The sequence below is a fragment of the Salmo trutta genome, chromosome 21, assembly GCF_901001165.1.
Source record: "Salmo trutta chromosome 21, fSalTru1.1, whole genome shotgun sequence".
NCBI lineage: Eukaryota > Metazoa > Chordata > Actinopteri > Salmoniformes > Salmonidae > Salmo > Salmo trutta.
The window spans coordinates 13,416,298-13,488,386 of record NC_042977.1 but is presented as its reverse complement, the minus strand read 5'-3'; the positions used below and the strand labels follow the sequence as shown (position 1 = coordinate 13,488,386).

The window sequence follows — 72,089 nt, the reverse complement described above, 5'->3', positions numbered from 1 at the left end:
AATCTCAAAATTGATAAGTACATGCAAAAATACAATTTCAGTCTGTGGTGCCTGGCCTTAATTCCTTTTAGGTCTCAACCTATCACCTGGATAGTTAAATAGATATAAAAGGTGGATCAAGTCCCATTTGGGGGATAACTTCAAGGTGAAATCAGCTCTCAAGATAGTGGTTTGAAGAATAAACATGGCCTTGTGTTGTGATCATTGAGTGGCTGTAGTTTATGGAGAGTCACATGACTTCTTTTCATTGTCTCTCGGTTGTTTGTCTATGGCACAGTTGGTTTCACTCGGATTGATCATTAACCAGCCAACGGATAACAGGCTTTTTGTTGACCAATATAAGGACCTGGGGTCCTATTGAGACGTGAGACATATCAATGATAAAGTCCATTAATAATTTAATGGCTGTGTAGTCACTAAATGGTTTCGGCCAATCCTGGCACTGAGTTGTTTAAACAGTTAAATGGCACACATTGACCACATGGACATGTTTTTGTGCATTAAATTAAAAGAGCCATTGACAGTTTGTAAAACACGAATCCAAACAGAAAGATGAAAATAGAGGAATGAAAAAAAAATCCCCTTATTCAGACATTCTATTTCTAAGCACTAACAATTCAGAGATACTATAAGCTCATAGTTCAGCATATGGTAGCAATATCTCCTTGTGAGGAGGAGCTGGTTTCATAAGTGACATGGGTAACACTTAATTTAATAAATATTGAAGTTGATTGTAATAACTCAAAGTTACCAAGTAACGAATGCTTGTTACCATACTTGTTATAAATCTGCAAGTTTCCACTAATTTAGTGTTCTGTTTCTTCTCAGCTGCATCCGATTCAGTAACCAACTGTCACAAGGTTGTCATCTCTCGTGGACAGATGTGCGGGGTTCAAGATTACAAAGGTTGGAGTCTCAATAGACTCTAATTACCTCCCTGCACTCTTCAAAATCTCCGCTCAATGTTGTAACTAGCACTTGCCCCCAAAAAGTGTACCATCTGGGTTAACTTGGTTGAGTGTACAGAAACTGTTTAGATATAGGTCAACCTCATACGGGTGTCATCCCAGATTATTATTACAAAATGAACTCATAATTAATGTGTACGTTACCCATTATGACAACCTGAACCTCCTTGCCATCCAAGTGGCACAATTAATTGTAATTAATGTGTACTTATATATAGTACATTACCCATGCTGACAACCAGGTCCTCATTTGAAGGTTTCCAAAAGTACCATCCAAGTGGGAGGATGAACACACTAGTACAACACAGAGAACATGTAATATCTGCCTAAGTACAATGCAATTACAAGGTACACAGGATTTAACTAGCTAAAATGAAGTGTATCTTCAGGGGTGCTTATTTGTAATTAATCTGTACTTGTGTACATTACCCATCCTAATTTCCTGTCCCTCATTTTAAAGTTTCTGGAAGCACTATCCAAGTGGGAGGATAAACACACTAGTACAACACAGAGTGTATACATGTGAGAGACGCAGACTCAGTCTCAACCTTTAAGTCTTTACTGAAGACTTATCTCTTCAGTAGGTCCTATGATTAAGTATAGTCTGGCCCAGGAGTGTGAAGGTGAACGGAAAGGCTGGAGCAACGAACCGCCCTTGCTGTCTCTGCCTTGTCGGTTCCCCTCTTCCCACTGGGATTCTCTGCCTCTAACCCTTTTACAGGGGCTGAGTCACTGACTTACTGGTGTTCTTCCATGCCGTCCATGGGAGGGGTGCGTCACTTGAGTAGGTTGAGCCACTGACGTGGTCTTCCTGTCTGGGTTGGCGCCCCCCCCTTGGGTTGTGCCGTGGCGGACATCTTTGTGGGCTATACTCGGCCTTGTCTTCGGACGGTAAGTTGGTGGTTGTAGATATCCCTCTAGTGGTGTGGGGGCTGTGCTTTGGCAAAGTGGGTGGGGTTATATCCTGCCTGTTTGGCCCTGTCCGGGGGTATCATCGGATGGGGCCACAGTGTCTTCTGATCCCTCCTGTCTCAGCCTCCAGTATTTATGCTGCAGTAGTTTATGTGTCGGGGGGCTAGGGTCAGTCTGTTACATCTGGAGTATTCCCTTGTCTTATCCGGTGTCCTGTGTGAATGTAAATATGCTCTCTCTAATTCTCTCTTTCTTTCTTTCTTTCTTTCTCTCGGAGGACCTGAGCCCTAGGACTACCTGGCATGATGACTCCTTGCTGTCCCCAGTCCACCTGGCCATGCTGCTGCTCCAGTTTCAACTGTTCTGCCTGCGGCTACGGAACCCTGACCTGTTCACCGGACGTGCTTGTTGCACCCTCGACAATTACTATGATTATTATTATTTGACCATGCTGGTCATTTACGAACATTTTAACATCTTGACCATGTTCTGTTATAATATCCACCCGGCACAGCCAGAAGAGGACTGGCCACCCCTCATAGCCTGGTTCCTCTCTAGGTTTCTTCCTAGGTTTTTGGCCTTTCTCAGGAGTTTTTCCTAGGGAGTTTTTCCCAGCCACCGTGCTTCTTTCACATGCATTGCTTGCTGTTTGGGGTTTTAGGCTGGGTTTCTGTACAGCACTTTGAGATTTCAGCTGATGTACGAAGGGCTATATAAATAAATTTGATTTGATTTGATTTGATATATAATATCTGCCATAGTAAAATGCAAATACTAGGTGTTACACAGGATTTAGCTAGTTATAATGAAGTGTATCTTGAGGGCTTTTTGTAATTATTGTGTACCTACAGTACATAGTACGTTACCTAAATACTGTAAATAGTACCTATGAGCAATTACCTTAAACTTACTACTCATTCAGCGAAAGCTCCTCAGAGGAGGAAGAGGAGGACCATCCTCATCAGTGAATTACATACAAATAAAAGTAGTGAAACATTACAAAAGTTATATTTTTTAGATAAAACTATACTAAATACATTCAGGTTACCAAATTATTAATTAAACCACACTGTTTTGGAATGAAGGTCTACAGTAGCCTCAACAGCGCTCTGTAGGGTAGCACCATCGTGTAGCCGGAGGACAGCTGGTTTCCGTCCTCCTCTGGGTACACTGACTTCAATAGAAAGCCTAGAAGGTTAATGGTTCTCACCACCCTTTCATAGACTTGCACAGTAATTATGACAACTTCTGGAGGATGTCCTCCAACCTATCAGAGCTCTTGCAGCATGAACTGACATGTTGTCCACCGAATCAAAGGATCAGAGAATGAATCTAGTACTGAAAGCATAAGCTACAGCTAGCTAGCACTGCAGTGCATAACATGTGGAGAGTAGTTGACTCAAAGAGAGAGAAAGACAACAGTTTTTAATAAATACATTTCTTTAAAAATGAAGGAGAAGCAAGAGAGAGAGAGAGAGAGATATTTAGCATTTTTTTCACTTTCACTTTAACTTAGCTAGCGAATGCAGCTAGCTAGTTTATCCTACTCAAACACCTGGCTCAAACAGAGAGGGATGCCATGTTAGCTAGCTGGCTATGGCTATCAAGAACTGGAACTATTCCAAGTCAAGGTAAGCTTTTGGTTTTATTAGTTTATTGCCACCGGGGCCTGCTGCTAAACTGCTTGCTGACTGTACACTGTACTGCATGATTGTAGCAGGTTTACTAACCTCTTAGTTCCAGTATCTATGTTGACTATGACGTTAGCTACTATGGTGACAACGATGTAGGTTGTGTGTAGCGGTTAGGGGTCATGATATGAAGGTTTGGCTTAGAAAGGTTTTTTCGCCTGCTCACATAAAACTGATGTGTATTGTGCTCTGAAGTCCACAAGCTAAGGGAAAAGGTGAGAGTAGGAGAGAACATAGATGCAAGAAGGAATTATACAATGAGCAAAATGATCATGCTGCTTGTATGTGGCTGCTATGAAGGTGAATTGTGTTTGCGTGTGATCAGGGGTGTATTCATTCCGACGATTCTATTGAAAAACGTTCCTTAAATTTACATTTACATTTAAGTCATTTAGCAGACGCTCTTATCCAGAGCGACTTACAAATTGGTGCATTCACCTTAAGATATCCAGTGGAAAAACCACTTTACAATAGTGCAAATGGAAGCAAACTGACCAAAACGGGGATAAACATACCTGAATTTGCCCAAGAGAAACTCGTTTGCAACTGTTGGACTAATAATTACACCCTAGATCAGCTAGATGCAGGCAAGAGCGTTCAAGGCAGTATTGAATGTGTCACTGTCTGTCACCTTGATTACTCACATTTTTCTCTTGACCTGTGCACCGACATTGTAAGCATATATTCATAGGCTAGTTTGTAATAACCTCATGATGGGGTAAAGGGAAAATCTGAGTATCATGTAGCTACCTAAACCAATTGACGCTACATTGAGCTGGGTGAATGGAATATGAATGACAGTCATCCAATATGCAGTAATAGAAATTAGGCCATGCTCATAAAATAAATTCTTAAATGGCACCGACCACCACTGTACTCATCATTACCACGTGAAAATACCTACAAACAAAAGACGAGCTTCTACTTTCATCAACTTTATTACAGCATGTAAAAAGACTTTACATTTCTTACAAAATAATATTGATTTGTATTGTTGGAATAATAATTAAATTAAACAAAGATATAGGCCTACTCAATAAGTGCTTACATATTTTGTATGTGTCACGTCCTGATCAGCACAGGGAGTAATTGTATTAGTATTTGGTCAGGACGTGGCAGAAGGGTATTTGTTTTGTATGGTTCGGGGGGGTGGTTTGTTTAGTAGGGTATTTGATTTATGTATTCCGGGGGGTTTTGGGTTATGTTCTATGTTTGTATTTCTATGTTCTTTCTAGTTCTTTGTATTTCTATGTCGAGGTTTGGGTGTTGGACTCTCAATTGGAGGCAGGTGTTTTTAGTTGCCTCTGATTGAGAGTCCTATATATAGGCATGTGTTTTGTTTTGTAGTTTGTGGGAGATTGTTCCATGTATAGCTTATGGCCTTACAGGACTGTTTATTTGTCGTTGTGTTTCTTTTGGTGTATGTGTTTCTTTTGTTTTTTCCTTCTTTCCTTAATAAAAGAAGATGAGTGCACATATTCCTGCTGCGTTTTGGTCCACTTTATCCAACGACAACCGTTACAGTATGTTAACTATGTATTGTTAGTGTGCTTTGTAACTTTCCCCAGGTCATTGCTATAAATGAGAATGCATTCTCTGTTAACTCACCTGGTAAAATGAAGAATAAATACAAAAATAACTATTTTAATGGTCACTCAAATCTGCAGCCTACAGTATGGTGAGTAGCCTAGCTAGCTAGCTAATTAAGATAAAACAGTATTGTCTTTTTCTCAGCTTTTAACATTACAAGTAACAATGGAAATCGACAACGTCTGTGTCTTGATCTGTTTCTTTCTTGTAAGCATTTTCCCGGAGTCTGAGACCTTGTGGGAATCTGTGGTAAAGAAGAAGAATATATGACAATTTAGCAAAGACACTCTATTATTAGCCTACTAGCTTGCTATCATCAGAGACAGAATAGAAACATTAATCCTATATCTCTGCTATCATTTTGATTTCTATAATTTAAGGTTTTAGGCCTATAGCTAGGCATAGCTACCTAGCTAGTAGTTGTGTTATCCAGCTAGCATTATAATAATGGTGCTTTCTAACACTAATAAGCTAGCTAGTGTTTACATTGAATTAGAAACTAACGTTACTCACAAGTAGCTAGCCAGCTAATGTTAATATGTTGCATGTGTCTTATGTAATACCCTTGGGTATGGATACCCTGAGAACAAGGTTCAGGGAAGATAAGACCAAAGACAGTACAGTATGAAGACATGCAGAAACTGCTTCTCGAATAGAAATCCCTGATCACAGTTGTAGCAGATGTCATGGCGTTAGCTAGCATAGCTCATGTGCAGAAGCACTTCATGGGTCTAATGGTCGGGTAGCACCAGACTATGCATGTGCAGGCCATCAAATGAAATAAAGTTTTGACAAAAATAAAAATGTGTTAGTTTGTCAATTTCACAAGGTTGTAGAAATTACAGGTTTAGCTACTTAAAGGAAAATACGACTCAAACTATCTTTTGGTATTTGTTTAATTAATCCACTGTTGATACAGTTCCAAAATGTTTTGCATGTCATTAATCAAGTTCACACCCCTTGACATTTTCCACATTTTGTTGTGACTGAATATACAATTTATTAAATGGAGATGTTTTGTCACTGGCCTACACACAATGCCCTCGAGTTCCGCACCATGGCTGCAGGGAGTGGATGGAATGAGGCTGCTTTCCTTACCGTCTACCAAAGAGGGCTCAACGGGGAACTTCAGGCGGAGCTGGCCTGTAGAGGTGACCTTCAGGATTTAAATCAATACATTCGTATGTCCATCTCCATCGACCACCTCATCACCGACCGCTGAAGAACTCTGCCACCAAAGAACCCGAAACCTTCTCTTTCCATGATTCCGTCATCCCGTCCGAGTCTTTCAGAGCCCATGCAGTTGGGCCATGCTCCTCTCCCGTGTATCGAACGTCAAAAGTGGATCCAGGAAGGGCTCTGCCTATGCTGTGGAGGGAAAGATCATCCCCTCAGCCATTGCCCTGTTCGCCCCCCACGGAGAGATGAGAAGGGTCCCTCCGCTGCCATGCAGGTAGGCGTGTCCTTATTTCTAAATATCTCCCAGAAGCAATTCTCCGTCCCAGTATTGATAACCGTGAAGGGGGTTACCAAGTACGTAGGAGGCTTGATAGATTCAGGAGCAGCAGGTAATTTTATCGATCACCAGCTAGAATTAAAGCTTGACATTGATCTAACACCTGTCACCGCTCCCAACTGGAGAAGCAGGTGTTCTACCTGCTTCTCCAGTTGTCTAAGCCTACCCTGCAGAGCCACCACCATTGAGCACTCTGCCTCGGCAGTGCCACCCACCATACCATCTGAATACGCCTAGTACAGCAATGTCTTCAGCAAAACCAAGGCCTCCACTCTGCCACCACATCGCCCAGGAGACTGTGCTATTGACTTACTCCCTGGAGTGTCCCCACCAAAGGGCCATGTTTACCCCTTATCTATCCCTGAAAATAAGGCAATGGAGAACTACATTGATGAATCATTGATGAATCTTCCCCGGCTGCATCCAGCTTCTTCTTTGTTGGAAAAAAGGATGGTGGTCTCCATCCATCTATTGATTATCGTTCCCTGAATGACATCACGGTCAAGAACTGTTTCCCTCTTCCTCTATTCCCATCTATCTTTGAACAAGTGGGCCGCGCCAACATCTATACTAAACTCGAACTGCGAAGTGCATATAGCCTTGTCTGTATACGCGAAGGCGATGAATGGAAGACGGCCTTTATCACCGCTCGATGGTACTACGAATACCTGGTCATGCCCTACGGTCTTATGAACGCCCCCGCCGTCTTCCAATCCTTTATGGTTTTCCAGGATATGATCAACCGCTTTCTCATCTACATTGATGATATCCTGATTTACTTCTACTCCCTGAAGGAACCCATACAGCATGTGCAAAAGGTTCTTCAACGGCTCCTTGACCATAACCTTTATGTGAAGACTGAAAAGAGCGCCTTCCATGTAACCTCTGTAAATTTCCTTGGCTTTGTATTGACACCTGGAGGGGTCAGCATGGATGAGAACAAAGTCACCGCCGTCAGTAACTGGCCCAAACCCACCACTGTTAAGGAACTCCGTTTCATTGGGTTCTCCAACGTCCCACATAGCCCCAAGAAGTTAAGGGCTCTCAGACCAAGAGAAACAAGATTCTCTGGTCTGATGAAACCAAGATCGAACTCTTAGACCTGAATGCCAAGCGTCATGTCTGGAAGAAACCTGGCACCATCCCTACGGTGAAGCAAAGTGGTGGCATCATCATACTGTGGGGATATTATTTTAGATATTATTTTAGCGGCAGGTGACTAGTCAGGATTGAGGTAAAGATGAACAGCGCAAAGTACAGAGAGATCCTTGATGAAAACCTGCTCCAGAGTGCTCAGGACCCCAGACTGGTACGAATGTTTACCTTCCAACAGGACGATGACCCTAAGCACACAGCCAAGACAACGCAGGAGTGGCTTCGGGACAAGTCTCTGAATGTCCTTGAGTGGCCCAGCCAGAGCCTGGACTTAACCTCTAGGGGCTATGTGGGACGCAAGCGTACACCCTGGTACACCCTATCAACAACAGGTGAAATATCAAGAGCGCCAAATTTGAAAACAATTAAATGTCATAATTCAAATTTCTCAAACATACAACTATCTTACACCCTTTGAAAGATAAACATCTCCTTAATCTAACCACGTTGTCCGATTTCAAAAAAGCTTTACGGCGAAAGCATAAAGTCAGATTATGTTAGGAGAGTACATTGACAATAGCTGTGTGTAATGTTTTGTCAATTCAAAGACAGGCGTCACCAAAAGCAGAAAACCAGCTAAAATTATGCACTAACCTTTGACAATCTCCATCAGATGACACTCCTAGGACATTATGTTAGACAATACATGCATTTTTTGTTCTATCAAGTTCATATTTATATCCAAAAACAGCGTTTTACTATGGCGTTGATGTTCAGGAAATCGTTTCCCTCCAATAACCGCCAGTCAATCAGCACAACAAATTAAATAATTACTATTTGAAAACATTGGTAAAATATTATATTGTCATTCAAAGAATTATAGATTTACATCTCTTGAACGCAACCGGATTGCCAGATTTAAAAATAACATTACTGGGAAATCACACTTTGCAATAATCTGAGCACTGCACCCAGAAAAATACGCTTTGCGATACAGACTAACCGCCATGTTGGAGAGATCGAAAATACTATGTAAATAATCCATTACCTTTGATTCTCTTCATCAGATGTCACTTCCAGGAATCCCAGGTCCATAACGAATGTAGTTTTGTTCGAAAAAGCTCATAATTTATGTCCAAAAAGCTCTGTGTTGTTAGCACATGATCTATGCCCGCCGGACTTCACTTCATGAACGAGGGGAAAAAAAATATTTACGTTCGTTCAAACATGTCAAACGTTGTGTAGCATAAATCATTAGTGCCTTTTTTAACTTCTTGAGGCTACCTGGGACGTTAGCGTGCCCCCCGTGGCGCACCCTATCAACAGCAGGTGCATTTCAAGAGCGGCAAATTTGAAACCAAATAAATGTACAAATTCAAATTTCTCAAACATACAACTAACTTACAGCCTTTGAAAGATAAACATCTTCTTAATCTAACCACGTTTACCGATTTCAAAAAGGTTTTACGGGGAAAGCATAAAGTTAGGTTATGTTAGGAGAGTACATTGACAATAGCGGTGTGCAATGCATTGTCAATTCAAAGACAGGCTTCACCAAAACCATACAATCAGCTAAAATTATGCACTAACCTTTTACAATCTCCATCAGATGACACTCCTAGGACATTATGTTAGACAATGCATGCATTTTTAGTTCTATCAAGTTCATATTTATATCTAAAAACAGTGTTTTACTATGGCGTTGATGTTCAGGAAATCGTTTCCCTCCAATACCGGCAGTCAAGTCATGACAACAAAATAATTAATTAATATTAGAAAACATTGCTAAAATATTATATTGTCATTCAAAGAATTATAGATTTACATCTCTTGAACGCAATGGACTTGTCAGATTTAAAATTAACATTACTGGGAAATCACACTTTGCAATAATCTGAGCACTGCGCCAGAAAAATACGCATCGCGATACAGACTAACCGCCATGTTGGAGGAATCTAAAATCGAAAATACTATATAAATAATCCATTACCTTTGATTCTCTTCATCAGATGTCACTTCCAAAGAGTCCCAGGTCCATAACGAATGTAGTTTTGTTCAAAAAAGCTCATCATTTATGTCGAAAAACCTCCGTGTTGTAGTGCATGATCTAAGCCAGCCGGACTTCACTTCACTTCAAGAACGGAAAAAATATATTTCCGTTCGTTCAAACATGTCAAACGTTGTATCGCATAAATCATTAGGGCCTTTTTTAACCAGAACATGAATAAAATTCAAGGCGGACCATTGGGTTTTCTTTTAAAACGTTTCGGAATGAGAGTACCCACCATCAAATCGCGCGCCAGGGGTCTAATGGACCATCACGTTCCATGGCTCTTATTCGGTCAGATCTCACTGTAGAACACTCAAAACACTTTGTAAAGGCTGGGGACATCTTGTGGAAGCAATAGGAAGTGCCAGAATATTCCTCAGCCCCTTTGTTTTTCAATGGCATAGGCTCAAAGTCAATTCAACACATCAGGTATCCACTTCCTGTCAGAATCTGTCTCAGGGTTTTGCCTGCCAAATGAGTTCTGTTATACTCACAGACACCATTCAAACAGTTTTTGAAACTTTAGGGTGTTTTCTATCCATATATAATAAGTATATGCATATTGTAGTTACTGGGTAGGTGTAGGAGGCAGTTAAAAATGGGCACATATTTTTTCAAAAAATTCTCAATACTGCCCCCTATACCCTAACAGGTTAACCAGAACATGAATAATATTCAAGGCGGACGATTGCATTCTCTTGTAAAACGTATTGGAACGAGAGTACCCAACATGAACTCGCGCGCCAGAGTCTAATCGGCCACCACCGTTCCATGGCTCTTGTTCGGTCAGATCTCACAGTATAAGACTCAAAACACTTTGTAAAGACTGGTGACATCTAGTGGAAGCCATAGGAAGTGCTCCATGATTAATAAGCCCCTGTGTGTTTCAATGGCATAGGCTTAAAGGTAATTCAACACATCAGGTATCCACTTCCTGTCAGAATTTGTCTCAGGGTTTTGACTGCCATATGAGTTCTGTTATACTTACAGACACCATTCAGTTTTAGAAAATTCAGAGTGTTTTCTATCCAAACCTGAACAATAATATGCATATTCTAGCTTCTGAGTTGGTGTAGGAGGCAGTTAAAAATGGGCACATATTTTTTTCAAAATTCTCAATACTGCCCCCTAGCTCTAAGAAGTTTTAAACCCGATCTAACATCTCTGAAGAGACCTGCAAATAGCTGTGCAGCGACGCTCCCCATCCAACCTGACAGAGCTTGAGAGGATCTGCAGAGAAGAATGGGAGAAACTCCCCAAATACAAGTGTGCTGAGCTTGTAGCGTCATACCCAAGAAGACTCGAGGATGTAATTGCTGCCAAAGGTGTTTCAACAAAGTACTGAGTAAAGGGTCTGAATACTTATGTAAATATGATATTTCCATTTTTTTTTTACATATATTTGAACTAATTTCTAAATAACTGTTTATGCTTTGACATCATGGGGTATCGTGTGTAGATTGATGAGGGAAAAAAACAATTTAATACATTTTAGAATAAGGCTGTAATGTAACAAAATGTGGAAAGATTAAAGGGATCAGAATACTTTCTGAATGCATTGTACACTAAGTGTATAAAACATTAGGAACACCTGCTCTTTCCATTACATACATGGACTGACCAGGGGAATCCAAGTGAAAGCTATGATCCCTTATTGATGTCACCTGTAAAATCCACTTCAATCAGTGTAGATGAAGGGGAGGAGATAGGTTAATGAAGGATTTTTATGCCTTGAGACAATTGAGACGTGGATTGTGTGTGTGTGCCATTCAGTTTGTGAATGGGCAAGACAACAGATTTCAGTGCTTTTGAACAGTATATGATAGTAAGTGCTTGGTCCATCGGTTTGAGTGTGTCAAGATCTGCAACGCTGCTGGGTTTTTCACGTTCAACAGTTTCCCATGTGTGTCAAGAATTGTCCACCACCCAAAGGACATTCAGCCAACTTGACACAGCCGTGGGAAGCATTGGAGTCAACATGCGCCAGCATCCCTGCGAAACCCTGAAACCAAGGCCCGACAAATTGAGGCTGTTCTGAGGGCAAAGGGGGGTGCAACTCAATATTAGCAAGGTGTATAATGTATGTGTCATGTATAATGTATTAAAGCACTGAGTTACCTTGGTGTTGAGGCAAACCTTTACAGTATACGCTTTAAAATCATTTAGTCTGCAAGGCTCAACAGTACAGCTTCATTTCACGGAAATGGTGTCTGTAAAAATAAGCTGAGGGCCTGAGCTTAATGATGAGTTTGGAGGGGTACTATGGTGTTGAAGGCTGAGCTGTAGTCAAGGAACATCATTCTTATATAAGTATTTCTCTTTTCCAGATGGGATAGGGCAGTGTTCAGTACGATGGTGATTGTGTCATCCGTGGATCTTTTGGGGCAGTATGCAAATTTCAGTGGGTCTAGGGTGTCGGGTACGGTGGAGGTGATATAAGTTGGGACCGAGAGACTGAAAAACATCTTCTATCTCAAGGCAATAAGACTGTTAAATAGTCACCACTAGCCAGCCCCGTCCAGTACCCAGCCCTTAACTTTAGTCACTGTCACTAGATGTCTACCACCAGGTTACTGTACCATGCACCTTAGAGGCTGCTGCCCTATATACAAAGTCATAGAACACTGGTCACTTAAATAATGGAACACTGGTCACTTTAAATAATGTTTACATACTGTTTAACCAATTTCATATGCACAGTACAAGACAAAAGTTTGGACACACCTACTTATTCAAGGGTTTTTCTTAATTTTTTACTATTTTCCACATCGTAATAAACTTTGCTAGGTCAGAAAATAACACACTGGAATACTGGAATTGGAATATACATTTGAAGTCAGAAGTTTACATACACTTAGGTTGGAGTCATTAAAACTCGTTATTCAACCACTCCACAAATTTCTTGTTAACACACTATGGTTTTGGCAAGTCGGTTACAGACAGATTATTTTACTTATAATTCACTGTATCACAATTCCAGTGGGTCAGAAGTTTACATACACTAAGTTGACTGTGCCTTTAAACAGCTTGGAAAATTCCAGAAAATGTGGTCATGGCTTTAGAAGCTTCTGATAGGCTAATTGACATCAAACATGATAAACAAAATACCTTTTAAAATAAATCTAAACAAGAGAAACAAGGCAGGTAATGCATATACTGAACTGATTTGCAGTTAAAGAAAAATGTCATTTTATTCTGTTCCAACCAACATGTTAAGCTTGGACAGGAAGACTGACAGTGGTATACCTGTGGATGTATTTCAAGACATACCTTCAAACTCAGTGACTCTTTGCTTGACATCATCGGAAAATCAAAAGAAATCAGCCAAGACCTCAGAAAAAATATTGTAGACCTCCACAAGTCTGGTTCATCCTTGGGAGCAATTTCCAAAAGCCTGAAGGTACCACGTTCATCTGTACAAACAATAGTATGCAAGTGTAAACACCATGGGACCACGCAGCAATCATACCGCTCAGGAATGAGACACGTTCTGTATCCTAGAGATGAACGTACTTTGGTGCGAAAAGTGCAAATCAATCTCAGAACAACAGCAAAGGACCTTGAGAAGATGCTGGAGGAAACAGGTACAAAAGTATCTATATCCACAACAAAACAAGTCCTATATCGACGTAACCTGAAAGGCCGCTCAGCAAGGAAGAAGCCACTGCTCCATAACAGCCATAAAAAAGCCAGAATACGGTTTTCAACCGAACATGGGAACAGAAATCATACTTTTTGGAGAAATGTCCTCTGGTCTGATAAAACTAAAATATAACTGTTTGGCCATAATGACCATCGTTATGTTTGGAGGAAAAAGGGGGAGGCTTGCAAGCCAAATAACACCATCCCAACTGTGAAGCACGGGGGTGGCAGCATCATGTTGTGGAGGTGCTTTGCTGCAGGAGGGACTGGTGCACTTCACAAAATAGATGGCATCATGAGGAAAGAAAATTAAGTGGATATATTGAAGCAACATCTCAGACATCAGTCAGGAAGTTAAAGCTTGGTTGCAAATGGGTCTTCCAAATAGACAGTGACCCCAAGCATACTTCCAAAGTTGTGGCAAAACGGCTTAAGGACAACAAAGTCAAGGTTTTGGAGTGGCCATCACAAAGCCCTGACCTCAATAATATAGAAGATTTGTGGGCAGAACTGAAAAAGCGTGTGTGAGCAAGGAGGCCTACAAACCTGACTCAGCTACACCAGCTCTGTCAGGAGGAATGGGCCAAAATTCACCCAACTTATTGTGGGAAGCTTGTGGAAGGCTACATGAAACGTTTGACCCAAGTTAAACAATTTAAAGGCAATGCTACCAAATACTAATTGAGAGTATGTAAACTTCTGACCCACTGGGAATGTGATGAAAGAAATAAAAGCTGAAATAGATCATTCTCTCTACAATTATTCTGACATTTCACATTCTTAAAATAAAGGGTGATCCTAACTAACCTAAGACATGGAATTTTTACTAAGAATAAATGTCAGGAATTGTGAAAAACTGAGTTTAAATGTATTTGGCTAAGGTGTATGTAAACTTCCGACTTCAACTGTCCGCATAAAGCAGTTTTATCTGCTGAAATTCTGAATTTGTATGGCACGCATTACACATGTGGACATTCAATTACAATACCAGTCAAAAGTTTGGACACCCACTCATTCTAAGGTTTTTCTTTATTTTGAATATTTTCTACATTGTAGAATAATAGTGAAGACAGGGAAAACTATGAAATAACACATGGAATCATGTAGTAAAATATCTATTTTATGTTTGACATTCTTCAAAACAGCCACCCTTTGCCTTGATGACAGCTTTGCACACTCTTGGCATTCTCTCAGCCAGCTTCATGAGGAAGACACCTGGAAGGCATTTCAATTAACAGGTGTGCCATGTTAAAAATGTATTTGTGGGATATCTTTCCTTCTTAATGTGTTTGAGCCAATTAGTTGTGTCGTGACAAGGTAGGGGTGGTATACAGAAGATAGCCCTATTTGGTAAAGACAAAGTCCATATTATGGCAAGAACAGCTCAAATAAGCAAAGAGAAATGACAGTCAATCATTACTTTAAAATATGAAGGTCAGTCAATGTGGAACATTTCAGGGACTTTGAAAGTTTCTTCAAGTGCAGTCGCAAAAACAGTCAAGTGCTATGATGAAACTGGCCCTCATGAGGACCGCCACAGGAAAGGAAAACCCAGAGTTACCTCTGCTGCAGAGGATACATTTATTAGATTTAACTGCAACTCAGATTGCAGCCCAAATAAATGCTTCACAGAGGAGACTGCGTGAATCAGGCCTTCATGGTCGAATTGCTGTAAGAAACCACTACCAAAGGAGACCAATGAGGAGAGACTTGCTTGGGCCAAGAAACACGAGCAATGGACATTAGACCAGTGGAAAACTGTCTTTTAGTCTGATTAGTCTAAATATGAGATTTTTGGTTCCAACTGCCGTGTCTTTGTGAGAAACAGAGTAGGTGAACAGATGATTTCCGCATGTGTGGTTCCCACTGTGAAGCATCCAGAGGAGTTGTGATGGTGTGGGGGTGCTTTGCTGGTGACACTGTCAGTGATTTATTTAGAATTCAAGGCACACTTAACCAGCATGGCTACCACAGCATTCTGCAGTGATACGCCATCCCATCTGGTTTGCGCTTAGTGGGACTATCATTTGTTTTTCAACAGGACAATGACCCAAAACACACTTCCAGGCTGTATAACCTGTCTGGGCAAGGTGGGACGTTTCCGTTGCGCGAAAAACAAAACCTCATAAATGCTATAACAATTTCTCAAACATATGACTATTTTACACCATTTTATAGATACACCTCTCCTGAATAGAACCACGTTGTTCGATTTCAAAAAGGCTTTACAGCAAAAGCAAAACATTAGATTATGTTAGGAGAGTACCCTGCCAAAAAAATCACACTGCCATTTTCAAAGCAACTAAATGCATCACAAATACCCAAAACACAGCTAAATGCAGCACTAACCTTTGACAATCTTCATCAGATGACACTCCTAGGACATCATGTTACACAATACATGCATTTTTTATTCGATAAAGTTCATATTTATATATAAAAACAGCATTTTACATCGGCGCGTGATGTTCAGAAAATATTTTCCCTCAAATGCTTCCGGTGAATCAGCGCTACAATTTACAAAATTACTATTCGAAAACATTGTTAAAATGTAATATTGTCATTCAAAGAATTATAGATTAACATCTTGTGAATGCAACCGCATTGCCAGATTTAAAAATAACTTTACTGTGAAATCACACTTCGCAATAAACGACGTGGTATGCTCAGAAAAATAGGCTAGGCAATACATGTTAGCGCCATCTTGGAACCATCTAAAATCAAAAATACTATTGTAAATATTCCCTTACCTTTGATTATCTTCATCGGAAGGCACTTCCAGGGATCCCAGGTCCACAACAAATGTAGTTTTGTTCGAAAAAGTTAATAATTTATGTCCCAATAGTTCCTTCTTGTTAGCGCGTTCCGAAGGCTACTCATAATGTACTGAAGCGCGGGGGACTTGTCGTCACGAATGTGCAAAAAATATATATTTACGTTCGTTCAAACATGTCAAACGTTGTATAACATAAATCTTTAGGGCCTTTTTCAACCAGAGCTTCAATAATATTCAAGGCGGACGATTGCATTGTCTTACTAAACGTTTCGGAACAAAAGGTTTCCCATGGGCGCCCGCGTCATAGTAGTAATAGCCCTCCCCCTGTGACCAACTTCCCAAGCCTCTCTTTGGGTCAGTTTCTACCATAGAAGACTCAAACCACTTTGTAAAGACGGTCGACATCTAGTGGAAGCCTTAGGAAGTGCTAAATGATTAATAAGTCCCTGTGTGTTTCAATGGCAAAGGTTTGAAGTGATTCCACACATCAGATTTCCATTTCCTGTTAGGATTTGTCTCAGGGTTTTGACTGCCATATGAGTTCTGTTATACTCACAGACACCATTCAAACAGTTTTAGAAACTTTAGAGTGTTCTCTATCAAATCTACTACTTATATGCATATTTTAGTTACTGGGCAGGAGTAGTAACCAGATTAAATCGGGTACATTTTTTATCCGGCCGTGCAAATACTGCCCACTATCCCCAACAGGATAAGGGCTATTTGACCAAGGAGAGTGAAGGATTGCTGCATCAGATGACCTGGCCTATACAATCACCTGACCTCAACCCAATAGAGAGTGAAGGAAAAGCAGCCAACAAGTGCTCAGCATATGTGGGAACTCCTTCAAGACTGTTGGAAAATAATTCCTCATTGTGCTGGTTGAGAGAATGCCAAGAGTGTGCAAAGCTGTCATCAAGGCAAGGGTGGCTACTTTGAAGAATCTAAATCTAAAATATATTTTGATTTGTTTAACAATATTTTGGTTACTACATGATTCCATGTGTTATTTCAGAGTTTTTATAACTTCACTATTATTCTACAATGTAGAAAATATAAAAAAATAAAGAAAAACCCTTGAATGAGTAGGTGTGTCCAAACTTTTGACTGGTACTGTATATACTCTATTCTTGTCAAGGCCTATCCTATTTAAGTATTGCTGTACATTTACTATTCTTCAAATATTGTTTTGCTAACACAGACTAGAACATGTTCCAGGATTCTTCTGATGGCATTGAGGAGTACACCACATCAGTCACTGGCTTTATCAATAAGTGCATCAAGGACGTCGTCCCCACAGTGACTGTACGTACATACCCCAACCAGAAGCCATGGATTACAGGCAACATTCGCACTGAGCTAAAGGGTAGAGCTGCCGCTTTCAAGGTGCGGGACTCTAACCCGGAAGCTTATAAGAAACCCTGCTATGCCCTCCGACGAACCATCAAACAGGCAAAGCGTCAATGCAGGACTAAGATTGAATCGTACTCCCCGGCTCTGACGCTCGTCTTATGTGGCAGGTCTTGCAAACTATTACAGACTGCCACGAGCTGCCCAGTGACACGAGCTTACCAGACGAGCTAAATCACTTCTATGTTCGCTTCAAGGCAAGCAACACTGAGGCATGCATGAGAGCATCAGCTGTTCCGGACGACTGTGTGATCACGCTCTCCGTAGCCGACGTGAGTAAGACTTTTAAACAGGTCAACATTCACAAGGCTGCGGGGCCAGACGGATTACCAGGACTTGCGCTCCGGGCATGTGCTGACCAACTGGCAGGTGTCTTCACTGACATTTTCAACATGTCCCTGATTGAGTCTGTAATATCGGTTCAAGCAGACCACCATAGTCCCTGTGCCCAAGAACACGAAGGCAACCTGCCTAAATGACTACAGACCCATAGCACTCACGTCCGTAGCCATGAAGTGTTTTGAAAGGCTGGTAAGGGCTCACATCAACACCATTATCCCAGAAACCCTAGACCCACTCCAATTTGCATACCGCCCAAACAGATCCACAGATGATGCAATCTCTATTGCACTCCACACTGCCCTTTCCCACCTGGACAAAAGGAACACATATGTGAGAATGCTATTCATTGACTACAGCTCTGCGTCCAACACCATAGTACCCTCAAACTAAGCTAAGGATCCTGGGACTAAACACCTCCTAAACACCTCCCTCTGCAACTGGATCCTGGACATCCTGACGGGCAGCTCCCAGGTGGTGAGGGTAGGTAGCAACACATCTGCCACGCTGATCCTCAACACTGGAGCACCACTGGGGGGCACGACTCCAACACCATCATTAAGTTTGCAAACGACACAAGTTTGCAGATGACCCCCCCCAACTCCTCTTTTACGCTGCTGCTACTCTCTGTTTATCATATATGCATAGTCACTTTAACCATATCTGCATGTACATACTACCTCAATCAGCCTGACTAACCGGTGCCTGTATGTAGCCTCGCTACTGTTATAGCCTCGCTAATGTATATAGCCTTGCTACTGTTATTTTTCACTGTTGTTTTATTTCTTTACTTACCTATTGTTCACCTAATATATTTTTGCGCTGTTGGTTAGTAAGCATTTCACTGTAAAGTCTACACCTGTTGTATTCGGCGCATGTGACAAATAAACTTTGATTTGATTTACTACATATTCTATCCATATATTGTCCATATTGTCTATACATTCCATCACATTATATTTATACTCCGGACTCCGACATTGCTCGTCCTAGTATTTCCATATTTCCTAGTTCCATTCTTTAACTTTTAAGATTTGCGTGTATTGCTGTGTATTGTTAGATATTACTGCACTTTTGGAGCTAGGAACACAAGCATTTCGCTACACCCGTAATAACATCTGCTAATATGTTTATGCGACCAATACAATTTGATTTCTTTCACTAGACAGTGCCTTTGAGGTTTTACACATATCCCTGTTGGGAACAATAATGGCGCACAGCCCATCTGATCCATGTCACAGACTCCTAGTCTCAACAGACTGTTCAGTCTATCTGCTCCAAGTGATTATGTTTAGGAGAAGTATGTTGTTGCTGGAAATGTGTGATGTTGGGTTTTGGCATCCAAGGACAACTATGGTGGACATTATGAATCTATTTACAGCCTTTCTGAATTTATTAAAGGTTCCTAAAAGAAGGCTTGACCTTCAACTCTTATGACTGCTTATAGCAAGTCTTAGAAGGTACTGTCTATAAAGCATGATACACAGGTGTTTAAAAAAAGTGTTATCAGAAGGTCCTGTTGTATTTGTTCATTTTATCAGATAAATTGGATTGATGCTCTTCCGTGCTTACTCAGTGGTTCTGTGCAACTCCAAAAATAGTTTCAACTTCACTTCTCTCTGCCCCTGGTGATGCAGGAAAACACTCTCCCTTTATCGCTCACACGACCCTTCCATCCATGCAGAAAGCAGTTCAGGGAATTTCCAATCCAGGTTTCTGTGCATCGCCTTCCCCCTGAGTGCCTGTGACTGTGACTTCCCTTCTAAGAATAGGAGGAAAGAGAGGCTGCCAGGCAAGACACTGATCATCCCAGACAACTGGAGGAAGATACTTTTGTCCCCTGAGTTTGATGGATGTTGGAGTTCATTTTCAGTCAGAATGTCTCACTTTGACTTGGGCTGTTTTGGGAAGTTGTGTGTGCATGTCTGTGTGCGTGTTTTCATTGAAAAGGGCTTGTGTTGTGTGTTCACTGTACTGTTGAACATCCATTAAAAAAACAAGTTACCTTGCATGCCCTACTCTCCAGTTCTACTCTCTACTGCTCATGTCGTGTATAAGTGGTGCACAGGCTTAGACCTGAGACATCAGACCTCATGAGAACACCCTTGACATTATGATCAAGACGCATTTGAATGTCTACTGAGACGTTCTGTCTCATAGCGTTCGTGTTGAACAACATGGCATTTTATTTTTAGGCAAAACACCCTCACAAGCACAAAAACGAATATGTATTATGAGTGTTATGTTGTTTCAGGTGGACTGTGTTGCAGAGTACTACTGTTGTCCTATCAGAGAAGGCCGTCCCTGACCTTAGGACAGAGAACAGTGTTGTCTCCGACGGAGCCGAAACAGTCAGCATCTACAGTGAGGAGACCTACAATGGCAATGCGTGAGTCAAAAGGCTTGATACTGTACATACTGAACAAAAATATCAACATGTAAAGTGTTGTAAAGTGTTGGTCCCATGTTTCACGAGCTGAAATAAAAGATCCCAGAAGTGTTCCATACGCACGAAAGCTTATTTCTCTCAAATCTTGTGCACAAATTTGTTTACAGTCCTGTTAGTGAGCATTTCTCCTTTGCCAAGATAATCTATCCACCTGAAAGATGTGGCATATCAAGAAGCTTATTAAACAGCATGATCAAGACACAGGCGCAGTTTTGTCACACAACACAAAGACACAGATGTCTCAAGTTTTGAGGGAGCAGGGAACTGGTATGCTGACTGAAGGAATGTCCACCAGAACTGTTTCCAGAGAATGTAATGTAAATTTCTCTACCATAAGCCACCTCCAACATCATTTTAGAGAATTTGGCAGTATGTCCAGTATGTCCAACCGGCCTCACAACCGCAGACCACATGTAACCACGCCAGCCCAGGACCTCCACATCCGGCTTATTCACCTGCGGGATCGTCTGAGACCAGCCACCTGGAAAGTTGATGAAACTAAGGAGTATTTCTGTCTGTATTAAAGCCCTTTTGTGTGGAAAAACTCATTCTGATTGGCTGGGCCTGGCTCCCAAGTGGGTAGGCCTGGCTCCCTATGTCCTCCAAGGCCCACCCATGGCTGCGCCCCTGCCCAGTCATGTGAAATCCACAAAATAGGACCTACTGAATTTATTTAAATTGATTGATTTCCTTATATGAACTGTAACTCAGTAAAATTGTTGAAATTGTTGCATGTTGCGTTTATATTTGTATATTTTTGTGTAATTTAATTACAGTGACCAATAGACCTAAAATGAATAGTCCAGTCCAGGTAAATAGGCTAGTCTGGGGAGAATAGTCTAGACCCAAAGTGAGTTCCCATAGTCTTGATGTAGAGTGGACAGGTCCCGTGTGGCTCAGTTGGTAGAGCATGGTGTTTGCAACGCCAGGGTTGTGGGTAAGATTCCCATGGGGGACCAGTACGGAGAAATAAATGTTTGAAATGTATGCATTCACTACTGTAAGTCGCTCTGGATAAGAGCGTCTGCTAAATGACTAAAATGTAAATGATAGTTTCTAATAGGTGTGAGTTACCATAGTGTCTACCTACAGTGGATAGCTTCAACCTGGGGTAAATAGTCTTGGCCTAGTCAAATAGACCAAAGTTGTATTGGTAACAATAATATTACCCCAACCCTAGTGCTCATCCACAGCTGTAAAGTCTGATTAGAAACAGGAAAACTAGTGGAGCCCCGACCTCAGTTTTTATATGCATAAATAATCAAACGTAAAGAGGGACGTTAAAAAAGTTAACGACTTTAGTGACAGTTTGATATTATCTCCAGTTACTATGATAACACCAATGGCCTATGGAGGCAGAGAGCCTGAGGAAGACCCCATTCACAGGGAGAGGGAACAGAACCCTAACCCCCTTTCACAGGAGGAGACCCAATGTGAGACCGGTTACATCATTGGTGGGGATACTGGTAATGAACTGGACCAAGACCAAAATGACCACTTGCATAGGTGGGCCATATTTAATGGGTGGGTGGATGGATGGAACAAGGGATTGAGCAATAGATTAAACATTAAAACAAACAGACAGCATTCCATATCTGCTGTGTGTGCTGTTTCAGCAATGTCACATGCTAGTGAGAAAGCATGACAGAAAGCCATTTTGTTCTACGTTCAAGATAGCATTCAAGAAAATTGCAGTATTGATCAAAATGGCATTTCCTGTGTCTCCTTTTCTCCTGTGTAATGTGTCTCTTCAGTACCCCGAGATAGCATCAGACAGGCAGACAGTATATGAAAGAGTTCTACCTGGCGAACTACAAGAGCCTGTGTGCCGAGATCGATGACATCAGCGACCAGATGCAAAAACTGAGCCAAGAGCTGGACACCCTGGAGGATGGGACGATGAAGTACCAGGTGCAGGTGAGCACGACAAAGCATCTGCTATTAGATTTTTTTGCCAAAAAGAACATGGTTATTTTTTGTCTTACAGTCCACTATTCTGATACTTGTGTAGAAATGTGAAAAGTAACTTTTTAGTGATTCATTGAAACAAGCACCATTATAGCACACACACACTTAAAAAATATATTTCTAACTACTTTTTGAGAACTAAATTACATGATAAAAATAAACAGTAAAAGGAGTCAATATTTTCACCTAGAATTTGTTCTACTAAGGAGCAGGTGGTATTTTAACCTTTCTCTTTAGCTTTATAAATCAGCTAAATGATACGCAAATAATAAAAAGCCCCGGTAACCAGCCTTATGAGTTGGAACATTTATTTGTGTGACGTTTCCTCTACAATTGTGGGAAAACTGTCTAACTTTTATGAATAACCCCTTTTGAGTACACACTTAGACAAAAAGGTGCTGCTATCTAAAATCTAAAAATGTTCTTCAGCTGTCCCCATAGGAGAACCCTTTGAAAACTAGTTTTTTGGTTCCTGGTAGAACCCTATTAGGTTCCATGTAGAACCCTTACACCAGAGGCTTCTACATGCAACCCAAAAGAGTTCTACCTGGAACCAAAAAGGGTTCTCCTATGGGGGCAGCCAAAGAAGCCTTTTGGAACCCTTTTTTCTAAGATTGTAGTAGTATGTTTTAGCGTTCTCCTCTATATCTCAGGGAGTGGCTGATGAATACAACCAGACTAAAGGACCTAAAGCGGGTGAGTGAAAACTGCGTTAGGGGGGCATACCTCATGTTACTGTACATCAAGGATTAAGCACTACCCTATATTTTCCAGCAGTTCGACAAAAGACACCAACTCATGCTCTCATGGAATATCGTATGATGGTGGCCACAGGTAAAGAGCATGAACAATAATTGTAACTTTGTCTGATGTTGCCTCACGCTGGTGCAAGATGCAACAGTGTAATAGTTCTTTCTTGGAAAATGATTTACAGTAGGTAGATTGAAATGATGAGGCTGTTTTCATCTATTCTACAAAATGTATGCATTACCTTTTGCACATTATTGTGCTGTCTAATATTCTCTCTTTAATGTTTTTAATGAAGAATAACAATTAACATATTTTTTGTAATTAAATATTCTAAATCATTCTAGAATATAATGTTTTGCAATGTGATCAAGCAACACATTCTTTCCCGACATTTATAAAAAACAACAACATTTACAGTAGTTTTTCTTTGATGAAAGCCTATACATACTGGTACTCCCCAGTAGGAGCAGTCCTCCATAGGAATGAATGGAATTCTACAGTATTTAAATGAAATGTTCCAATGACAAAATTACATATAGCTAAGTATTGTTTGTTGTAGTAGGGACGGTAACATTAGTCATCTCAAAAAATGATACTCAAACAAATGTTGATATATTTTTTTCGTTTTTTATTTTTGCTTACCTCACATAATATAATTTAAAAGCATGAATTAAGGTGTCTGTAATGGAATCAATATGGCAAAAACGAACGTAGACATGAATAAATGCATTTCTATAGCTTCCAAAATATGTTTTACAAGGTGGGGGAGTGCCAAGATGGAGGCACTGTGGCTTCAACACATCACCCCAAAACTCATCTAGTGTATATACAAATCATTAATTTCATCGCTTATTAGCTTGTGAGTACAAAACATATTGCCCACATCTAACTGACATTCTTATGGAGGTAACTGACACAACTAAGGAAAGAAACGATCCACACACTCACCTTGTCATTTTGGCTGCAGCAGTCACATCGCCAAACAGCCATGACAATAAACTCCCATATCGCCTAAGTGTTCTGCATTGAGCTAGTGGAATGCATTGCTTTATGGTGGCAACACAATTGGCTCAGGAGTAGCCTCTTGTTCTGCACCAGTGTAGTGTCATTTTCACCACTATGGAGAATCACATCTTTTTGACACATCGAGGAATGGTAGAGGTATTTTCACATGAAAATGTTCATGTTTAAAAAAGAAACTGTGAACTCAACATAAAAAAATAACTTTACTTTCTAATCCCATTTCGTCGAGATGAAACACAGATCAATAACTAAATTGTGACATGCAGCAGGACAACCTTTGGTTCCCTAAATCTACAGTATATACACTTCTTAACACTTACAATTAGTTCTGATGCGATTTCTCTGCATTTTGAAAGTACCAACTGTATATGCTCATTGTTTTCAGTATGGTCGCAGGTCATAGGTGAACCATTTGGCCACAACCTTTTTGATGAAATACTTTTTTGTCACTTGAGAACAGTCTTGTTTCAACAATCAGCCTGTCACTCACATCAGCTGCATTCAGGTGTAGTTTAAATATCATTCCGTATAAAAAAAATAAACTGTTCATCTTAAAGAATATGTCCAGATGAATGATCTACTCATACTGCAGTGTCCGAATTCATATTGAAAAGGCAGTCGTTGAAAAGAAGGCGGTTTGTGGTGAACAACTGTACAATGACAGAGAGGTTGCCTTTAGAAGAAATCCGTCTATAGCATTCTGCTGTCTTGTGAGGTATCAATCCATATTTGTGTGACTGTGGAGTTGGAAAAGTTGCCCAGTACAACACGTAAGAGCCCTATGAGTGATACATGGAAACAGTCATTGAGTCCCTCTGTAAGTCTCTCCACTTAATCTGCCTGGCTGATTTAGTAGTTCAAATGTCATATCTATAACCTCTTTAAAGCTATAATCCTTAATTGAAACAATAACAAAGCGGGCACCCCGCCTCTGTTTTGGTAAAAAGCTGAGGAATGGGCCTGGAGATACTGTATGTACATTTAACAATGTAGTTAAAACGATGTTCTGAGACTATAAGTTATTTATGTTATATTCTTCAAGAATAAATAGGTATATATAATTCATTTATAAGTCCAAAACTGGATGTAGCAAGTAAGGATTCTAGCTTTAAGGACAATTACGTTTTGAGTGAAATTTCTGTGGACGATGAAGATTTGGGTGAAATGTCTTGTCCCAGTTCCATTTCCTCTACCACTTCTGTGTTTGCATATATAAAGCTTTTCTACCAGAATACTCCAGAATTTCACCAAGTGTGATCTCTGTCTTGGTTTGAAACTCCACCAAAGGTCTGATGTTGATGTCGAAAGTCTTTGAACCAAAGGCAATGAGATGTGGAAAATGAGGCATGGTTCCAGTGACCTCTATTGACAGGACATTAATGTGTGTATGTAAGTCACTATGGCATGCGGATGGCATAGCTGACTCGGGTTGCCATAATGGCGGACAGTAGGTGTGTTGGCACCAGTGTGCTGGCAATAGACCCAGCTGGCACTAGGCTGGTATGGAGAGCTCAGTTCATGGAGGCAGTGCAACATGTATGATGTCCAGCTGGTGCTAGCATAGGATCACACAGATGGATGAGTCAGAGGAACCTGTGGTCCTTGTCGTCACTGCCCAGACGGAGACTTCCTTTCAGGGTTACTGTCCAGGGACGTAGGGCCAGCTGATGGAGCTTCCGGAGAGCTGCATGTCGCGGATGAGAGTCTCGATGGGCGTCTTGCCCACCAGACGCATGAAGAAGAGCTGGGAGATGAGGTTGGCGGGCACCGCACGGAGGGCGGGCAGGCGGAGGAGCAGGCGGCCGAAGCGCTGGGGCTGACCTGGGTACTGCATCCGCTCGTACTCTGTCAGAGCCACCTGGGCCTTCTCCTGCAGAGACTCCACATGGGCTGGATCTGTCAGGCCACACGCATCTGAGATGGAAGAAGGGAGGAAGAGATTGTTGAGGTGATTACAAAGTGGGAGGGAGCAGTACTTAAATGAGACGGGACCCTAAACGAAGATGAAGGGTTGCTTTCGGTTTGCAACAACAAGAAAAAGATTCTAACTGACAACTAAAAAGGTTAGGTGAACAACCTAGGTGTACAACCCAACCTTTTTAGTTGTCGGTTAGAATTTTTTTCTCTTCTGTTTTCCCGTTTTGTACACATTGTATCATTTCTATCTTTTGTTTTTGCATTTTTAGATTTTGGTCATTCAAGCATGATAATGCAAAATTGTTTAATTTACATGTCAAAATGTTCAAATCAAATCAAAGTTTATTTGTCACGTGCGCCGAATACAACAGGTGTAGACCTTACTGTGAAATGATTACTTACATGCTCTAACCAATAGTGCAAATAAGGTATTAGGTGAACAATAGGTAAGTAAAGAAATAAAAACAACAGTAAAAAGACAGTGAAAAACAGTAGCGAGGCTATACACAGTAGCCAGGCTACAAAAGTGGCAAGGCTACATACAGACACCGGTTAGTCGGGCTGATTGAGGTAGAATGTACATGTAGATATGGTTAAAGTTACTATGCATATATAATAAACAGAGAGTAGCAGTAGCGTAAAGAGGGGTTGGCGGGACACAATGCAGATAGCCAGGTTAGCCAATGTGCGGGAGCACTGGTTGGTCGGGCCTATTGAGGTAGTATGTACATAAATGTATAGTTAAAGTGACTGTGCATATCTGATAAACAGAGAGTAGCAGCAGTGTAAAAGAGATGTTGGGGGGCACACAATGCAAATATTCCGGGTAGCCATTTGATTACCTGTTCAGGAGTCTTATGGCTTGGGGGTAAAAAGTGTTGAGAAGCCTTTTTGTCCTAGACTTGGCACTCCGGTACCGCTTGCCATGCGGTAGCACAGAGAACAGTCTATGACTGGGGTGGCTGGGGTCTTTGACAATTTTTTGGGCCTTCCTCTGACACCGCCTGGTGTAGAGGTCCTGGATGGCAGGCAGCTTAACCCCAGTGATGTACTGGGCCATACACACTACCCTTTGTAGTGCCTTGTGGTCGGAGGCCGAGCAATTGCCGTACCAGGCAGTGATGCAACCAGTTAGGATGCTCTCGATGGTGCAGCTGTAGAACCTTTTGAGGATCTCAGGACCCATGCCAAATCTTTTTAGTTTCCTGGGGGGGGGGGGAATAGGCTTTGTCGTGCCCTCTTCACGACTATCTTGGTGTGTTTGGACCACTCTAGTTTGTTGGTGATGTGGACACCAAGGAACTTGAAGCTGTCAACCTGCTCCACTACAGCCCCGTCGATGAGAATGGGGACATACTCAGTCCTCCTTTTCCTGTAGTCCACAATCATCTCCTTAGTCTTGGTTACGTTGAGGGATCGTTTGTTATTCTGGCACCACCCGGCCAGGTCTCTGACCTCCTCCCTATAGGCTGTCTTGTCGTTGTCTGTGATCAAGCCTACCACTGTTGTGTCATTTGCAAACTTAATGATGGTGTTGGAGTCGTGCCTGGCAATGCAGTCGTGGGTGAACAGGGAGTACAGGAGGGGACTGAGCACGCACCCCTTGGGGGCTCCAGTGTTGAGGATCAGCGTGGCAGATGTGTTGCTACCTACCCTCACCACCTGGGGGCGGCCCGTCAGGAAGTCCAGGATCCAGTTGCAGAGGGAGGTGTTTAGTCCCAGGATCCTTAGCTTAGTGATGAGCTTTGAGGGCACTATGGTGTTGAACGCTGAGCTGTAGTCAATGAATAGCATTCTCACATTAGTGTTCCTTTTGTCCAGGTGGGAAAGGGCAGTGTGGAGTGCAATAGAGATTGCATCATCTGTGGATCTGTTTGGGCGGTATGCAAATTGGAGTGGGTCTAGGGTTTCTGGGATAATGGTGTTGATGTGAGCCATTACCAGCCTTTCAAAGCACTTCATGGCTACGGACGTGAGTGCTACGGGTCTGTAGTCATTTAGGCAGGTTGCCTTTGTGTTCTTGGGCACAGGGACTATGGTGGTCTGCTTGAAACATGTTGGTATTACAGGCTCAATCAGGGACATGTTGAAAATGTCAGTGAAGACACCTAACAGTTGGTCAGCACATGCCCAGAGCACACGTCCTGGTAATCCGTCTGGCCCCGCAGCCTTGTGTATGTTGACCTGTTTAAAGGTCTTACTCACGTCGGCTACGGAGAGTGTGATCACATTCTCAGGGTAAGTGTGCAGTGCAGACCTTTCAATTACAATATCGACGACAACAGTTTTTCTCATCTCGTCCTTGAGCACCCCCAAAATTACACATTTTTATTTTAAAAACGGGGCACCCGATTCAACTTGACAACTAATCATCAAATCCTCGATCAGGTGTTTTTGTTCGGGGCTACAATAAATGTGTGCTGTTGGGTAGGCTCCTCGAGGACCGGAGTTGAAAAACACCACACTACCATACATTTACATACGGCCTGTGATTGTACTCTGCACTTGCATTGTTGTGCCAGGAGAGGGTACCACACTCCTCAAGTCTACCAGTATAACCGTGTTCAGGTTTTGTCATAGTAATTTCAGTCAACAGGTGCTTGGTTGTCCTTACATAACATAGAGCAGTGCTCTCCAACACTGTTCCTGGAGAGAAACCCTCCCGTAGGTTTTTGCTCCAACACCAGTTGTACCTAATCTGATTCAGTTTATCAACCAGCTAATTATTAGAATCGGGTCCGTTATATAAGGGTAAGAGCAAAAATGTATTGGACTGTACTGTAGCTCTCCATGAAGAGGGTTTGGAAAGCCCTGATATAGAGTGATATGCTTTCCAATTAGAAATACACTACATATACAAAAGTATGTGGACACCCCTTCAAATTACTGGATTCAGCAATTTCAGCCACACCTATTTCTGACAGGTGTATAAAATTGAGCACACAGCCATGTAATCTCCATAGACAAACAATGGCAGTAGAATGGCCTTCCTAAAGAGCTCAGTGTCTTTCAACGTGGCACCGACATAGGATGCCACCTTTCTAACAAGTCAGTTTGTCAAATTTCGGACCTGCTAGAATGGCCCCAATAAACTGTAAGTGCTGTTATTGTGAAGTGGAAATGTCTAGGAGCAACAACGGCTCAGCCGCAAAGTGGTAGGCCACACAAGCCCACAGAACGGGACCGTCGCGTGCTGAAGTGCGTAGTGCGTAAAAATCATCTGTCCTCGGTTGCAACACTCACACCGAGTTCCAAACTGCCTCTGGAAGCAACATCAGCACAAGAACTGTTCGTCAGGAGCTTCATGAAATGGGTTTCCATGGCCGAGCAGCCGCACACAAGCCTAAGATCACCATGTGCTATGCTAAGCATCGGCTGGATTGGTGTAAAGCTCGCCGCCATTGGACTCTGGAGCAGTGGAAACATGTTCTCTGGAGTGATGAATCACGCTTCACCATCTGGCAATCTGACGGACAAATCTGGGTTTGGCGGATGCCAGGGGAACGCTACCTGCCCCAATGCATAGTGTCAACTGTAAAGTTTGTTGGAGGAAAAATGGTCTGGGGCTATTATTCATGGTTCGGGCTAGGCCCCTTAGTTCTAGTGAAGGGAAATCGTAGCGCTACAGCATTCAACAACATTCTAGACGATTCTGTATTTCCAACTTTGTGGCAACAGTTTGGGGCTGGCCCTTTCCTGTTTCAGCATGACAATGTCCTCGGGCACAAAAAGAGATCCATACAGAAATTGTTTGTCAAGATCGGTGTGGAAGAACTTCACTGGCCTGCACAAAGTCCTGACCTCAACCCCATTGAACACCCTTGGGATGAATTGGAACGCCAACTGTGAGACAGGCATAATCGCCCAACATCAGTGCCCGACCTCACTAATGCTCTTGTGGCTGAATGGAAGCAAGTCCCCGTAGCAATGTTCCAACATTTAGTGGAAAGCCTCCCCAGAAGAGTGGAGGCTGTTATAGCACCAACTCCATATTAATGCCCATGATTTTGGAATGAGATGTTCAACAAGCAGGTGTCCACATACTTTTGGTCATGTAGTGCATATGTTAAAGTCTCAGCATGTTAGTAAAAAGTCACAGCATGCAAGTCAATAGTTTGAATATGCAAGTATGTACAGTAGTCAAAAGTCTCAAAATGTAGCAGGTCGACATATAGGTCATAAAGTCTGACATGCATGCCAAAAAGTCTCCGAATGTAGGTCGAAAAGTCTGACATGCATGTCAAAAAGTATCAGCATGTCAAAACAAATCTCAACAGACTCAATTCGTATACAGTACAATGTGGGAATAAAATAAAACAGACATCTCACCTGGCGAGAAGAGGACGATGGCCTTAAGGCAGCTGTACTCGGCAGAGTCCACTTGGAGCCGGCTCAGCTTTTCCACCTGGTTCTGGAACACCCTCACCTGGTCCATGAAGGACACCACCCGCTCGGCCGACATGGGTGAGGAGTGGAAACCCGCAGCGGCCAGCAGTGGGGCCATGTGGAGGGGCAGGGCGGACTGGGCTGCGTTCAGGATGAACAACTCGCTCCAGCTCAACCTGAGGAGAGCCACCTGCTCTGACACAGGCAGCTCTGGGAAGTAAGGGATGTTCCTGGCCCACTCAATGGTGCTGAAGAGCAGCCTAGCTGCCAGCTCGCAGATGTTGTCGATGCCCATGACGGCCCCGCCCGCGCCGGTGGCCTGGCCCTGTTGGTTGTACTGGTGGCCGTAGCGGCTGCTAGGGTAGGGCTCGGCACGCAGCAGCTGGGAGATTAGCTCTGACACAGGCTGCCCACCATTGTTGTTGTAGAAATCGGCCCCTCCTACGCCACTACCGCCACCTACTGGGGTGCCCGTGGGGCTGAGGCTGGAGTGTGAGGGGGGGATACGTCCGCGCTGAACTGCTGGGGTGGGGATGGGGGCACAAAGGGAGGTTGGGGGGAGGTAAGAAGGGGCAGGGAAATGGGGAGGACGAAAGGGATTAGGATTTGGGTTGAAAAGTAGGGAGGGCAGGGGGGAGAAGTTGAAAATGAGTCGGGCATGCTCTCTCACAGTAGGAGGTTTGGCAGATTAACAACAGACGGTCTTGACCAGATAAGGACCATCTAATTCCTGAGTAAAGCTGGCACAAAGGGGCGCAGACAGATTCCTCAATAAAAGAGGGCAAAATGGAGGACTTGCATTCTTCGAGAATCCTCCAATTGAAGGTTATCTCGAAGAATAAAACAAAAGACAGCAGAATTATTCATTAAAATTTAATTTCCTCCAATTAATTCTCCCCTGGAGTTCATTTTTTACTATGTAAAGATTTGTATTACCAAAAGTGGGATAAAATATGACATTATGGCCTTTGTTTTCAGATTGATTGCTCTCAGAAAGAAAATGAAATTATTTTGCTTCTTTGTAAGGATGAAATAGAGCGTGGCTATATCAAATACTGCTATAAAGCTCCCAACCATAGTTAACTTATTAAGCCATTGGGTGAGTCATTTAACCTTGAAAATTCCACTCTAATATGCTCCTATGTGACTCGTTTCAGGAAACTAAGCGCACTACTTCACAGTAGCACCATTTGAACGTAACCTTTTTTTTAAAATCAAAATGTGGGGGGCAGAAATGCCTTCTGGAACATGTGAACTTTCATGTGCCTTAATAACAAACTCGTACGCAATCTGTAATACGAATAACATTTTTAAATTAAGAGCCTAGTTGGTTTAGCCATGGAAAAAGTCAGAAACCTTCCCGCTAGCCATGATTGGCTGAGATAATGAGTGGGCTGGACATGCCGAGAGATGAGATCGGATTGGTCTGCCATGTAGCACGCTTCTGTCTATAACATGAGCTGGTCAGTATGAGCTGGTCAGTATGAGCTGGCCAGTATGAGCTGGTCAGTATGTGTAGGTAATCCTTTCTAACGCTGCTTTTTTAAAAAGATATCACATAGTAGAACTGCATCAGGGTTGCTCTCCACTTTCTGGAGGACCGAGTTTTGAAATCAGTGGAATTAGTGTATGATAGCTAAAGAGATGAAGTTCTGGGGTTTGGTTACAAATATGCAGACAGAGTCGAAAAGAGAACACACAGAAGACTGTTGTATAAAACACCTGTCTCCGGATTACATCTTCAAACTAAGGGCAACCATGACATCTGTGACAGAGAGGGAGAAGCGTCCATCCATGTATACAGGTAAGATGGTCTAGCTAGCTACATTTTCAGATATTACACGTTTCTAATTTTGTCAGAAAGTTGTTTTCATTTCAAGTTAAAGTGTACTGTTAGCTAGCTAGGTAGCTAGCTAACGTTAACTGTCTAGCTAGCTAACATTGCGTGTATGATCTCTGTAGTAATATTATTTGTATCTCAGAGCCATTTGCATTGCTAGTTATAACCTAATGTTAGCTAGCTAACATTGAACCTGGTTGGTTAGGTACCTGCAGATTCATGCAGGGTAGTAACGTTATGAGTTGGGATTATGGTTCATTGTTTAGCTAGTTAGCTAGCTACATGTCTAAACAAAATATTTCATTATGCAAGTAACTATTTCAATAGAATGTTTATGTCACTGCAACAACTGTCGAGAGACGTAGCTGGTAAATTCGCTCTGGCTATATACTCCGATTTCAGAGCACTCTTGTCTGAGTGTGCGAGAGCACAGAATAACAGATGAATTTATGAACGCTCAACACCTGTTGAATATGGCCGGTGTCAGTAAACGTTGGCAAAAAAAGCGTTATAAAATTGTTGCCAGCAGCAGTATAGTTGCAGTCACCAATGCTCTGGATATCATAAAAACAGCCTAACCAGCTCTGTTAGGGCGAGTAAAATGGTCAGTGAGCTGTTCTCTCATTTGTGTCTGGAAGTAGCTAGCAAGCTAGCCAACGTTAGCCAGTTAGCTTGGGTGCTTGACTGCTGTTGTTAGGTCAGAATGCTCAGATCAACCCTACTCCTTGGCCAGAGTGTCCAGTGTGCTCTCTGAACGCTCCGAGAGCGAAGCGCTCTGAATTTACGAACGGACAATCTGACAACGCTCTGAGTTTACGAATGCCCAGAGCACACTGGTACTCCAGATTAAATTTACGAACACACCCGTAGCATAAACCAGCCTTTAGTCTTGAAATCTTTGGTTGTTTAGTACATAGCCTCACATATGAATCCTTAGAGATGGGTGGAGTTAGGAGGGTGTGAACGATGCTGAATGCGTGTAGACAAAGAAGAGCTCTCCAGTAGGTATCAAAACATTCAAGGGCCATTTTCTCAAAAGTGAGGTTACAAGTTTATCAACTTTCATAGCATAATTACTTTCCCATTGTTCCTCAACTGTAGTGTATGTTATACCATTTTCTAGCTCGGAGTCTCTACTTTTATCCAATGTAAAAAAAAAAAGATGCACAATTTCAATTGTTGCTACATAGGACCAAATCGAGCCGGTCGGTCACAGATAACGGAAGGCAGAGTCATCTATATTAGACTGAAGAGGAAGCATTTAGAGTTAAATTCCTCTACATTTTCTGCAACAGCTCAAGTAAATCATTGTGGGCGATATCACTCTGAGCTTCATGCTACAGACCCTTTACCTTAGGCTACAATAATGCCTTATATCAACGGCATAGGGATACTGTATTTTACTTAGGGCTTCATTAGGCTATAGTATAAGATGGCATATAACCATGGTAACGGTGGAACAATCACTACTACCAGACAGATAGAATGTTATACATACACAGTACCAGTCAAAACTTTGGACACACCTACTCATTCAAGGGTTTTTCTTTATTTGTACTATTTTCTACATTGCAGAATAATAGTGAATATATCAAAACTATGAATAACCACATAAGGAATCATGTAGTAACCAAAAGAAGTGTTAAACAAATCAAAATATATTTTATATTTGAGATAATTCAAAGTAGCCACCCTTTGCCTTGATGACAGCTTTGCACACTCTTGGCATTCTCTCAACCGGCATCATGAGGAAGGCTTTTCCAACAGTTTTGAAGGAGTTCCCACATATGCTGAGCACTTGTTGGCTGCTTTCCTTCACTCTGAGGTCCAACTCATCCCAAACAATCTCAATTGGGTTGAGGATGAGTGATTGTGGAGGCCAGGTCATCTGATGCAGCACTCCATCACTCTCCTTGGTCAAATAGCCCTTACACAGCCTGGAGGTATGTTTTGGGTCATTGTACTGTTGAAAAACAAATGATAGTCCCACTAAGCGCAAACCAGATGGGATGGTGTATCACTGCAGAATCCTGTGGTAGCCATGCTGGTTAAGTGTGCCTTGAATTCTAAATAAATCACTGACAGTGTCACCAGAAAAGCACCCCCACACCATCACACCTCCTCCTTCATGCTTCACGGTGAGAACCACACATGCGAAGATCATCCATTCACCTACTCTGGGTGTTACGCCTGCTCCGGTTCTCTGCCCTGCATTACGCACTCCTGCCACCATCATTTACGCACACCTGCCTTCCCTCGTCACGCGCATCAGCGATATTGGACTCACTCAATCTCCTGTTTATTACCTCCCCTGTATTTGTTGTTGTCGTCTGTCTTTTTGTTTCCCAGTTCTGACGCTGTTCCTGTCCTGTTGCATGTCCATTCCTAATTAAATGTCAACTCCCCGTACCTGCTTCTATTCTCCGGCGTCATTCCTTACACTGGTTCTCACAAAGACAAGGCGGTTGGAACCAAAAATCTCAAATTTGGACTTATCAGACCAAAAGGACAGATTTCTACTGGTTTAATGTCCATTGCTTGTGTTTCTTGGCCCAAGCAAGTCTCTTATTATTATTGGTGTCCTTTAGTAGTGGTTTCTTTGCAGCAATTTGACCATGAAGGCCTGATTCACTCAGTCTCCTCTGAACAGTTGATGTTGAGATGTGTCTGTTACTTGAACTCTGTGAAGCATTTATTTGAGCTGCAATATGAGGTGAAGTTAACGCTAATGAACTTGTCCTCTGCATCAGAGGTAACTCTGGGTCTTTCTTTCCTGTGGCGGTCCTCATGAGAGCCAGTTTCATCATTGCTCTTCATGGTTATTGTGAATCCACTTTAAGAAACTTTTCAAGTTCTTGAAATGTTCCGCATTGACTGACCTTCATGTCTTAAAGTAATGATGGACTGTCATTTCTCTTTGCTTATTTGAGCTGTTCTTGCCATAATATGGACTTGGTCTTTTACCAAATAGGGCTATCTTCTGTATACCACCCCTACCTTGTCACAACACAACTGATTGTCTCAAACGCATTAAGAAGGAAAGAAATTCCACAAATTAACTTTTAACAAGGCACACCTGTTAATCTAAATGCATTCCAGGTGACAACCTCATGAAGCTCGTTGAGAGAATGCCAAGAGTGTGCAAAGCTGTCGTCAAGGCAAAGGGTGGCTACTTTGACGAATTTTACATTTTACCTTTACGTCATTTAGCAGACGCTCTTATCCAGAGCGACTTACAATTTGGTGCATTCACCTTATCTCAAATATAAAATATATTTTCATTTGTTTAACAGTTTTTGGTTACTTCATGATTCCATATGGGTTATTTCATACAGTAGTTTTGATGTTTTCACTATTATTCTACAATGTAGAAAATAGTACAAAAATAAAGAAAAACCCTTGAAAAAATAGGTGTGTCCAAACTTTTGACTGGTACTGTATATTCAAATGACTATGGGGCTATAGCTACAGTTGAGATACAGACAGCGATGTGCGTGAATGACTGGTGCTCAGGGGCGCAGGTGGCTTGCTCCTGTATCCCTCTCATTCACTCAGGTGAGGCACTAGATTTGATGACAAAGTGCATGGCATCGAGACTGTACCCATGGCAAGCTTAGCTATGATAGGGCCAGGGTAGTTATTTGTGACATGGACTATGGCCCACATGAAAAAATACTATAGTATACTATGGTATAAATACTATAGTAGTCACTGTATTGTTTTTGCGGACTAAAGTCTGATACTGTAGGACTTACAGTTAACTATAGTATAAATACTGTAGTAAAATAAAACTGTAGTATATACTATAGTAATTCATGTAGTGTTTTTGCAGATTATGGTATACTGTAGAATTTACTGTTGTGCTTTTGTGGAAATTACTGCACAATTTAATATAGTGTTTTCGTTGTATTATCTTTGACACAGAAGTGAGGACTTTTGCCTTGAGAAACCTACTGGCAAAATACTAAAAGAGCAAATGTTCCATAACCTGCAGGTAAGTCTGCACTCCTGCTCTTTTCTACAACCTGTAGGGAACACAATATATGATCTACACTTGGCATGTACAGTATGTTCCTCACTTATGGGTGGCACAAAGTGTGATATGGGGGCGAGGTACAGGTAGGGTATATGCAAAATAATTACTGTAGTATTTACTTAAGTTTTTTTAAATATTGTTTCCACAGTCATTACTGTAGTATTTACTACAGTGTTTTTTGGGAGGATAATACTGTAGTATTTACTATAGTATTCTACAGTATACAACAACATTCTATAGTAAGTACTACACATAGAGGGATACTACAGTGTGTAGTATAGTATTCTACTGTATACTACAGTTTACTATATAATTATATAGTAAGTACTGTAGTATTCTATAATAAATTGTAGTATTTTTTCATGTGGGGGGCCATGTAATGGTAAAAAAGTTAACTTGTTTTTTTAGGGCAGAAATCAATGGATACAGTCCCTTGACTGGAGTTCATGTCTCTTAAGTCAACATAAATATATTCTGCATGAATTTACACAGAAATATGGATATGCAGGTGTTCTATTGTATGTGGACAGGAAAAGTACCTTCTTTGCGCATTCCTACACGAAAGCACTTCTCCAGGCGACAGTACTGGCACTGGTTACGATGATGTTGGTCGATCTGGCACTCTCGATTCGACCTGAAATATAGATCAAAACATGTCATCACTGCTATGCCATACACAAATGATAAGGACATTTAGCTTAGCTGACACTTAGAACAGCTACATAACCCTTGGTAGAAATCTATAGTAGCATACACAGTATGTGTGATATCACTTTAATGGAGGAAGGTCACTTCAACGTGATGTAAAACATTTCCAGGCAGTTGTGAGTTACCAGACCATATCTAAATGATTGCATAACATTAGAGGGTATAGGTAAAAAGCTGAAGCATAAAACACGATGTGATACAAAATAAGCTTCTATTTAAATATATTATAGGTATAAGCTGGTTCACAGAACCCGGTTATACAATTGCACAGCAAATTCTCCACTTTAAATCAACACTGACAGTGTTAAACTTAACACTGGGCCAGTGTCTACAGGGGTCCACACTTTTCAATGTTAAGTTAACACTGAAAAGTGTGCTGATTACACTACAATGGTGCCAGAGAAGAAGGCAGACGTTTTACGTGTCCCCAACCGATAGTTTTTTGTTTGTTTATTTGCGTTTTTTGTAACTTATTTTTTTACTTGTTTTGTACACAATGTTGCCGCTACCATCTCTTATGACCGAAAATAATTCTAGACATAAGGACTGCGATTACTCACCAAGGGCTGTCAGAATCCTTTTTTTCCTTTAACGAGTCTGACGAGCCCGACGCGAACGATATACTGCTTTCTTGGGAACAGGCCCAGATCCCCGTGATTTGCGTGAAGAGGACGTGGAGAAAAAGGGGCCAGACGGCAGGCTGCCTTCTGAGAATTTGTAGGCGATCTAATAAAACCCCACTTCCTTCCATTCTGCTAGCAAACGTGCAATCTTTGGAGAATAAAATCGATGACCTACGAGAAAGATTAAAGTACCAACAGGACATTCAAAACTGAAATATCTTATGCTTCACGGAGTCGTGGCTGAACGAAGACACTATCAACATACAGCTGGCTGGTTATACGCTGTACCGGCAGGATAGAACAGCGGCGTCTGGTAAGACAAGGAGCGGTGGATTATGTATTTTTGTAAATAACAGCTGGTGCACGATATCTAAGGAAGCTATTGCTCGCCTGAGGTAGAGTATCTCACGATAAGCTGTAGACCACACTATCTATCTAGAGAGTTTTCATCTGTATTTTTCGTAGCTGCTTACATACCACCAGTCAGAGGCTGGCACTAAAACAGCATTGAATGAGCTGTATTCCGCCATAAGCAAACAAGAAAACACTCACCCAGAGGCGACGCTCCTAGTAGCCGGGGACTTTAATGCAGGGAAACTTAAATCCGTCTTACCAAATTTATATTAACATGTTAAATGTGCAACCAGAGGGAAAAAAACTCTGGACCACCTTTACTCCACACACAGAGACGCATACAAAGCTCTCCCTCACCCTCCATTTGGAAAATCTAACCATAATTCTATCCTCCTGATACCTGCTTACAAGAAAAAATTTAAGCAGGAAGCACCAGTGACTAGATCAATAAAAAGGTGGTCAGATGAAGCAGATGCTAAACTACAGGAATGTTTTGCTAGCACAGACTGGAATATGTTCCGGGATTCCTACGATGGCATTGAGGAGTACACCATATCAGTCATTGGCTTCATCAATAAGTGCATCGATGATGTCCTCCCCACAGTGACCGTACGTACATACCCCAACCAGAAGCCATGGATTACAGGCAACATCCACACTGAGCTAAAGGCTAGAGCTGCAGCTTTCAAGGAGCTGGACTCTAACCCGGAAGCTTATAAGAAATCCCGCTATGCCCTCTGACGAACCATCAAACAGGCAAAGTGTCAATACAGGACTAAGATCGAATTGTACTACACCGGCTCTGATGCTTGTCGGATGTGGCAGGGCTTGCAAACCATTACAGACTACAAAGGGAAGCACAGCCACGAGCTTCCCAGTGACATGAGCCAACCAGACGAGCTAAACTACTTCTATGCTTGCTTCGAGGCAAATAAAAATGAAACATGCATGAGAGCACAAGCTGTTCCGGAAGACTGTGCGATCACGCTCTCTGCAGCCGATGTGAGTAAGACTTTTAAATAGGTCAAGATTCACAAGGCCGCAGGACCAGACGGATTACCAGGACGTGTACTGCAAGCGTACGCTGACCAACTGGCAAGTGTCTTCACTGACATTTTCAACATGTCCCTGTCCGAGTCTGTAATACCAACATGTTTTAAGTAGACCACCATAGTGATTCTGCCCAAGAACACTAAGGTAACCTGCCTAAATGACTACCGACCCATAGCACTCACGTCTGTAGCCATGAAGTGCTTTGAAAGAATGGTCATGGCTCACATCAACACCATTAGCCCAGAAACCCTAGACCCACTCCAATTTGCATACGCCCCACAGATCCCAGATGACGCAATCTCTATTGCACTCCACACTGCCCTTTCCCATCTGGACAAAGGAACACATATGTGAGAATGATATTCATTGACCACAGCTCAGCGTTCAACACCATAGTGCCCTCAAAGCTCATCAATAAGCTAAGGATCCTGGGACTAAACGTCTTCCTCTTCAACTGGATCCTGGACTTCCTGACGGGCCGCCCCCAGGTGGTAAGGGTAGGTAACAACACATCCGCCACGCTGATCCTCAACACTGGAGCCCCCTCACAGGGCTGCGTGCTCATGCCCCTCCTGTACTCCCTGTTCACTCATGACTGCACGGCCAGGCACGACTCCAACACCATCATTAAGTCTGCCAATGACACAACAGTGGTAGGCCTGATCACCGACAATGACGAGACAGCCTATAGGGAGGTTTGTTGTTTTTTTGTTGGGCCTACCAACTACGCTAGCTAGCAGACTTCTGCCCGTTTTGATTTTTGAAAATGTCAGAATTAAAAAAAATGCATAGAACAATTACAAATAAAAATATGCTAGCAAGCAAGCTAGCTAGCTAGTTACCAATACATAATATACACTGCTCAAAAAAATAAAGGGAACACTTAAACAACACAATGTAACTCCAAGTCAATCACACTTCTGTGAAATCAAACTGTCCACTTAGGAAGCAACACTGATTGACAATAATTGTCACATGCTGTTGTGCAAATGGAATAGACAACATATGGAAATTATAGGCAATTAGCAAGACACCCCCAATAAAGGAGTGGTTCTGCAGGTGGGGACCACAGACCACTTCTCAGTTCCTATGCTTCCTGGCTGATGTTTTGGTCACTTTTGAATGCTGGCGGTGCTTTCACTCTAGTGGTAGCATGAGACGGAGTCTACAACCCACACAAGTGGCTCAAGTAGTGCAGCTCATCCAGGATGGCACATCAATGCGAGCTGTGGCAAGAAGGTTTGCTGTGTCTGTCAGCGTAGTGTCCAGAGCATGGAGGCGCTACCAGGAGACAGGCCAGTACATCAGGAGATGTGGAGGAGGCCGTAGAAGGGCAACAACCCAGCAGCAGGACCACTACCTCCGCCTTTGTGCAAGGAGGAGCAGGAGAAGCACTGCCAGAGCCCTGCTGGCAAATATGCTATGGTCGCTACTCACTAGCTAACCAGCTAGATAATGTTAGCTGGGCTTGATGGCTTCATCTTCCCTGAACCTTGTTCACAGGGTATCCGTACCCCAAGGGTATTACGTGAAACACCCAGCATGTTAGCTAGCTAGCTACTCGTGTCAACACAAGCACTGTTATTGCTAGCTGAATAACACAACAACTTGCTACCCCTAGCGTAGCACCCCGTAATATCGGCATATTCAACAGCGTTTAAGAAATATATTACCTTCAACAGTGTTATCTTGTGAACAAGCCATCAATGTTTTGTGATTATTGGTGTCGTAAAAACACCAATAGCAATTAGGGTTAGCAATTAACATGTTTGACATTTCAGTGGAAATACAACTATCAGCTTTTTGATAAGCGGTTTAGCAAAAAAAATACATCCCTTATTATCGGTATACGGTCCCTCGTTATTGGGCACCTTCATATTTTGTTCAATTACAAGATACAGCAGTTTAATTTTGTTCAAAAAAGAGACACCAACCCTCGTATCTGAAGTGTTTACTAGAGAGTTGACTAGTTGGCTAGCTTATCGGTAAAAAAAGAATACTTGCCTGAAATCCGTTAGCTATATTTCAGAGGTAAAATATGTATATTAAATGATGTGTGGTCTGTCATGCGGTCGAATTTTACAATATACAGCGTGTCCCACAAAATGTGTATACTTTGAAAACTCTCAAAACCTAACTTAACTTACATAAACTGCAATGAAAATTGGTGGTCAGCTAGCTAGAAGAGTGTCTTTAGTTGCAAAACGTACCATTTCTAGTCCATTTAAATGTTGAGCTCGCGGTGATTTAAACGTCTAACCACTAGAGTGTTTCCGAAGTTAGGGAGTGTCCGATGGGGGGAAATGAGTTAGCTAGCTATACGCCTAAAGTATAGATATCATGATGATGATAACTAGCGGTAATGTTTAGTGTCTATGCTAAATTGTCATACATTATTCTTCTCTACCACAGATTCCCACAAGGTCTCAGACTCCAGGATGCTTAGAAGGAGCAAACAGATTAATACAGCCAGAGTTGTCGATTTCCATTGTCACTTGTGATGCTAAAAAGGTCAGAGAAAGACACTCCCATTTTGCTAAATTAGCTAGCTATCTAGGCCACTCACCATACTAAAGGATCCAGATTGATTCACCACTTAAATAGTTATGTTTATGTTATTGGGTAGGCATATATATATATATATATATATATATATATATATATATATATATATATATATATATATATATATATATATATATATATACACACAGTGGCTTGCGTAAGTATTCACCCCCTTGGCATTCCTTACAACCTGGAATTAAAATGGCTTTTTGGGGGGGTTGTAATCATTTGATTTACACAACATGCCTACCACTTTGAAGATGCAAAATATTTTTTCTTGTGAAACAAATAAGACTAACAAAAAAAGAAAACTTGAGCGTGCATAACTTTTCACCCCCCCAAAGTCAATACTTTGTAGAGCCACTTTTTGCAGCAATTACAGCTGCAAATCTCTTGGGGTATGTCTCTATAAGCTTGGCACATCTAGCCACTGGGATTTTTGCCCATTCTTCAAGGCAAAACTGCTCCAGCTCCTTTAAGTTGGATGGGTTCTGCTGATGTACAGCAATCTTTAAGTCATACTACAGATTTTCAATTGGATTGAGGTCTGGCCTTTGACTAGGCCATTCAAAGACATTTAAATGTTTCCCCTTTAACCACTCAAGTGTTGCTTTAGCAGTATGCTTAGGGTCATTGTCCTGCTGGATGGTGAACCTTCGTCCCAGTCTCAAATCTCTTGAAGACTGAAACAGGGTTCCCTCAAAAATTTCCCTGTACTTAGCACCATCCATCATACCTTCAATTCTGACCAGTTTCCCAGTCCCTGCCGACAAAAAACATCCCCACAGCATGATGCTGCCACCACCATGCTTCACTGTGGATATGGTGTTCTCTGGGTGATGAGAGGTGTTGGGTTCGCGCCAGATATAGCATTTTCCTTGATGGCCAAAAAGCTCAATTTTAGTCTCATCTGACCAGAGTACCTTCTTCCATAGGTTTGGGGAGTCTCCCACATGCCTTTTGGTGAACACCAAACGTGTTTGCTTATTTTTTTTCTTTAAGCAATGGCTTTTTTCTGGCCACTCTTCTGTAAAGCCCAACTCTGTGGAATGTATGGCTTAAAGTGGTCCTATGGACAGATACCCCAATCTCCGCTGTGGAGCTTTGCAGCTCCTTCAGGGTTATCTTTGGTCTCTTTGTTGCATCTCTGATTAATGACCTCCTTGCTTGGTCCATGAGTTTTGGTGGGCAGCCCTCTCTTGACAGGTTTGTTGTTGTGCCATATTCTTTCAATTTTTTAACAATGCATTTAAAGGTGCTCCGTGGGATGTTCAAAGTTTCTGATATTTTTTTATAACCCAACCCTGATCTGTACTTCGCCACAACTTTGTCCCTGACCTGTTTGGAGAGCTCCTTGGTCTTCATGGTGCCGCTTGCTTGGTGCTGTCTCTTGCTTAAAGGTGTTGCAGACTCTGGGGCCTTTCAGAACAGGTGTGTGTGTATATATATATACTGAGATCATGTGACAGATCATGTGACACTTAGAGTGCACACAGGTGGACTTTATTTAACTAATTATGTGACTTCTGAAGGTAATTGGTTGCACCAGATCTTATTTAGGGGCTTCATAGCAAAGGGGGTCAATACATACGCACGCACCTCTTTTCCATTTTTTATAATTTTTAGAAAAAACATATTCTTTTCATTTCACTTCACCAATTTGGACTATTTTGTATATGTCCATTACATGAAATCCAAATAAAAATCAATTTAAATTACAGGTTGTAATGCAACAAAATAGGAAAAACACCAAGGGGGGTGAATACTTTTTCAAGGCACTGTATATATATATATATATATATATATATATATGGTATTTCTACATGTTGCAACAAAGTTGACTAAAGTAGAAGCTCTTTTTTGGTTTGTAAGTATTTTCACTTGGTAATGAGTAATAAGTAATTACATAGAAATTGCTCACATGTAACTATAAAGTTACACCTCACTTTAAATAGTTAAATCCTGTGTAAGAACTATCGACAATCTTGTACTTATTCAGATATTACAGGTATGCACTAGTGTGTTTATTTTCTCATTTGGATTGCGCTTTCAGAAGCTGATGATTAGATTGCCAGAATGGGTAACGTACTTTGTAGATGCACAATAATTACAAGCACCTCAAGATACACTTCATTTTAACTAGCTAAATCCTGTGTAACACCTAGTAATTACATTGTACTTATGCAGATATTACAATTACTCTGTGACAACACTGAGTGTAGATTTTGAAGAGTGCGCATTTACGGGTAGGTAAATAGAGCCTTTTGAGCTTCCAACCTTTGTAATCTTGGACACCCAGCGCATCTGTCCACAAAATATTACATCCTTGTGACAGTTATTACTGAATCATATGCAGCTGAGAAGAAACTAAACACTACATTTGTGAATTTAGTGGAAACTTGCTCATTTCTAACAAGCATGGTAACATGCATTTGTTGTTACGCCTCTGTAATTACAGACCGCAATTACAAACAGTTACAGGTTGTTATTACAGTGTAACTATGAGTTATTACAATTAACTACAATACTTGTTACAGTATAATTACACATGTAATGACACTGTAATAAGGACCCCTTAAAATGAAGTGTTACCAAAAAAAATCTACCTGCAGGAAATCTGATGATGACGGGCGTGGTTTTCAAAGGAATGTTTTACTTTCCACATTGTAAAACTGACACAATCACACTCAACACTGGTTATTAACACCAACACTGGGGTTATTTTACACCACTGAGTGTTATTTTTACTCTTACAGAGTTAATTTAACTTCTAAATCAACACTAGAAATGTTACACTTAAAAATCAACACTAGGTAACACTGGCCAATTTTCTGTGTATATACTGTATGACACAATCACTCTCTTTCCTTAGATGATCCATGGCATTAAATACTGCATCTTGCTCATGGATCTTTCATATGGGCAGACTGGCTGATGTAAGGATGACTAAATCGCAGTGGGGAAGAAATTCAATCATCTGACTTCAAGACCAGTTTTGTAGAAGAAAACTTATGAATTTGTATGATATCTTCTGGGAGATGGGGAAAACAATGTAAATCAATAAATAGCATACCGCAAAACAGCACAGTACATTAGAAAATATCCCAATGTAGAGCTGAACAATACAATTAAATTCAATAGAGGTGTATATTCAACCCTCAATTGTTGCATATTGTTGTCTACCAATAATATGGACAATCAAAACATTTGCCAATAAACAATGGTGTGTACAATGTTTAATTCAGCTATTCTCTTCAGAGACCTTTCATGTCATGAAAGGCTCTCACTTAAAGGAAAATACCACTCAAAAACTGTCTTTTGGTATTTGTTTCATTAGTCCACTGTTGATACAGTCCAAAAATGTTTTGCATGTCAGCATTCAAGTTTTCAAGACAGAACTTTCAAAATATGATACAAAACGCATCATACTGTGACACTTTCTGTATTTTGAAAGTTCTATATCTTGAAAACTTTGCTGACATACCAAACATTTTGGAACTGTATTAACAGTGGACTAATGAGACAAATTCCCCAAATATCCCTTTAAGTGAGGGATGACTCAAACCCATTATGCGCACTGCTGTGGGAAATTGTAACAGCTCTGCACAGTCAACAATGTATTAATGCATGACTCATTCTAGCTATTTGCATCCATTTGCTTTGTACAAATGGGATATCCATAACAGACAAACTAAGAGATCAGAAATAAAGGATCAGTGACAAAGCTATTACACAGGTGTATGCTACAGTTTGGTTGAGAAATAGGTGAATTCTCCTCTTACAATGTAAATCACTTTGAGCACTTTAAAGATGCACTATGCAGAAATCGCTCCGACCACTTCCTGGTTGCTAAAATTCGAATAGTTTGCCTAATTTCAGTTTATGTGACAAAACAAACAAGTATAGTCTAGAGAATTATTGTACTATCTAAACCGTTGTTAAATATATTTTCCATAACCAAAAATATTGTATTTTCAGCTGTTTGAAGCTGGTGTACAAAACAGAAAGTAAAACATTCAAAAATGAAACTTGAGAACAGGAAGCATAGAAATAGGGCACATAGAACAGATCTACCGCTTCTTAGACTTGCTTTCAATGAGAATGACAGATCTATAACCAAAATTTCTAGGGTTGGGTCGCCCAAAAAGTTACACATGCAGCTCTGTTATAATTATCCATCCACTTTGAGAATCCATAATTAAATCATCATAATTATTAATTAAGTCTCACCTGCAGGTATAGTTGAGGTTGCGACGGATGCTTCTCTTGAAGAAGCTCTTGCAGCCCTCGCAGGTGAACACACCGTAGTGCTTCCCACTGGACTTGTCCCCACACACCACACAGTCCACCACACATGCCTTGTCTTCGTCCCCAGCCTCCATGTCACTGCCCCCTGCCTGGGGCGAACCGTCCTCCTCCTCTCCCCTCAGATAGCCCTTCTCCCCCAGCCCGTTGGTGCCCCCGTTGGGATCTCCCCAGCCCCCACTCACCATGGCCATTGTTTGATTAGCAGACCACAGAAGGAATGGGAGACAGCCAAAGCGTTCGGTAGCTGCCGTCTAAACTTCCTGACTTTCTTTTGTGCTCCGCTGTTCAGAGTTCAATATTTGAAGGTTCTCTGTCTTCTCATTTAATCATTTGTTTGGCTTTTTGGTCCTTAAAGTGTGTTGGAAAATAAAATATTCTGTCTGAAAAATACCCACACCCTCTTTAAAATTTTTAGAACAGTGTAAATGGTGTAGAATGTTTGTCCTCCCCAAAAAAACAATAGAGCTGTTTTGTCTCCTCCCCTTCCACTATGATCCGGAAATAGTTAAGCCTTTCACTTTAGAAACTTTTGTTTTGCATGCCTGTGGCTTCCAATGCCCCTTGTTTTTCTTTCTCCTTTTTCAGTTATTCACTCTTTTTGTGTGTTTTTTCCTTTGGCCCATGTCCTCCGACGGCTGTCTTATAGAAGTCGAAACAGAACCTTTCACAGGAAACAATGAATCAAACACACATTTTCAACAACGGACGAAAACACACCCCATTCACTAGCTCTCGAAAACCCTTATTATCCGTAGGGTTTTCACTGGTTAGCTTCGCCCACGGTTGGCTGCGTGTGAACTACAATTCAGACACTGTGTTTTAACGTTTAACTTGCGAAACGGTTTTCAAAACATATCATATGCCCCTTCTCTTTCTATCAGCGAGAAAGAATCGTTCAAATAAAAATAGATACACTTACAGTAGCAGTTTCTCACACATCCATATGCTGTGCGTGCCTCCAGTTGACGAAATATACTTCCTCCCCAGTTACGCTTACACACAGGTGTTCTGAGCATGCTAGTCCTTACGTTTCCAAAACCTTACCGCAAGCGATGCGTTTTAACGTTCAGAACAAGCATTGAAGCTCTTAAACAAAACTCCCCGGAACAGAAGATACTATCTTCAATAGTTGCTGAAGGTAGTTAGCGTCTATGAATGAGTTACGCATTCACTAGCACTTTGCACATGATTAGAGAGGGAAATTCTCTCTCACTCCCTTCTCTCTTTGGCAAGAATAATGGCTGAAAAAGAACCTCGCTAGTCCTTAGCACATGCCTGGAGACGAAGCAGTGGCCACCCCTCATACCCCTTATACCTCATGCCGTTTTCCTTTCTGATAGTGTTAATGTAGAGACCTAGTCCTGCTGCCTTTCTGGAATATATTACTTATATCCTGGCATTAGAGAGAAATAATACAAAAGCCTTGTATGCTTACCTTTGGAAGTACATTCATATAAATGTCTTGTTTTTGCCAAATCACTCTTACAGCCACGGCGGGAGTGAGGGTACAGACAGAGCGAGGCAAGAGATGTGTTTACCAGCAATCCTCAGAGCACCAACAGCGTTCTGGTTGACAAAGAGCTCTTCCAGGTCACCATTAGCAAAACATCTTGATGTTTCACAGCTCACTGTGTGGCAATATCATCAAGGCACACAGAAAACTACTATCAAGTCTCAACTGTGATTACATCTACCCCCTCTGTTTAACTAAATCAACCAGTCTCTCTGGCTCTCTTGAAAATGATCTTCAGCTCAAGGAAGTGCCCTCTCTTCCTTGTTTGTTGTTGCAGAGGGCTAGGCTGTAGCAATATCATCGGTCATAGTGGCTAGACCAGTCTCTGATTCAGACCCTCCAAAAATAGAGAGCACAGATGAGGTAGAAATCCAAAAAGCCTCCTTTCCACCCCTCAGAAGTCAGTGGAGCTACTCTAAGCACTCACTCCAGTCTTTTGTCAGTTCTTTCCCACCTAGCACTAATGACTTGTGGCCTAGCCCTGAGCTCAGTCCGTGTGGGTGCTTCCCGTGGCTGAGGCAAGGGGGAAGGGACAGGGCTTTCTCTCCTCCCTTTGGCTGCAGAGTCCACAAATGCAATTAAGATTTTAAAAAAGAAGGCTAGGCTCTAGACAGTGTTGCAAGCCGCCACACTGACCATCCTCTCTCTTTCTGTGTCTGTGTTTCTCCCGCTCCCTCAGTTTTCTTCAGCCTGTGTGTGTGTGAGAGAGAGAGAGAGAGAGAGAGAGAGGAGAGAGCAAGAGAACAAGGGGGAGCAAGAGAGAGAGGGAGGGAGAGGGGGTCATGTGTGTGCTCAGGGATTTGACACTGCTATTCAAGCCCTACGGTTGCCATGGCACCAGCTGCCTTATATGGACATTGGAGTCAAAGAGCAGAGAGTGTGCTGTGGGGCTGACACACACACACAGAAAAATAATGTGAAGGTTCACGCTCCTTGGAGAGAGGCATGACCCCAAGGCCTGACTCTAAGTACACGGCAATAGTTACCCCCGACCACGCCAAACAACTCGAAGCCCTCCGACAAATAAACAAGGCACCTCTTATCATGGCTCTGTATCAGCTCCCATCACATTGTGTGGGCTTTTTATGGCAAAATGTTAAGCTACTTGTTTGTTTACTCTGTTCCCACAGGCAGGTTATGCAATACGCTACATTACATTTTTACATTTCATAGCTGAAACGAAACACAGATTCCTCTACAAACATTGACTTCAGTAATATGAAGTAGTCCTACAAAGGTTTTCTAAGTGTAATGCATTAACCCGGCAAATTATATTGCCTGCACTTTGATCTTAGCTCCTGGCCCATGAATAGACAGCTTAAGACCCATCTCATTGTGCAACAACAACAACAAAAAATGCCACATTTTGGTCATCGCCATTTCACAAAGGTTTTCTGTCCCGTTGCTCCCTTGCTTTGTGAAGCGCATGGTGATTTGTGTCTGAGGTTAGCCCCAAAGGTCACGCTGACTTTCACACCCCTGCCTGGCAAAACCCAGGGTCATCCTAGAGAAAGAAACAAGGGCAGGAGAGAAGAAAAACTATCCTGGCTAAGAGTGCAGAAAAACATGTCATGAATCTGATCAGGCATATTACTATGATGTTATTTGAGTAGTTGATATTTTACCGCTATAGAAAGAAGTTCTCAAGTACCTAAAAAAGTGTCACCAACATCACTTTTTTCCTTGTTCAGATCCAGATAATGTGTAGCATAATAAGGACAGTGTAGCATAATAAGGACAGTGTCGCATAATAAGGAGAGTGTAGCATAATAATTCACAGAAATTCCTGAACCCAAACCCTTCCCCCTGGCTGTGTGTGTGTGTGTGTGTGTGTGCGTGCGTGCGTGTGTCACTGGGACAGTGTAGCATTGTCCTGGCCATTGTGTGGCTAATGGATCATCAGAGATGTGTTAAGGTGAATGAAAGTCCCTTTAATTAAGACTGTGTATCTGTTGATTGTCACCTCTATTGTTGGTCAAGATTAGCCTCCCCAAGTAATGGCTTCTTGTGAATGTGTGTGGGAGTGGATAATGTGTGGGAGTGTGTGTGGAGGGGGATGGGGGCGCCGAAGATATTCAAAGTGTTGACCTTCCTTTTCTTCCACAACATTTTCAAGATCCGTTATTACGACCAATCCTTTTGAGATGAGCTACACGAATTGCCTCATGAAATAACAATAATTTCTTCAAATCCAGCATATATTTTACATTAGCAAAAGCCTGTTAAAATCACTATTCCTGGCTTCAACCTCCACAGCAGCAGTTTGTCCAGCCAACAGCCTTGTACTATAGCAAGGGCTTGGTACATTCCTAAGAGTGCTTGTTCAACCGTCACATCAATGATAGCTGCTGTAGATCAAAAGGTAATGCTGAAGAGATACATTTAGCCTTTACTTGATGTTTGGTATGTCTCTGGTGTTTGAGTTAGTGTGTGTCTGCACTCATGTGGTTTGTTTGTGTGTTTGCGTGTGTGAGTGTGTGTGTGTGCGTGCGTCAGTGTGTGAATCTATTTAGTGCTCACATGCTTTGTGTGTGCATGTGAGTGAGTGTGAGCGCCTGCATGTGTGTGTGTGTGCATTGGGGGTGGGGTGATTTGACCTTTGAACTGCCAGTCAGGAATGTGGTTGCTCACTGCTAGGGGTCCAGTAAGGCAAGTCTGCAATGATGTCTGCCAAGCTCCACTGACACTGAACCGACAGCCAGGCGTAAACATCACACACGCATGCACACACACACACACACACACACACACACACACACACACACACACACACACACACACACACACACACACACACACACACACACAGTGCTTACCCAGGGGTAGTAGTATGGCCTAGTTACCTATTACATTGCTTTCCAACTAATTGTAACCTGATATTAGTCACTCATGCAGGTTATTATAGTACTATTGAGAGTAGTACTATATTAAGCGATACATTTGATCTCTGTCGTTTGAGATACAGAGTAGCATGGCGGCTTCATTCCATTATTGCAGATCAAACCACTGACTGATCATTAGCTGAAGAAAGAGGACAGAACTGACTGAGGTTTCCTTCCAGAAATACAGTGGGGCAAAAAGGTATTTAGTCAGCGACCAATTGTGCAAGTTCTCCCACTTAAAAAGATGAGAGAGGCCTGTAATTTTCATCATAGGTAAATTCAACTATGACAGACAAAATGAGAAAAAAAATCCAGAAAATCACATTGTAGGATTTTTAATGAATTTATTTGCAAATTATGGTGGAAAATAAGTATTTGGTCAATAACAAAAGTTTATCTCAATACTTTGTTATATACCCTTTGTTGGCAATGACACAGGTCAAACGTTTTCTGTAAGTCTTCACAAGGTTTTCACACACTGTTGCTGGTATTTTGGCCCATTCCTCCATGCAGATCTCCTCTAGAGCAGTGCTGTTTTGGGGCTGTCGCTGGGCAACATGGACTTTCAACTCCCTCCAAAAATGTTCTATGGGGTTGAGATCTGGAGACTGGCTAGGCCACTCCAGGACCTTGAAATGCTTCTTACGAAGCCACTCCTTCATTGCCCGGGCGGTGTGTTTGGGATCATTGTCATGCTGAAAGACCCAGCCACGTTTCATCTTCAATGCCCTTGCTGATGGAAGGAGGTTTTCACTCAAAATCTCACGATACATGGCCCCATTCATTCTTTCCTATACACGGATCAGTCGTCCTGGTCCCTTTGCAGAAAAACAGCCCCAAAGCATGATGTTTCCACCCCCATGCTTCACAGTAGGTATGGTGTTCTTTGGATGCAACTCAGCATTCTTTGTCCTCCAAACACGACGAGTTGAGTTTTTACCAAAAAGTTCTATTTTGGTTTCATCTGACCATATGACATTCTCCCAATCCTCTTCTGGATCATCCAAATGCTCTCTAGCAAACTTCAGACGGGCCTGGACATGTACTGGCTTAAACAGGGGGACACGTCTGGCACTGCAGGATTTGAGTCCCTGGCGGCGTAATGTGTTACTGATGGTAGGCTTTGTTACTTTGGTCCCAGCTCTCTGCAGGTCATTCACTAGGTCCCCCCGTGTGGTTCTGGGATTTTTGCTCACCATTCTTGTGATCATTTTGACCCCACGGGATGAGATCTTGCGTGGAGCCCCAGATCGAGGGAAATTATCAGTGGTCTTGTATGTCTTCCATTTCCTAATAATTGCTACCACAGTTGATTTCTTCAAACCAAGCTGCTTACCTATTGCAGATTCAGTCTTCCCAGCCTGGTGCAGGTCTACAATTTTGTTTCTGGTGTCCTTTGACAGCTCTTTGGTCTTGGCCATAGTGGAGTTTGGAGTGTGACTGTTTGAGGTTGTGGACAGGTCTCTTTTATACTGATAACAAGTTCAAACAGGTGCCATTAATACAGTTAACGAGTGGAGGACAGAGGAGCCTCTTAAAGAAGAAGTTACAGGTCTGTGAGTGCCAGAAATCTTGCTTGTTTGTAGGTGACCAAATACTTATTTTCCACCATAATTTGCAAATAAATTCATTAAAAATCCTACAATGTGATTTTCTGGATTTTTTTCCCTGATGTTGTATGTCATAGTTGAAGTGTACCTATGATGAAAATTACAGGCCTCTCTCATCTTTTTAAGTGGGAGAACTTGCACAATTGGTGGCTGACTAAATACTTTTTTGCCCCACTGTAGTTTGCTCCATTTGTTGTAAGGCGAGCTCTACTTTGTTTTGACAAGAGAAACTCTTCACACAAAATAGCTCACTTGATGTTGTTGTAGGTGTGGGTTAATGAGAGGAGTCCAGGGGTGTGTTGGTGGGGATTCAGATTACATGGGTTCTGCGCACTCCCACAACAAACCAGGACACCCCTGTAAATGTTGGAAATAGCAACACTGGTCCAGCCTAAGGCACTCCCAATAGTCAATGTGATATTCGAACCCTGGGTGTTGGCGACGGTGAACTCAAGCATAGCGGCATATGGAAAGTACTAGGTTTTAATATAAACTGATCATGGACGTCACAGTGGTTACACGAGAGGGACATTTTCATCGCGCTCCAATGATTGTCAAACCGTTTGACCTGCAGGGACAGCTTCTCTCTGAGACCGGCTTCACCTTTGAACCCAAAGGAATGGGCAAGCCTGGTAACAAATACAGGGCTTTTGTCTGCGCCAAAGGAAAACATATGCTGGATTGAGGAAAGATTAACTATTTTCTCTCACAGAAGACCCTCTGATGAGAGTTAATAAGATGTTTGGAGGGAACCAATCCTGACATTACAGATTTCAAAGCCCCATGGCTTAAAAGGCATGGTTTGAAATATGAAATCTGCATACAGTATTCAAAATACCTCAAGTCCCTATGAACACAGTATTCTTATCACAAGCCTACAGAAGGCTGGCGCTTACCTCAGCAAGTAATTTATTTTCACCAAAAAATTGGTCTGAATGAGTGACCGTCAAAGCCTGATAGTTTAATAAAAAAGTATTTCTATTGAAATAGAAAAACCCTCAGCGTTTTTTTACATTTTTAAAGACTAATAATTCATGAATTGATATTCTCCAGACTCAACAATGGTACAATATCACATAATGCAAATCGCATAATATATGTGCAAAAATATATGTACAATAAGCTATAGGACCAGCCTTGTCGTTGGCCAACCTCCTTTAGATTAAAGTGTGTTTATAGCATGATAACATACAAAAGGCAGACTCAAAAATGACATTTTGGGGGGACATGTAAAGCACAGACTTCCCATACACACACAAGTATTTAGCACCACATTGTTTATTTGTCTCAGGAGGGGTAAAACAAGAGTCTGGTAACCAGTGTCATAACTCTCCTGTGACGATCTGAAGGATCAGGTTACAGGGGGGTCCGCTCTACAGCGTGCTCTCTCTCGTAGAGGGGGAGAGCGGGAAGTCAACTGTTTTATGGTCGGTCATAAAATACGCTGCCCCTATGCTATGTGGTGTTCGAGATTGGAATGTAAACTGTGGAACACAGAGAGATCCTTGGATATCAAAAGTTAAATTATTCAAACGTTGTTTTTGAGAATGTGGGAATGGTCCGTGGACACTTAAGGGACAGTCATGTCGAGTGTGTTTCATTTGGTGATCTAATGAAGGACAGGAAATATACATAACAGTATCTTTTAAAGTGTACATTTCCCAGCAGTCAGGTTTACATCTAAATATTGTGAAACGTATGTGATTAAACAAAATATGTAATGTGATGATAACCTAAATGAGAGTATGGATTTTCATATAAAGATTAACTAGTCAGTGGCCACACCCCTGTGAGCCCAGACATCACATTAGGTGTCATAGAACCGCCAATTCTTCCACAGAGTATATAACCTACTTCCTACAAAATATACATTAAATCAGAAAACGCCGGGATGGAGTCCCCACGTTGGAATGGCTGCAATTCTATAGGCCACGGAGACCAGGTGGGTATAATTTGTGGAACGGTCCAACAGGAATCTGTTCCAAAAACTTCGTAAAGTACAAGGATGCCACCAAACAACGCATACAAAGTAGCATGATCAATTCACCTAGTTAACTAGCTCCAGAATAGGCATAAGCTCACCACGTAGCTTATTCTAATGTTTGTCCATAGGCTCCCAGAGTGAGGACAGACATTTTTCGGAATAAACATGGTGAGTGAAAAACGCAATTAAATTGCCCACTCCCTACCCGGTATCTTAATCTGTCGCCATACATCTTTGTATGCGTTGTTTGTTGGCAACCATGCTATTTAAGACGTTTTTGGAACAGATTCCTGTTGGAACGTTCCACAAATTATACCCACCCACGGAGACTAGTCAGCGTGCAGCGGTGGCTACAGGGCTGACAAATGGTTTAAAACTACAAGACCAGAAAACCAGACTGCGTGTAGTGTTGGCTACACGGCTGGAAATAGTTAAACTGTGAGACTATCGATCACTACAGAATAAGAGCAAATCCTAGACGTAGAATTACTAGTCTGCAGCTAGAAATTAGGTAAACCTAGGACGAGAATACCGACAACCGCCAAAACATATTAAAAAAAAATATATATATTTTATTTATGACACCCAACGTGTATCATGTTTAACAAGTGGTTCCTTATGATATCCAGTCAATCTCAACTGATTGGATATCCATGTCTCATTCAATTTAACTAAGAAGTTAAAATTGCATAACAAATCTTTTCAGGTGGATCTTTTAGAAAATATTCAAAGTGATTGGTTTCTACAAATGAGACAATTTAAACTATTCCACATTAACCTAGATCAACAATATTGTCAGTTTAATTAAAGGTTAATTCCCAAATAGCCTATACAGGTTTCATTTATCATTAACATTTGTGTTTGCAAGCATTACCCCCACTCCCACATTACTGATCAGTATTGATGGAAGTCCCATCTTCGTGAGAATCCCATGTGGTTTCAGCCCTCAGGGATAAGTAACCCCTGGTGTACAGAATAATTTGTCATTTTTTTTACAAATATTCCATTGAGGTCCACCGTTGTCCCAGTGTCAACAAGTGGTTACTTATGATATCTTTTTAGTGACAGAGGGCAGTATTCGGAAATTCGGATGAATGACGTGCCCAAATTAAACTGCCTACTACTCGGGCTTAGAACATAGGATATGCATATTATTAGTAGATTTGGATAGAAAACACTCTGAAGTTTCTAAAACTGTTTGAATGATGTCTGTGAGTATAACAGAACTCATATGGCAGGCAAAAACCAGAGAAAAAAATCCAACCAGGAAGTGGTTTGTAGTTTTTCAAGACTGGGCCTATTCAGTATACAGTGACTTAGGGTTCATTTTGCACTTCCTAAGGCTTCCACTAGATGTCAACAGTTTTTAGAAAGTTGTTTGAGGCTTCTATGTTGAACAGAGAGCAAACAAAGGAAGTTGGAAATTGTTGACTCAGGAAAGGACATGGCCTCAATTTTACGCATTCACGTGAGAGGTAGCTGTGTTCCATTACATTTTTGAAGACATTTGAATAGTCCGGTTGGAATATTATTGAACTTTTATGTTAAAAAGGCCCTAAAGATTGATGCTATACATTGTTTGAGATGTTTCTACGAACGTAAATAGAACTTTTTTTGGCTTTTCGTCGTGAAATATTCTGCGCGCTTCCTACATTTGGAGTAGCTTACTGAAAGCGCTAACAAAGAGGACATCAATTATGGACTTTATTGAACAAAACAACATTATTGTGGACCTGGGATGCCTAGGAGTGCATTCTGATGAAGATCATCAAAGGTAAGTGAATATTTATAATGCTATTTATGATTTTAGATAACTCCAAAATGGCGGGTATCTGTATTGCCTGCTGTTGTTTTCTGAGCGCAGTACTCAGATTATTGCAAAGTGTGCTTTCGCCGTGAAGCTTTTTTGAAATCTGTCACAGCGGTTGAATTAAGGAGATGTTTATCTATAATTCTTTGAATAACAGTTTAAAATTTTATCAACGTTTATGATGAGTATTTCTATAAATTAATGTTCTCATTCACCGGAAGTTTTTGGAGGAAAAGCATTTCTGAACATTACGGGCCAATGTAAAATGGGGTTTTTGGAAATAAAGGTTAGTGCTTAATTTTAGCTGTATTTCTGTTTTTTGTGACGCCTGTCCTTGCTTGGAAAATGGCTGTGTGGCTTTTATTTTTTTAGGCACTGTCCTAATATAATCTAATGTTTTGCTTTCGCCGTAAAGCCTTTTTTAAATCGGACAATGTGGTTCGATTAAGGAGAAGTGTATCTTTAAAATGGTGTAAAATAGTAGTATGTTTGAGAAATTTGAATTAAGAGATTTTTGCTCTTTTGAATTTGCCGCCCTGCTATTTCACTGGCTGTGTCCCGCAGGTGGGACGGTAGCGTCCCACATAGCCCAGAGAGGATATCCAGCCAATCTCAACTGATTGGATATCGATGTCTCATTCAATTTAACTCATAAGTGAAATTGCCAGACTTACCTTTTTCAAATGGACATTTTAAATAATATCCAAATTGATTGGTTTCTACAAATGAGACAATTTTTACTTTTCCACATTAACTTCTATGGGCTACGTGGGACGCTAGCATCCCAGCTGCGAGACACAGCCAGTGAAATATCAGGGCAGCAAATTCAAAACAACAAAATGTCAAAATTCAACTTTCTCAAACATACAACTATTTTACACCATTTTAAAGATACACTTCTCCTTGATGTAACCACATTGTCCAATTTCAAAAAGGCTTTATAGCGAAAGCAAAACATTAAATTATGTTAGGAGAGTACATAGACAAAAATAATCACATAGCCATTTTCCAAGCAAGGACATGTGTCACAAAAACCCAAAACACAGCTAAATGAAGCACGAACCTTTGACGATCTTCATCAGATGACACTCCTAGGACATTATGTTACACAATACATGTATGTTTTGTTCGATAAAGTTCATATTTATATCCAAAAACAGCATTTTACATTGGCGCGTGATGTTCAGAAAATGTATTCCCACCAAAACTCACGGTGAATGTGCACATCAATTTACAAAAATACTCAACATAAACGTTGACAAAATATATAACAATTCTTTAAAGAATTATAGATAGACTACTGCTGGATGCAACCGCTGTGTCAGATTTTAAAATAGTTTTACGGAGAAAGCACATTTTTCAATATTCTGAGTACATAGCTCGCCATCACAGCAAGCTATACAGACACCCACCAAGTTCGGGGTCACCTAAACTCAGAATTATTATTAGAAATATTCTCTTACCTTTGCTGATCTTCGTCAGAATGCACTCCCAGGACTGCTACTTCCACAAGAAATGTTGTTTTTGTTTGAAATAATCCATATTTATGTCCAAATACCTCCGTTTTGTTCGTGTGTACAGAGCACTATCCAAAGGCATAACGCGCGAGCGCGGTACCAGAGACGAAAAGTCAAAATGTTCCATTACCGTAATTAGAAGCATGTCAAACGCTGTTTAAAATCAATCTTTATGGTATTTTTAACGTAAAATTGCGATAATATTCCAACTGGACAATAGCATATTCATTCAAGAAGAAAAAGAAGGAACGGCGCCCTCGCGGGACCGTGCATATCCAATCCCTTTGTCCACAGGCAGTCCACTGATTGACTGAGCTCCTTTTATCTGCCCAGTGATAGAAGAATGCTGAAAGAACTTTCTGAAGGCTGTTGACAGCCAATGGAAGCCTTAGGAAGTGCAACGTGACCCTACAGAAACTGTAGTTTCGATAGAGAATCAAAAGAAGAACTACAATTTTCAGACTTTCCACTTCCTGGTTGGATTTTTCTCAGGATCTTTGCCTGCCACATGAGTTCTGTTATACTCACAGACACCATTCAAACAGTTTTAGAAACTTCAGAGTGTTTTCTATCCAAATCTACTAATAATATGCATATTCTAGTTTCTGGGCCAGAGTAGTAACCAGTTTAATTTGGGTACGTTTTTCATCCGGCCGTGAAAATACTGCCCCCTACACCTCAACAGGTTAACCTTGATACAGGTACAATCTCAGGTTAATTAAAGTTCAATTCCCAAATAGCATATACAGGTTTGATTTATCATTAACATGGATTAATCAGTCAAATTTGCTTTTGCAAAGCTCATTCAGGACTACACAGTACTGAAGGAAGTCCCGCCTCCAGCGGGAATCCCATGTGGCTCCGGCCTTAGGGATAAGTGACCCTAGTGGTGAATGTACCCTTGCATTTGAACTACTGGTTACACTTATGATAATCCAGCCAATCTCAATTGATTGGATATCATCGTCTCATTCAATTTAATAAGTTAAATTGTCGAACATACCTTTTTAGGTTCTTCCACTTAAATGAGACATTTAAAACGTTCCCATAATAACCTAGATGAACCAACTTTTCAAGTTAATTAAAGTTTAATTCCCAGATAGCCTATCCAGGTATGATTAATCATGATCATTTATTAATCAATTATATTTGCTTTTGCAAATTCATTCACGTCCAACTCCCACATTACTGATGGTTCATTAACGTCTATGTCACGTCCTGACCAGTATAAGGGTTATTTGTTATTGTAGTTTGGTCAGGACGTGGCAGAGGGTATTTGTTTTATGTGGTTCGGGGTGGTGGTTTATTTAGTAGGGCGTTTGATTTATTATTTCCGTGTTTTTTGGGTAATGTTCTATGTTTGTATTTCTATGTGGTCTCTGGTCTTTTGTATTTCTATGTCTGGTTTATTGGGGTTGGACTCTCAATTGAAGGCAGGTGTTTTCTCGTTGCCTCTGATTGGGAGTCCTATATATGGGTATGTGTTTGGTTTAGTGTTTGTGGGAGATTGTTTCTTGCTTTGCGTGTGTGAGCCTGACAAGACTGTTTTGTTGTTCGTGAGTTCTTCGTTATTTTGTTATTTTGGTGTTCACTTTATTTAAAATAAAATACAAGATGAGCATCCACATTCCTGCTGCGTTTTGGTCCTCCATTCCCGACGACAACCGTTACAGTCTATAAATAGATTAAAATCCCTTTGCAGCTTCCAACGTATTCCAAAACTAAACTTTGAAACCAAAATAGGAAAAAAAAAACATGCAAGCTATCAGAGGGAGTGGTCCGCACTCCCCCGCTAATTAGTGAACCCTCACCCATAAAAGGATTGATCGCTGACCTGAACAGCGATACCTAGCCTAACTATGCCATTAGCGGAAATACAGTAGAAATTGCGACAAACGCTCTCCAAAACAACCTGCGGGCGCAAGCCTTGTAAAGGTTCTCTCCGGTTTAGCCCTGATGTCTTGCCATCTAAGATTGTCATCGGTCCAATACCGCAGTGCACAGCTGAAGAACGAGCGGGAAACGGTAGACATAAAGGGACAGGTGGAGAGAACTGGGAAACTAATGACAAAGGTAGAAAAGGGAGAGAAAAAAAATATTCTAGCTATGGAACTGTGTTTGACAACTGAACAATTAAATGTAATTGAAAAAACTTGATGACGAACGAACACAAACTCTTCAACAAAATCGTCTTCTACAGGGACAACATCGTATTCTACAGGAACAACTCACTTTAGCCAAAACTAAATACCATGATGTCCACGCCAAACTAGATAAATCTGACAAGTATCTACAAAACAGGAGCGCGCAACCCGATAACATGCATGAAGTTTTGTTGAACATTACTCAAAGTAACAATGTTCTTCTCCAAATGCTGCTGACCAAAGACGATCACTTAATGAACACAATGACTAATTTGGATGGCAGGTCAGCAGAACTCATTGAAGTTGCTGACCAAATGATTGATGAGATTATTCAGGTGATGAAGATGGAAATATTGATTTCTAAGCAAGTGGAGGAAATTTCATCACTGAATCTCTCGCTCCGTACTCAAGACCTCTATCATCAAACCATGACAGATAAGAATGAGACTGAAAGTAGCATGTGTGACACTCACATGTCCAAAATCAGTTCTCTAAGCGCTCAAGTAGACTCTGCAATGCAGCAGAAGACCACCCTTAGGTACAATCTGGTGGAGTGTGACTACCCAACCAAGCCGAGTCCGGTACTCAAAGGAGGTGAAGACGATAGAGGTGAAGACGATAGAAGACTTTGCCTCCCTCATGTGTCCCTCAGTCTTCTCCTCTTGCCCATTCGGCACTGAGTAATATGGTGCATCTTCACCAACAAAGCCAAAGCTTGGCTTCTCCTCTTGGCCCCTATTACCCCACAGGATGAAGCCAACCCTCTCCGCCCGCTTGGCACGGAACGACTTGACAAACTCGTCAAGAATTTCCCCACCTTATACCCCGTTCCAGGTCAGCCAAATGATACTGAGACGTTCCTAGCTGACATAGAGGACGCATTGGATGGCTACCCGAACGCTACGGGTTCTGACGGGGTTAACCTGTTGAAGCGAACGTCAAATAGACACATGACGAGGTTCATTCATCTACAACAGCAACACATGCTAAATGACTACGCTAAACTTGCCACAGTTTTGAAATTAGAATTCCGTGGTTCTGCAACTTGCAAACACAATAGCTCACTGGCTAACACTATCAAACAAGTTCGGAATGAACACCCAACAGCTTACTATCATAAGCTTCGTTCAGTTTACTTTGGCCTACTCACTGAAACAGGAATGGAAGAGCTGTTACCATTCAAACAAATGTTTCTGTCAAACATGTATCCCACCTTCATTACCTACTTGGGCTCTACAGCCCAAGTTGGCTTGCCTGTCTTAAAACTCAGAGCTTTCAAGCACAGCTTTTGAGGCATCAAAAGCTCGCAACGCTAATAGCCCTGACCACTCGGTTTTGAAGTTTGACCAAGAGCACTCACTCCAGTTAGAGGGTATATTATCAGGTATTGGAGCGTTCCCTTTCAATTAAGACCTAGACAACCAGGTCAGGGGAGTTGACTGTAAGCTACTAGCCCATGTCTATGCTAATAGGCTTAAAAAAGGCCTAGATTATATAATCAGTGAAACTCAATCAGCCTTCTTTAAAGGAAGGGCTATTCATAACCATACAGTACAATTGCTATTAGATAACCTAGATTAGTGTGACTTCATACTAAATATTACTTTATTTAGTTTTTAGATTTGTTTCAGGCTTTTAACACTTTAAAGCACAACTTTTTATTTAGGAATATCTCAACTTTTGGGTTCGGGGAGAATTTCTGTAAAGTGCTTAGGATGATGTATAATGATTAGGGCTCTGTGTTTTGGTTAATCATGTCACATGACCTAGATGTTAATCTTTATTTGAAGCCTTTTCCAGAAATTTGAATTACATCAAAAATAAAAGCAATTGTCTGAGAATAGTACTGGACCATTTGAAATAAAAATAAAAGGAGAGAGTTCGTTGGAAAAGCTTTAAACGTATGCTAACATGCAGGTCATGTGACATGATTTACCAAAACACAGGGCCCTAATAATGATATTAGCAATTTGGGGGCTTGAGCAATGGAATATCCCCTCGATTCTCCACTGCTAGAGGAACTTGACAGGGTTGTCCAAGCTCCCATTTGTTTGTTTGTTTTTGTCAGATATTTATTAGCCTTATTTCTTAACAAATCTAAGAATTTAAAAGGGCTCCATATTTTTGGTAAATATTTCAATATCAGTCAATTTGCAGATGATAATGCCCTTTTCCTTATGGATAGGATGGCTATTCTCCTGGCTATTGACAGAATTAAGAAGTTTTCTGTGGCATCTGGGTTGACTCTCATGATCTCTTGCCAATTCATTGTTGTGACTCAGACAACATTGCTTGAATAAAATTAAATATTTAAAACCTCTCTAGGGTATGTGGGATGAAATCGTCCCACCTACTCAACAGCCAGTGGAATCCCGTGGCGCGATATTCAAATACCTTAGAAATGCTATTACTTCAATTTCTCAAACATATGACTATTTTACACCATTTTAAAGACAAGACTCTCGTTAATCTAACCACACTGTCCGATTTCAAAAAGGCTTTACAGCGAAAGCAAAACATTAGATTATGTCAGCAGAGTACCCAGCCAGAAATAATCAGACACCCATTTTTCAAGCTAGCATATAATGTCACAAAAACCAAAACCACAGCTAAATGCAGCACTAACCTTTGATGATCTTCATCAGATGACACTCCTAGAACATTATGTTATACAATACATGCATGTTTTGTTCAATCAAGTTCATATTTATATCAAAAACCAGCTTTTTACATTAGCATGTGACGTTCAGAACTAGCATACCCACCGCAAACTTCCGGTGAATTTACTAAATTACTCACGATAAACGTTCACAAAAAATATAACAATTATTTTAAGAATTATAGATACAGAACTCCTTTATGCAATCGCGGTGTCCGATTTTAAAATAGCTTTTCGGCAAAAGCACATTTTGCAATATTCTGAGTAGATAGCTCGCCATCACGGGCTAGCTATTTTGACACCCACCAAGTTTGGCACTCACCAAACTCAGATTTACTATAAGAAAAATTGGATTACCTTTGCTGTTCTTTGTCAGAATGCACTCCCAGGACTTCTACTTCATCCACAAATGTTGTTTTGGTTCAAAATAATCCATAGTTATGTTCAAATATCCTCTGTTTTGTTCGTGCGATCAAGACACTATCCGAACGGTGACGCACGGATGCGTATCGTGACAAAAAAATTCAAAATATTCCATTACCGTACTTCGAAGCATGTCAAACGCTGTTTAAAATCAATTTTTATGCGATTTTTCTCGTAAAAAAGCAATAATATTCCGACCGGGAAACCCTGTTTTCGTTCAAAGACTCAAAATCTAAAATGGACTCTTCACGTGCACGCGCGCCCCTGTCTCATTGTTCTCAGATCGACCACTTACCAAATGCGCTACTGTTTTTCAGCCATGGCCTGCAGAGTCATCATTCAACGTTCTGGCGCCTTCTGAGAGCCTATGGGAGCCTCAGAAAGTGTCACGTTACAGCAGAGATCCTTTGTTTTCAATAAAGAGAGTGTAGAAGGCCAAGAAATGGTCAGAGAGGGCACTTCCTGTACAGAATCTTCTCAGGTTTTTGCCTGCCATATGAGTTCTGTTATACTCACAGACACCATTCACAGTTTTAGAAACTTTAGGGTGGTTTCTATCCAAATCAAATAATTATATGCATATTCTAGTTTCTGGGCAGTAGTAATAACCAGATTAAATCGGGTACGTTTTTTATCCCGGCCGTGAAAATACTGCCCCCTAGCCATAACGGGTTAAATGTCTATTATTTCGAGACTGATGTAATATGCTGAATTTATCAAATACATCAGCCAATTCAGAAGGGAAGAGATAAACTTTCGAAGGAGCTTCCTTTTTTAAGTTAACTCTCAAGACTATATTTTTCTGGGATCAACTTTCACGATAACTGGGCTGCCACTGTCTATCAATCTCCTATAGATGGCATGCTCTGTCCATAATAAGTCTCAATCTTGCAAGTTAACCTCTTGGCGTTCCCCTAGGATAGGGGGCGCTACAGCGATTTTTGAAAAAAAATTGTGCCCAGAGAAAAAATTTCTCTGACCATTCCTTGGGCTTCTTGGCTCTGTTTAAAGAAAATGTAGGATCTTTGCTGTAACGTGACACTTCCTACGGCTCCCATAGGCTCTCAGAACCCGGGAAAAAGCTGAATGATATAATTCCAGCCGCTGGCTGAAAAACTTTAGTGCGTTTGGATGGTGGTCGATCAGAGGGCCATCAGACTGAGGCTCGTGCACGAGGGGATCCCATGCTTTTACTTTCTCTCTCTTTGAACGTAAACACGCTTTCCCGGTCGGAATATTATCGCTTTTTTACGAGAAAAATGGCATAAAAATTGATTTTAAACAGCGGTTGACATGCTTCGAAGTACGGTAATGGAATATTTAGATTTTTTTTGTCACGAAACACGTCGGGCGCGTAACCCTTATTTACCCTTTCGGATAGTGTCTTGAACGCACGAACAAAACGCCGCTATTTGGATATAACTATGGATTATTTGGGACCAAACCAACATTTGTTATTGAAGTAGAAGTCCTGGGAGTGCATTCTGACGAAGAACAGCAAAGGTAATAACATTTTTCTTATAGTAAATCTGACTTTGGTGAGTGCTAAACTTGGTGGGTGTGTAAATAGCTAGCCCTGTGATGCCGGGCTATCTACTTAGAATATTGCAAAATGTGCTTTCACCGAAAAGCTATTTTAAAATCGGACATAGCGAGTGCATAGAGGAATTCTGTATCTATAATTCTTAAAATAATTGTTATGTTTTTTTGTGAACGTTTATCGTGAGTAATTTAGTAAATTCACCGGAAGTTTGCGGGGGGTATGCTAGTTCTGAACGTCACATGCTAATGTAAAAAGCTGGTTTTTGATATAAATATGAACTTGATTGAACAAAACATGCATGTATTGTATAACATAATGTCCTAGGAGTGTCATCTGATGAAGATCATCAAAGGTTAGTGCTGCATTTAGCTGTGGTTTGGATTTATGTGACATTATATGCTAGCTTGAAAAATGGGTGTCTGATTATTTCTGGCTGGGTACTCTGCTGACATAATCTAATGTTTTGCTTTCGTTGTAAAGTCTTTTTGAAATCGGACAGTGTGGTTAGATAAAGGAGAGTCTTGTCTTTAAAATGGTGTAAAATAGTCATATGTTTGAAAAATGGAAGTTTTTGTATTTTTGAGGAATTTGTAAATCGCGCCACGCCCATCATTGGCTATCGGAGCAGGTGTTCCGCTAGCGGAACGTCTAGATGTAAGAGGTTTTAATACGTGTGAAGCAGAAAGTGAATATCCAACAGAAATTGGTAATAAATATATAGAGTAACATTGTTACGGTAGACTAAAATGAAAACAATGCCTTCCAATATGGAGAAAGTTATCATGTTTGTTTTGTTTTAGACCTTACAATAGGGGTGAAAGCAGGACATTGTTTGAGAGTGATCCATGTGTATTAGCAGTAGTGATTGGGAGGGTCTTAAGAGTCCTAGTTGAAGGAAACAGATGTTGAGACTAGTGAAAGTAACAAAGTGAATTGTAATATTAGGGGCGGCAGGTAGCCTAGTGGTTAGACCCTTGGGCCAGTAACTGATAGGTTGCTGGATGGAATCCCCGAGCTGACAAGGTCATAATCTGTCGTTCTGCCCCTGAACAAGGCAGTTAACCCACTGTTCCCCGGTAGGCCGTTATTGTAAATAAGAATTTGTTCTTAACTAACTTCCCTAGTTAAATAATGGTCAAATTAAAAAAATAAAAATATACAATAAATATTAGTGGCTTTCAGATAGCACTCTAATAATACAATATCTTAGTAATTTAAAGAAGTAAATATTTCAATACATGACAAACAGAGGGATTGAGCATTGGGACTGATATTAAATTAGAGGCTGGTGTTTGGGTTAGAGATAAGATGTAAGAACATTCCTTCACATGTAGAAAATGCATACATTCTACATAACCCAAGAAGCATAAAAACAATAACTCATTGCATGGGTTCCTGCACGTGACCGGCTGCTATAGCACTGGCTCAACCTCTTTCCAAGAAACTTAGCACTGTCTCCCATTTCAACCTCCCAACACATTTTCTAAGCACTCTAGCAACTTGTCTGCAAAGGTTATGATACACAGTCACCTGCACGAACCCATGAAGATAAATGCATACAGTTTATGAGATTCAAAGCTATATCTTCATAGACAGTGAAAAGCACATATTTAATACACAATGCAGTCCATGCAACAATGGAGTTGAATAAAATAAGCTTTAGTTATCCATCACACTACAATGGATCAGCATGGTGGAAATAACTATTTCCACCCCAGAAACTAAAATTAGCATATCTTGTTGGACAAATCCAGGTAGTGACTCCTAGTTAAAGTAAAATGTATTCTGTTGGAGCCTAATGAACATGACCCAAGACAAGCATCATGATTCCACTATTTATAAGGCAATGCCTATAGATCAAATAGATTAGGATCAGTTTCACTCTCCGGATCAGAGTTCACCCTCTCCATTCACCATGGCATGCTGAGAATAGTGTCAACATCTTTAGATCATAACAACAACCAAAACAATCAATCCCTAATACATGAATGGCTTCACTCATATAGTTATTAACATACTATACTCAAATCAATCCTTCAGTTTTAAAAATCATTCTGTTTCCAAATCATAATTAAAACCCCAATTAATTATCCAAACAAAATTTAGAATGACATTAGCTCAGTGATTCAAATCGGTCCCATCACTCAAAGTAAAAAAAAACTCATTTTAACACACATCAACATTGGCAGAATGTACATTTATATTAACATCCAGTATAATTATCCCACAATTCTAATATTAACTTTTTTTATCACGATTATAATACAGATCAGTATCTCATGCATTCTTAATCTAAGTTACTATAATTTTATGTAGTGTGTAGACCTCTACAAGTCAACCTGATACCCCAAAAGTCTAAAACAATTTTGGGCACAGTTATTACAAAATTACAATATTACAAAATACCTTGAAATCAGTATTACAAATGACCATAAATTCATTATCCAAATGGCTTTCCAATGAGGGTGATCAAACCACAATGGAAAGTCACGACAGAGGTCATACGAACCCTTCAAATAAGTGTTTCTTACTATATTAGACAAATTACTGAAAAACAGTCAAACATTTCAAACTCAGAAAAGGAAAAACTTCTGAAAATTCCATGTGTGTCCGTGCCCCTTTAAGATACCTTGGCACTAAGACAAATGGAAAACTCACTAAACCCAAAGGAAATAGAACACACAAAACAAACATAGTATTTTCAAAACACCAACAAATAGTCATAACAAGTGTGTTGTGTGTGGGTATTTGCAAACCTTATGGTAAAAACAAACAAAAAATTGCCAGGCCTTATTTAATTTGGTAGTTTACGGCCCTAATCTCACTCACTCTCCGTCAAGATTATAGCCCCAGCAAACATTTCAAAGAGAGACAATGAAACCCCCATTTTCCCAGAAAAAAATCTAAACATTTTGTCAGCATTCACTCTACTACACCATTTCAGCAACCCAAAAGTTAACTACAAACAAAACCTGCTAATAATGATAAGTCCACTGTACTCCCTAAAATCATTAATTGTTAGTTTTAAACTTCCTCAATGTTTACATGTGCTTAATTTAGCATGCGCTACCCTTAGATACAATTATCCTGGTATCGTTACAGGACCAATGTCCAACAAATATGTGATAGCTGTTTCGCCTTAGATTGTTCCTGTTACCCCTCTAAATGTAATACTTTTTCTCTATCGCAAATGTAGTCAATTTCTCAGAGTAAGGAATCAGTGATATTTAATCCCAGGCATTTAATCAAAAATTGTTTGAGATGTGTTTTCCTATGTCTCCTTTAACATACATACTTCTGGTGACTTCCATCAGTCCCGGAAGAAGGAATCCTACTCAAAACATATCAGTCAATTAATTAAGTGAAATTGACACCTAAAAGAAACAATAAACAATAACCATAACACCTTTCCAGTAATCTAATCATTTCAACCTGTTGCATAAATTTAGTAAAAATATAAACCTGTTGTTTAACAAATCTAGAACCTTTAAAAAGTTGGTGCTGTCTCATCAGCGTAATAGTCAAAACTAACTGTGTCACACTTTTAGCTACGATGTGGCATGCCCCAAAGGTCAATACTGTTCAGCTTGTACATTAATGATCTTCCTTCTGTCTGTACTGGTTCTGAAGTTCCAATGTATGCAGATGATACAGTGATATATGCATGCAAAGAGCAAACAGCAAGCTGCACAAGAACTCACTAATATAATAATCCAGGTGACAAAGTTGCTCTGGCACTCATGTTTGCATCTCAATGTAAAAAAACAGTCTGCATGTTCCTCACAAAGAGGACAACTGATGCCACTGAGCCAGATGTCTATGTGTCAGGGGAAAAGCTCCAGGTGGTATCTGATTTTAAGTACCATGGTATCATATTTGATTCCAACCTCTCTTTTAAAAGCAAAAGAAAATTGTAACTCAAATAACCAAATTCAACCTAGCTAATTTCCAAAACATCTGAAATTGTTTGACTACAGAGGTAACAAAACTGTATTTTCATACTACCCACTTAACATACTACTTGACTAGTTGGGCCCAAACTTGCTTTACAACATTAAAACCCATTCAGTCTGTCTGCAAACAGGCTCTCAAAGTGCTTGATAGGAAGCCCAATAGCTATCATCACTGTTACAAAGCATGAGCTCCTGAGTTGGAAAAATCTTGTGCAATACACTGACGCATGTCTTGTATTCAAGATCCTAAATGGCCTGGCTCCCCTCCACTCAGTACTTTTGTTTAACAGAAAACCCAAATTTATGGCAGCAGATCCACAAGGTCAGCCATGAGAGGTAACTGTATAGTTCCCTTAAGGAAAAGCACATTTAGTCAATCTGCTTTCTCTGTGAGAGCCTCCCATGTCTGGAATACCCTGCCATTAGACACACACAACTGGGACTAATGTGCACTGTCCCTGTAAAAATAAACTCAAACTCAAACTGCAATCCACTTTAATGACCGGACATTGTTCCACGTGATGTAAACAGATTATAATGTTAGAATACACTAACTTCTTGCTCAAATTCACCGGTGTTACCTAAACTATAAAACCAAGCAACAATAATCAGAAACTATCACTAAACAGTTCCGATTCAACAATTCAGACCTGAATCCCTTACAGCCCGATACAGCCCAGCGAGCACAACTAACTCTCCTGTTCTTACCATTAGGAAAAAATATAACTCATACTGAAACAACGTTCTGCGCTTATGTCACGGCTGTTCAAAGGATCGGACCAACGCGCAGCATGGTTGTAGTTCCACATATTTATTTATTCCGTGAAACGTTTGCAATACACCAAAGTACTTGTAACAACAAAACAACAAACCGTGACGCAGAGAAAATAACACTACTCAAAAATGAACAACCCACAAACACAAATGGAAAACCCCCTACATGAATATGATCTCCAATTAGAGACAACAAGAACCGGCTGCCTCTAATTGGAGATCATCCCAACAACCCCAACATAGAAATAGAAACCTAGAAAAACAACATAGAAACAGATAACAAGAAAAACACCCCCTGTCACGCCCTGACCTACTCTACTATAGAAAATGACATCATACAAGAGTCAGGACGTGACAGTACCCCCCCCCCCCCCAAAAAGGTGCAGACTCTGAATGCAAACAACAACAAAAAACCAACAAAACAACCACAAAACACAAAGGGAGGGTGACAGATGTCTATGGCGGCTCTAGTGCTAAACCCAGAACCTTACTATCTCTCCAATCCTTCAGCAGCGGAGGTGGCTCCGGTTCAGGGCGTAACCCCCGTTCCGCCCGCAGATTCCTCCGCTTCTGTAACACCGGACTGTGGATCGTTATCGGAGGAATCAGACTGTAGATCATTACCGGAAGCTCTGTGCTGTAGACCGCCACTGGAGGTTCTGGGCTACAGGCCGCCGCTGGAGGATCTGGGCTGCGGACCGCCGCTGAGGACTCTGGGCTGCGGACCGCCGCTGAGGACTCTGGGCTGCGGACCGTCGCTGAGGACTCTGGGCTGCGGACCGTCGCTGAGAACTCTGGGCTGCGGACCGTCGCTGAGGACTCTGGGCTGCGGACCGTCGCTGAGGACTCTGGGCTGCGGACCGTCGCTGAGGACTCTGGGCTGCGGACCGTCGCTGAGGACTCTGGGCTGCGGACCGTCGCTGAGGACTCCGGGCTGCGGGGAACTGTCGCCGGAAGCTCTGGACGGGGAACTGTCGCCAGAAGCTCTGGACGGGGAACTGTCGCCGGAAGCTCTGGACGGGGAACTGTCACCGGAAGCTCTGGACAGGGATCTGTCGCCGGAAGCTCTGGACGGGGAATGTGCACTGGAATCCTGATGCATGGGACTGGCATGGGTGGCGCCAGACTGGTAACCCACACCTTAGGACGAGTGCAGGGAGCAGGAACAAGACACTCCGGACTGGGCATGTGCACTGGAGGTCTGATGCGTGGGACTGGCCTAGGTGGCGCCAGACTGGTATACACGCACCTCAGGACGAGTGCAGGGAGCAGGAACAGGACACTCCGGACTGGGCATGCGCACTGGAGGTCTGATGCGGGCTGTGAGTGTGTATGGGCGATATAGTGCGCATCACACCATAACCCAGGGCTCGTTCATCCACTCGCTCCTCAGCAGGACCGCTCCGCAGCGCTCTTAACGCCAGCACCTCTCCGGAATCTTGCGTCGAACTCCGTGCTCGACTCTCTGACTGGCTCCGGTTCACTCCACAGCTCTCCACGGGGTAAGCACGGGAAGTTGGCTCAGGTCTCCCCTCTGACATTGCCAAACTCCCCGTATGCCCCCCCCAAAAAAATAAAAATTGGGGGGCTGCCTCTCAACCTTGCCTCTTGGTGGATATAGCGCCTCGTAGTATCGTCGCTCCCTTTTTGCTGCTTCAATTTCCTCCCTCGGGCAACAATACTCTCCTCCCAAGTCCATTCCTCCAGCTGATCCCTACCACGCTGCTTGGTCCTTTTGTGGATTCTCACATGTCAAAGGAATAGATTAGCAAAGAGTTAAATCAACATTCATTGACTAGGAAACATATCTTGCACTTTTTAATAAAAGTAGATTATGTTCTTTCATGCAACGTATTTCAATTACTTTACTACATCAGATTTCTGACCAGATTTCTGAAATGAAAACCAGGGACATTTCCAGTTCGGTGGTCAATATATAATTAAAATATCCAATGTTATTATCTATGAAATAAAAAAGGGGGACAATTCCGGTTTCATGTATTTAGTCTAACAGGCACACTGTGATAGAGAAAACAACTGTATTACAGAAACACTACAGACAAACAGATCTGTCCGATCTGAACAGCCATTCAGTGGTCCTGGTAGAATAAGAGCAGAAGAGAACATGAGCAAAATTGAAAAAACAGACAATAGTATATGTGAAATACTTAATAACATAATAAAGAAATAAGATGCTGATGAGATTGGTAACTACATAATGTACTTATACCAACCTAATCTGTATATTTCTCAGAAGAATGTATTTTCTTCAGGATTGCTCTGTCTTTGGCCAGCTTCTCCATGAACTCCTGGCAGGGGAGGTTGAAGTTTGTCTTCACAATAAGCATGACCTTGATGGTAGGAACAGTGAACCCATTTCTTGCTGCTGTACATAGATCATTCATTTGGGAGAACACTCTATCGACTGGTGCATTACTTCCAGGTGCATTCCAAGCACATGACAACAGACGCTAATCTAGCCAGGTTAGTGTGTGGGATGTCGTTCTCTTTGAAGTGGTTAACCACCGTGCTCTATCTCTGACTAAGCGATGTCTCAGATGTTTTCCATTCTTCAAGCGATCCTCCCTTTAGGAACTCTTGCAGGCCAGTAACCTCGTCACACAATGCATCCTCATTGATGGTCACATTGGGGCATTTTTCCTGCAGTGTGCCTGCTGCCTTCTGGATCTCTTCACGCAGAGGTTGCCTTTTTAAAATGAGACAATGTAAATCTTTTAGATTATCTGTGCGCTTTCCCCATGTTTGCAAGTAGTTCACAGCCATAGTGAAGAATGATTGGGATGTTTTGAGAAAGCTCTCTTTAGACATGGCTCCATTTTCCTCTAGCTCTCTCAGAATTCCTCTGACCAAAACTGGAATGAAGTTGTCATCACGTATTGCAGTCAATTTTGCCTCAACGTTTCTCAGAATTGCAGCAGACTCCACAGCACAGTGGTCCTGGCCTCCAAGCATCTTGATCGTGTCACTGAATACGGTCAAGTTTCCATGGACAAAGGCCAGCCAAAGTTCAGTCAGTGGATCTTCGAACATTGTTCACAGGACAACAGGGCATTTGTCTTCAGAAAGAAAAAAGGATTTCAATGGCACATACATGTTCAGCACTCTTTCTAGAGCAGGGAGCATGGACAGCCAGCAAACATTGCTGTGTCCCGAAAATGTTATGGTACTCCTGGCCAACAAACTCACAAAAGTCTTTCTACTCTGACTGTGAAAATATGAAAATATCCAAATATCTTTGTGAGCAGGTACTCAACATCATATCCAAAGCTGTTCTGGCCATGTTATGA

At 41.3% G+C, this 72,089-nt stretch overlaps 1 protein-coding gene across 3 annotated transcripts; it reads right to left on the bottom strand.

Annotated features, from left to right (window-relative positions):
- Window positions 1-23,759: 23,759 nt before the first annotated feature.
- LOC115156727 (nuclear receptor subfamily 2 group F member 6) lies at window positions 23,760-48,190 on the bottom strand. 3 transcript variants are annotated; one of them, XM_029704358.1, is made up of 5 exons: window positions 47,405-48,190; window positions 45,892-46,630; window positions 36,898-36,992; window positions 30,426-31,004; window positions 23,760-26,093 (listed from the first exon to the last, which is right to left on the bottom strand). In XM_029704358.1, the coding sequence occupies exons 2-5, from the start codon at window positions 46,158-46,160 to the stop codon at window positions 25,819-25,821; spliced, it is 1,218 nt and encodes a 405-aa protein (XP_029560218.1). In that variant the 5' UTR covers window positions 46,161-46,630; window positions 47,405-48,190; the 3' UTR covers window positions 23,760-25,818. The 3 variants fall into 3 exon arrangements, with proteins under 3 accessions (XP_029560218.1, XP_029560220.1, XP_029560219.1); XM_029704360.1 differs by having other exon boundaries at window positions 30,426-31,001; XM_029704359.1 differs by lacking the exon at window positions 47,405-48,190 and adding an exon at window positions 46,889-47,393.
- Window positions 48,191-72,089: the final 23,899 nt, after the last annotated feature.

What these genes read in the sequence shown, in the direction of transcription:
- LOC115156727 (XM_029704358.1), bottom strand. Translation starts at nt 46,160, where the DNA reads ATGGCCATGGTGAGTGGGGGCTGGGGAGATCCCAACGGGGGCACCAAC. An exon ending in AACCTCAACTATACCTGCAG is followed by an intron (nt 36,993 to 45,891) that starts GTGAGACTTAAT and finishes TCTATATTTCAG; the next exon opens with GTCGAATCGAGAGTGCCAGA. An exon ending in TGTAGGAATGCGCAAAGAAG is followed by an intron (nt 31,005 to 36,897) that starts GTACTTTTCCTG and finishes TCCCCACCCCAG; the next exon opens with CAGTTCAGCGCGGACGTATC.